Source organism: Oncorhynchus clarkii, chromosome 5, assembly GCF_045791955.1.
Source record: "Oncorhynchus clarkii lewisi isolate Uvic-CL-2024 chromosome 5, UVic_Ocla_1.0, whole genome shotgun sequence".
Classification (NCBI taxonomy): domain Eukaryota; kingdom Metazoa; phylum Chordata; class Actinopteri; order Salmoniformes; family Salmonidae; genus Oncorhynchus; species Oncorhynchus clarkii.
The window spans coordinates 78,951,742-79,003,477 of NC_092151.1; the positions used below are offsets into that span (position 1 = coordinate 78,951,742).

General features: G+C 42.3%; 3 protein-coding genes and 1 pseudogene across 4 annotated transcripts; 3 read left to right on the plus strand and 1 right to left on the minus strand.

Annotated features, from left to right (window-relative positions):
- The first annotated feature begins 6,507 nt into the window (after window positions 1–6,507).
- On the plus strand, window positions 6,508–15,731 carry LOC139410236 (GDP-L-fucose synthase-like). Of its 2 annotated transcripts, none has more exons than XM_071155710.1 (10): window positions 6,508–7,329; window positions 12,143–12,303; window positions 12,495–12,609; window positions 12,911–13,039; window positions 13,111–13,184; window positions 13,458–13,591; window positions 13,755–13,886; window positions 13,990–14,069; window positions 14,198–14,297; window positions 14,512–15,731. In XM_071155710.1, the coding sequence occupies exons 2-10, from the start codon at window positions 12,143–12,145 to the stop codon at window positions 14,565–14,567; spliced, it is 981 nt and encodes a 326-aa protein (XP_071011811.1). In that variant the 5' UTR covers window positions 6,508–7,329; the 3' UTR covers window positions 14,568–15,731. The 2 variants fall into 2 exon arrangements, with proteins under 2 accessions (XP_071011811.1, XP_071011810.1); XM_071155709.1 differs by lacking the exon at window positions 6,508–7,329 and adding an exon at window positions 9,621–9,640.
- Window positions 15,732–18,653: 2,922 nt separating this feature from the next.
- LOC139410237 (brambleberry) lies at window positions 18,654–27,356 on the minus strand. Its single transcript, XM_071155711.1, has 13 exons — window positions 27,282–27,356; window positions 26,481–26,750; window positions 25,985–26,113; window positions 25,506–25,691; window positions 25,131–25,353; window positions 24,290–24,406; window positions 23,125–23,304; window positions 22,704–22,910; window positions 22,402–22,537; window positions 22,108–22,169; window positions 21,877–22,001; window positions 20,365–20,462; window positions 18,654–19,658 (listed from the first exon to the last, which is right to left on the minus strand). The coding sequence occupies exons 2-13, from the start codon at window positions 26,727–26,729 to the stop codon at window positions 19,529–19,531; spliced, it is 1,842 nt and encodes a 613-aa protein (XP_071011812.1). The 5' UTR covers window positions 26,730–26,750; window positions 27,282–27,356; the 3' UTR covers window positions 18,654–19,528.
- Window positions 27,357–27,503: 147 nt separating this feature from the next.
- LOC139410238 (pyrroline-5-carboxylate reductase 3) lies at window positions 27,504–33,888 on the plus strand. Its single transcript, XM_071155712.1, has 7 exons — window positions 27,504–27,693; window positions 29,979–30,087; window positions 30,463–30,527; window positions 30,733–30,912; window positions 31,229–31,441; window positions 33,228–33,320; window positions 33,419–33,888. The coding sequence occupies exons 2-7, from the start codon at window positions 30,009–30,011 to the stop codon at window positions 33,629–33,631; spliced, it is 843 nt and encodes a 280-aa protein (XP_071011813.1). The 5' UTR covers window positions 27,504–27,693; window positions 29,979–30,008; the 3' UTR covers window positions 33,632–33,888.
- Window positions 33,889–37,530: 3,642 nt separating this feature from the next.
- Window positions 37,531–47,956, plus strand: LOC139409768 (uncharacterized; annotated as a pseudogene).
- Window positions 47,957–51,736: the final 3,780 nt, after the last annotated feature.

Consider the following 51,736-nt stretch of genomic DNA (forward strand, 5'->3'; position numbering starts at 1 on the left):
GAAGCCCTCATACACTAACATATTGTGTGTGTGTGTGTGTATTTGAATCTCTCATACACTCAGGTATTGTGTGTGTGTGTACTTGAAGCTTTCACACAATCACATATTGTGTGTTTGTGTGTATTTGGCGCTATATTGCGTGTTTGTATTTGAATCTATCACACACTGACATATTGCGTGTTTGTGTGTATTTGGCGCTATCACACACTGACATATTGTTTGTGTGTATTTGGCGCTATCACACACTGACATATTGCGTGTTTGTGTGTATTTGGCGCTATCACACACTGACATATTGTGTGTTTGTGTGTATTTGGCGCTATCACACACTGACATATTGTGTGTTTGTGTGTATTTGGCGCTATCACACACTGACATATTGCGTGTGTGTGTATTTGGCGCTATCACACACTGACATATTGTTTGTGTGTATTTGGCGCTATCACACACTGACATATTGTGTGTTTGTGTGTATTTGGCGCTATCACACACTGACATATTGCGTGTTTGTGTGTATTTGGCGCTATCACACACTGACATATTGTGTGTTTGTGTGTATTTGGCGCTATCACACACTGACATATTGTGTGTTTGTGTGTATTTGGCGCTATCACACACTGACATATTGTGTGTTTGTGTGTATTTGGCGCTATCACACACTGACATATTGTTTGTGTGTATTTGGCGCTATCACACACTGACATATTGTTTGTGTGTATTTGGCGCTATCACACACTGACATATTGTTTGTGTGTATTTGGCGCTATCACACACTGACATATTGTTTGTGTGTATTTGGCGCTATCACACACTGACATATTGTTTGTGTGTATTTGGCGCTATCACACACTGACATATTGTTTGTGTGTATTTGGCGCTATCACACACTGACATATTGTTTGTGTGTATTTGGCGCTATCACACACTGACATATTGTTTGTGTGTATTTGGCGCTATCACACACTGACATATTGTTTGTGTGTATTTGGCGCTATCACACACTGACATATTGTGTGTTTGTGTGTATTTGGCGCTATCACACACTGACATATTGTGTGTTTGTGTGTATTTGGCGCTATCACACACTGACATATTGTGTGTTTGTGTGTATTTGGCGCTATCACACACTGACATATTGTGTGTTTGTGTGTATTTGGCGCTATCACACACTGACATATTGCGTGTGTGTATTTGGCGCTATCACACACTGACATATTGTTTGTGTGTATTTGGCGCTATCACACACTGACATATTGTTTGTGTGTATTTGGCGCTATCACACACTGACATATTGTTTGTGTGTATTTGGCGCTATCACACACTGACATATTGTTTGTGTGTATTTGGCGCTATCACACACTGACATATTGTTTGTGTGTATTTGGCGCTATCACACACTGACATATTGTTTGTGTGTATTTGGCGCTATCACACACTGACATATTGTGTGTTTGTGTGTATTTGGCGCTATCACACACTGACATATTGTGTGTTTGTGTGTATTTGGCGCTATCACACACTGACATATTGTGTGTTTGTGTGTATTTGGCGCTATCACACACTGACATATTGTGTGTTTGTGTGTATTTGGCGCTATCACACACTGACATATTGCGTGTGTGTATTTGGCGCTATATTGTGTATTTGTGGTAGAATGATCTTTTCTTTGTTAAACTGGGTGTATGTGACAATACAAAACATCTCAATCTAAAGAGATGAAGTGGATCAGTGAAGGAGAGAGAGAGAGTTATGTTTCCTCTGTCACCCTACCCCACTGCATCCTGATACACACTCACACACACACACTACACAGAACATGACCAACGTGTACATTGGACCACTGCACAGACCAACGTGGAAAATACAACAAGATTGCCATAACAACACAAGTAAATAAAGCATCACACGTACAGTACGTAACTATGGAAACAGCTGTGGAAATAATTGTATCAACAGGGTGTTGTTGGTTTTGGTTTGTATTATTATGTTCTGGGTGTGAGCCAGACAATGATGGTCAAGTTTTTTGATAGAGGTCTCTTTCTTCATCTGTGAGTTGGCCTTCTTAGTGTTTCTCTAAAGAACATTTAAACAACAGAAATGTGTGCCATCTTCAGCTCTTCCTATGATCAATTAAGCGTCCCAAATGGCACCATATTCCTTATATATTGCACTACTTTTGACATAAACCTGGTGGGCTCTGGTCAAAAGTAGCACATTATATAGGGAGCAGGGTGCCATTTGGAAAGTACACTAAATGTTTCTTTACCAAGACAACTGCAACACTTCTGGCCGCTGATACATTTAGCTCTGTGGAGTTGTTTCCCAAGCAAAGATGCTATAGAAATATAAGATACCATAGACAGGATGATAGTGTAACTAGTCGTGTGTGTGTGTGTGTGTGTGTGTGTGTGTGTGTGTGTGTGTGTGTGTGTGTGTGTGTGTGTGTGTGTGTGTGTGTGTGTGTGTGTGTGTGTGTGTGTGTGTGTGTGTGTGTGTGTGTGTGTGTGTGTGTGTGTGTGTGTGTGAACAGTAGATAGAATAGAATGCAGTGATGTCATGCATTGACCCAGCAAATTGATCGAATCAGCATGCAGAACTTTGGGTCACTACTCTTTTAAAAACATAAAGTTACTAAAAAAAAAAAACATGAAAAAATCTACATCAAATACTTACAGAAAGGATTTACAATATTTAGCTTTAAAAAAAAATCCACTTATAAGAGATATGATTTGAAATCTCTTAAATATCTTTGTTTTTAATGATTACTGTTGGTTCTCATTTTTATTTGTTGCTACACATGTTCTTCTTATAGTCAGTGTCCATACTGTTATGATTATTAATGTCATTAAAATGACTGATATTGAACATAAGTAAGGTGGGAGTCAGCTGCTATGTACTCTGTACTCCTCACCTCCTCTTCTTCCTCTTCCTCCTCAACGTTTTATTTTCTATTTTAACGTCAACTGTATGTCAATCACTCTGTTGGAGAGAAGACTTGGGAAGTAAAATGGACATTGTTGAATAAACTATTCAAATGTGAAATATCCCTGGTTTGTGTGACACTTTTATTAACTAACACAGTGACAGTCCATGATTTTCATTGTTGTCTCCCTTGTCAATATTTTTATTTTATTTTATTTATTTCACCTTTATTTAACCAGGAAGGCAAGTTGAGAACAAGGTCTCATTTACAATTGCGACCTGGCCAAGATAAAGCAAAGCAGTTCGACACATACAACGACACAGAGTTACACATGGAGTAAAACAAACATACAGTCAATAATACAGTATAAACAAGTCTATATACGATGTGAGCAAATGAGGTGAGATAAGGCAAAAAAAGGCCATGGTGGCAAAGTAAATACAAATAGCAAGTAAAACACTGGAATGGTAGATTTGCAATGGAAGAATGTGCAAATTAGAAATAAAAATAATGGGGTGCAAAGGAGCAAAATAAATAAATTAAATACAGTAGGGAAAGAGGTAGTTGTTTGGGCTAAATTATAGGTGGGCTATGTACAGGTGCAGTAATCTGTGAGCTGCTCTGACAGTTGGTGCTTAAAGCTAGTGAGGGAGATAAGTGTTTCCAGTTTCAGAGATTTTTGTAGTTCGTTCCAGTCATTGGCAGCAGAGAACTGGAAGGAGAGGCGGCCAAAGAAAGAATTGGTTTTGGGGGTGACTAGAGAGATATACCTGCTGGAGCGTGTGCTACAGGTAGGAGATGCTATGGTGACCAGCGAGCTGAGATAAGGGGGGACTTTACCTAGCAGGGTCTTGTAGATGACATGGAGCCAGTGGGTTTGGCGACGAGTATGAAGCGAGGGCCAGCCAACGAGAGCGTACAGGTCGCAATGGTGGGTAGAATATGGGGCTTTGGTGACAAAACGGATGGCACTGTGATAGACTGCATCCAATTTGTTGAGTAGGGTATTGGAGGCTATTTTGTAAATGACATCGCCAAAGTCGAGGATTGGTAGGATGGTCAGTTTTACAAGGGTATGTTTGGCAGCATGAGTGAAGGATGCTTTGTTGCGAAATAGGAAGCCAATTCTAGATTTAACTTTGGATTGGAGATGTTTGATATGAGTCTGGAAGGAGAGTTTACAGTCTAACCAGACACCTAAGTATTTGTAGTTGTCCACGTATTCTAAGTCAGAGCCGTCCAGAGTAGTGATGTTGGACAGGCGGGCAGGTGCAGGTAGCGATCGGTTGAAGAGCATGCATTTAGTTTTACTTGTATTTAAGAGCAATTGGAGGCCACGGAAGGAGAGTTGTATGGCATTGAAGCTTGCCTGGAGGGTTGTTAACACAGTGACTAAAGAAGGGCCAGAAGTATACAGAATGGTGTCAAGAGCGACCTCATTGATGTATACAGAGAAGAGAGTCGGTCCAAGAATTGAACCCTGTGGCACCCCCATAGAGACTGCCAGAGGTCCGGACAGCAGACCCCCCGATTTGACACACTGAACTCTATCAGAGAAGTAGTTGGTGAACCAGGCGAGGCAATCATTTGAGAAACCAAGGCTGTCGAGTCTGCCGATGAGGATGTGGTGATTGACAGAGTCGAAAGCCTTGGCCAGATCAATGAATACGGCTGCACAGTAATGTTTCTTGGCGGTTAAGATATAATTTAGGACCTTGAGCGTGGCTGAGGTGCACCCATGACCAGCTCTGAAACCAGATTGCATAGCAGAGAAGGTATGGTGAGATTCGAAATGGTCGGGGATCTGTTTGTTGACTTGGCTTTCGAAGACCTTAGAAAGGCATGGTAGGATAGATATAGGTCTGTAGCAGTTTGGGTCAAGAGTGTGTCCCCCCTTTGAAGAGGGGGATGACCGCAGCTGCTTTCCAATCTTTGGGAATCTCAGACGACACGAAAGAGAGGTTGAACAGGCTAGTAATAGGGGTGGCAACAATTTCGGCAGATAATTTTAGAAAGAAAAGGTCCAGATTGTCTAGCCCGGCTGATTTGTAGGGGTCCAGATTTTGCAGCTCTTTCAGAACATCAGCTGAACGGAATTGGGAGAAGGAGAAATGGGGAAGGCTTGGGTGAGTTGCTGTGGGGCTGCAGTGCTGTTGACCGGGGTAGGAGTAGCCAGGTGGAAAGCATGGCCAGCCGTAGAAAAATGCTTATTGAAATTCTCAATTATGGTGGATTTATCAGTGGTGACAGTGTTTCCTATCTTCAGTGTAGTGGGCAGCTGGGAGGAGGTGTTCTTATTCTCCATGGACTTTACAGTGTCCCAGAACTTTTTTGAGTTAGTGTTGCAGGAAGCAAATTTCTGCTTGAAAAAGCTAGCCTTAGCTTTTCTAACTGCCTGTGTATAATGATTTCTAGCTTCCCTGAACAGCTGCATATCACGGGGGCTGTTCGATGCTAATGCAGAACGCAATAGGATGTTTTTTTGTTGGTTAAGGGCAGTCAGGTCTGGGGAGAACCAAGGGCTATATCTGTTCCTGGTTCTAAATTTCTTGAATGGGGCGTGTTTATTTAAGATGGTTAGGAAGGCATTTTTAAAAAATATCCAGGCATCCTCTACTGACGGGATTAGATCAATATCCTTCCAGGATACCCCGGCCAGGTCGATTAGAAAGGCCTGCTCGCTGAAGTGTTTCAGGGAGCGTTTGACAGTGATGAGTGGAGGTCGTTTGACCGCTGACCCATTACGGATGCAGGCAATGAGGCAGTGATCGCTGAGATCTTGGTTGAAGACAGCAGAGGTGTATTTAGAGGGCAAGTTGGTTAGGATGATATCTATGAGGGTATCTATGAATATACCAATGCACCATGTATAATTTTGTCTAGGGTTGCAAAATTCTGGGAACTTTCTTAGGTTTTTCTGAAATCCTGGTTGGGGGATTCTGGATGTCCTGCTTGTTCCCATCTGATTCAGGGAATGCTGCTACCCGCATTTCTGGAAAATCTGAGAATTTCATTGCATATTGTTTACATTGATCATCCACAAAATGTGGAAAAAGTCAAGGGGTCTGAATAATTTCCGAATGCACTATAGGTGAACTTCTAGCAATGGAAACATTATACAAAAACACAAAACAGTAAAAAAAGATATAATAGAACAGAGATCAGGACATAGAGACATGTTTCACCACAGAAGTCAAAACATTGTCCATAGAAACACATTGCTATTTGATTCAATGTAATATACCTATAAAAAATAAGAAATATTGTGCATAGCCCAGTTACTGCACGTATTGAAATTACACCTGTGTATGTACTAATGTGTCTTCTGTTGCATTAAAAGTCAGTATGGCCTTTTAAGTTAAAATCAATGAGTGCATGGCTGATTGGACGTGTTTTGTCTCAGTGGAGAAGGCTTGGAAGCTGCTACATGTTTTCAGAGCAGAGGGGAGGTCATTCCACTTCTTAGATGCATTGAATGAGAATGCCGATTGTGCAAAGCTGTGGACCGTCTGGAGATGCTACAGTCCCCCCTGGTGGAGGTTCTTGGAACACTGCTATTTTGCTCGGAGCAGAGATTTACAGACACTCGGGGGTGGAGCTGCTAGATTGTGAGTTAACTTGTAAACCAGGCAGATTTCTGAGAACAGAATGAAGTTGTCGAAACTTAACAGGTTGAACTTGTTATTATATTGCAGTGGTGGTAGTGCCATGTTTTTGTTGTACAAGATGATCAATACTTCTTTATAGAGTGATTTGAGAGGTTTCAGGGATGTCTCACATGCTTGTGACCAGTTGGTGATACAGTAAGAAATGGGAGAAACCCATAGCATGTAAGAACATTCTGGAAGCCTCGGTGGAGAAAGAGTTTTTAATTGAAGGTGGGATCAAGGATTATGCCGAGGTATTTGAATTCTGAGACCGTTTTGATCTTTTGGCCATGTATGAGGATATGGGAGTAGACCTGCTGCTTTTTAATAGATGAAGAAATACATAGCTACTGTTTTTCCCACATTTAGGGTGAGCCAGGATTTGTTGAGCCATTGTGAAACATTCTCAACTGCCACTTGCTTAGCTCTCTTTCCATGGATGTAGATAGTGCTGAGAACTCGATTGTCTCAGGGGTGAATTTCCTCTAGGAAGGGCATTTACAGATCTAGGTTTAGCTTCCTTTCCCAGTCATCCTTTACCATTGGTGGAGAAAATGCATAACTGACCCCAAATCAGCCTCCACTTGCGTAACGTCGCCACTCCTTGCTGGGTCGTGTTTCCCCCCTGTTCAGTTGGAGGCGGGACTCGACAAAATACTTTCGTCATCGCCCTAACCAGCTCATTTGGACTGGAATCCGGTCATGGAAGCTTCTGACTTCATAGCTAGCTAGAAGAAGAATCAAGCTCTAGAGTAACTGGTAAGCAGAAATTTTTTTTATGTAACTGTAGCTAACTAAAAATCGTAGTTTTTATCCCATAAGGGTGCTATCTAAAAGAGAAATTTGATTGAAGCTGTACTGTTACAAGTCTTGCTATGCGAACAGTATCCTCTTTTGGTAACTACTTTTTAAAAATGTTTAGTTTCGTCATCATCTTAACAGTGGGTTAAAATTCTAGGACAGTGGGTTAAAATCCTAGGACAGTGGGTTAAAATCCTAGGACAGTGGGTTAAAATCCTGGGACAGTGGGTTAGGACAGTGGGTTAAAATCCCGGGACAGTGGGTTAGGACAGTGGGTTAAAATCCTGGGACAGTGGGTTAAAATCCTGGGACAGTGGGTTAAAATCCTGGGACAATGGGTTAAAATCCTTGGACAGTGGGTTAAAATCCTGGGACAGTGGGTTAAAATCCTGGGACAGTGGGTTAAAATCCCGGGACAGTGGGTTAGGACAGTGGGTTAAAATCCTGGGACAGTGGGTTAAAATCCCGGGACAGTGGGTTAGGACAGTGGGTTAAAATCCTGGGACAGTGGGTTAAAATCCTGGGACAGTGGGTTAAAATCCTGGGACAGTGGGTTAAAATCCTGGGACAGTGGGTTAAAATCCTGGGACAGTGGGTTAAAATCCTAGGACAGTGGGTTAAAATCCTGGGACAGTGGGTTAAAATCCTAGGACAGTAATGTTGGTTCAGCTAAATCTAGTGTATGACAAAGTGGGAGAGGATTAAAAAAAAGCTTATTTACTACATTTCTACACGATTTAGAAACATGCTATTTGGAGAACAGCAAAAACAAACAAATGACCCCAGTCATTAAAATTGCACCTGTAGGATTGCAACCATCAACCCATCGCCTTTGCAGACGAATGAGAGATGATGGGCTACTATTCCTAATGTGATGAGTAGATTTCATTGCGTTATATTATTAGCTTAAATTATGACAATCACCATTAGCAAAACAAACCGATTTGGGCCCGGTTTCACAAAACATTTTATGGCTAAATTCATCGTAACCGCCGATAACTTCCGAACAAAGTTGACAATAAATAAAAAGTTGCCAATGTCTTTGCAATTGATACAAACAAGCGATGTATATAACATGATTCAAATGAAAACCGAGGTGACTGCATTAAATATAAATACAGTATGCTCAAGCTAGCCTACTGCCTATCATCTAAAGCTGTTGAAGACCATCGCCCGTTAATTGCCAGCCGTAGTAAGAAAGATGCATCTTTAAAACACTCGTAGTTTAAGCCTAAATTCCATCACTATCGGGTAATGCAGGTGTCAGCACGTAATGACATATAGACATAATTAGACGTTTCTTCTCCGTTCGTTGCACGGAAAAATGTCGCCTTTTATAAACGCATTAAATGCAATTCTACTACACTCTATTATGACTGGAGAGGATAAGCAACATGTTTTTTTTCTTCCTATGACACAAATAGCCTAATTTGTTGACACTGACAATCAGATCAGTAAAAACGACCTTGTTGCAACCATTTGAATTGGTTAAATTTTGAGATCTTGTGATAGGCCTCGGCAGACCTATTAATTGCCTTTCACTGCGCGCTGCAACCAACCTGGACTTGTGTAGACATAACATAGTACATGTAAATACATAACACTCCAATTAGTGTGATATGTTACGTTTCGTATGGTATGTATTCATTTGTGGATGTCCATCATCCATTGAGTATGATATCTTACGAATTACAATTTAATTTATTCAGGATTTATACTGAACAAAAATATAAATGCAACATGTAAAGTGTTGGTCCCATGTTTCATGAGCTGAAATGAAATATCCCAGAGATGTTCCATATGCACAAAAAGCTTATCTCACATTTTATGCACAAATTTGTTTACATCCCAGTTAGTGAGCATTTCTCCATTGCCAAGATAATCCACCCGCCTGAAAGATGTGACATATCAAGAAACTGATTAAACAGCATGGTCATTACTCAGGTGCACCTTATGCTGGGGACAAAAGGCCACTCTAAAATGTGCAGTTTTATCACACAACACAATGACACAAATGTTCTAGTTTTGAGGGAGTGTGCAATTGGCATGCTGACTGCAGGAAGGTCCACCAGAGATGTTGCCAGATAATTTAATGTTAATTTCTCTACCATAAGCAGCCTCCAACATTGTTTTTTGATAATTTGTCAGTACATCCAACCAGCCTCACAACCGCAGACCACGTGTAACCACACCAGCCCAGTACCTCCACATCCGGCTTCTTCACCTGCAGGATCGTCTGAGACCAGCCACCCGGACAGCTGATGAAACTGTGGGTTTGCACAACCTAAATAATTTCTGTCAGAAACTGTCTCAGGGAAGCTCATCTGCATGCTCGTCGTCCTCACCCGGATCTTGACCTGACTGCAGTTCAGCATCGTAACCGACTTCTGTTGGCAAATGCTCACCTTCGATGGCTACTGGCACGCTGGAGAAGTGTGCTCTTCAAGGGTAAATCCCAGTTTCAACTGTACTGGGCAGATGGCAGACAGTGTATATGGCGTGGTGTGGGTGAGCGGTTTGCTGATGTCAACGTTGTGAACAGAGTGCCCAATGGTGGAGGTGGGGTTATGGAATGGGCAGGTATAAGCTACGGACAACTAACACAATTTCATTTTATCGATGGCAATTTTAATCCACAGAGATACCGTGATGAGATCCTGAGGCCCATTGTCGTGCCATTCCTATGCCGCCATCACCTCAGATTTCAGCATGATAATGCACATTCCTGTGTCGCAAGGATCTGTACACAACTCATGGAAGCTTAACATTTCCCAGTTCTTCCATGGCCTGCATACTCACCAGACATGTGACCCATTGAGCATGTTTGGGATGCTCTGGATTGACGTGTACGATAGCGTGTTTCAGTTCCCGCCAATATACAGCAACTTCGCACAGCCATTGAAGAGGAGTGGGACAACATTCCACAGGCCACAATCAACAGCCTGATCAACTCAATGCAAAGGGGATGTGTCACGCTGCATGTGGCAAATGGTGGTCACACCAGATACTGACTGGTTTTCTGATCCACACCTCTACCTTTTTTTAATAATCTTGTCATGAAGGTAGTTTCCCCGCACTGTATCTGCGAGCAATTGGCTAGTGCGCACGTGCCAAGAACAAAAACCAGTAGAATTGAAAATGTGATGGAAACCCATTGAACTTGTACTTTAAAAAATAACACAAGATACAAGCTTACCTTATAAAACAGTACACCAAAAGCACAGACAAACTTTATACACGGGGTATATACATTTAAACAAAATACAAAAGGCTTCACAGGCAATTAGGGTTCGCTTTGCATTACAGTTTTTCAGACTATGTAGCATTTGCAAATAAAATTCAAGTTAAAAAAATATATATATATTTTATTTTGCCCACTTGCATTTATGTATATAATATTTACTATACATAATGAAGAGATTCCTTATATATACACACTTTGTTTTGATCTACACTGAACAAAAATAAACACAACATGCAAAATTGTCTCTCATTTTTTGTCATTTAGCAGACATGCTTACACTTGTATAAATATTTTTTACTGGTCCTTCATAGGAATCGAACCCAAAACCCTGGTGTTGCAAGCGCCATGCACTACCAACTGAGCCACATGGGACCGTACTGAATAACATTTCATATAAATCAATTCAAATAAGGAACTAGGATGGATTTCACATGACTGGGAATACAGATATGCATCTGTTGGTCACAGATACCTTTTTATTGATAGGAGCAATATTCTTTTTTTTATTTGTCAAATGACAGCCAAGCATCAATTATCATGTCACCAGAATATGACCCCTTAATATTTATTGGAAAGAAGCATCAATTATCATGTCACCAGAATATGACCCCTTAATATTTATTGGAAAGAAGCATCAATTATCATGTCACCAGAATATGACCCCTTAATATTTATTGGAAAGAAGCATCGAGTCCATCACTGTGCACTTTCGCCACCCTGTGAACTTCATCATAATTTGTTTAATCTGTAGCCTAATAAACTGCGTGCTTTCCTGAGTCGTAGTGGAGGACCACACAACAAATCATCACGTGACTCAAATTTCTATTCGATATGATTATTATATCAATATTTGTGTGTAAATGTGTTTCTGTGCAATTTCTCACAATTATTTTTACCGACGCAAAAAAACACCAAACAAACAAATTGTCTATCAATATTTATACACTTGTACTCTCGTTTCCTGTTTCCATGAACCCAGACGTGATTTTTTTCATGCATCAGGTAATTCACCTGCATGAAATGGTTGGATGGAAACCTTGTTCGTGACAACCTAAACATTTGTCATGACAGTTGGTAACAGGGATGTTTGCATGGCTGGCACAGGCAAGTAAAAAGCAACATCAGGAAATGTATGTTTCTTCAGTCCACAACCTCTTGAGTTGGATTCCTTCATTACTGGAATTAAATATGTAATTAAAAAGCTCTGGGATAGTCATTGTTCTTCCCTACTTGTCCTGGTTAGTGTACAGTATGTGACGCACCCCAATCCTTTGAGAAACTGTAGAAAAAGTTTATATTACCTAGGCCTACTTTCTGTGTACAGAGGTAGTCTTCAGCTCTGTTAGTAACTCTTGTTTAATTAATCATTGAATTCATCAGTCATTTCAGGGGAAATCCTTTGTAAAACTTGTAGCCTACTTTCAGAGCACATGACCTGCAGATAGTAAGCCTTTCACTCTTTGTTTCTGTGTTTCTCTCTCCTACTCTTTATCTTTCTTTCTTTACCCTCACTACCCCTCTGTGCAGATGGAAGATAACATGGTGGATCAGAGCAGTCCTATGCGGGTGTTGGTGACTGGGGGGACTGGTCTGGTGGGCAGGGCCATAGAACATGTGGTCAAAGAAGAGGGAGGAGCGCGGGAGGGAGAGGAGTGGATCTTCCTCTCCTCTAAGGATGCAAATCTCATGTGAGAGCAACACGTGCACACACATAGACAGACACACATGGTATGCATACACGCACATGTATATACACAAACAACACACACACACCTGACCCTCCCTGCCTCAGTGCTAACTGTGGATGCCTTTGTAGCCCAGCCTCTGAGTCTTTGAAAGTCAAGCTGACGTGTGTGTGGGTTTGTGTATGCTCACTCAGGGACATGGGTGAGACGCAGGCAGTGTTTTTGAAGCACCAGCCCACCCACGTCATCCACCTGGCAGCCATGGTGGGAGGGCTCTTCAAGAACATGAGGGCCAACCTAGACTTCTGGGTAAGAGGAGGGGATTCAGGGGTTGTAATGACAGAGGCTGCATCTCCAGAAGTGTGCACTTGCTCAATTTCTCACCTTATTTTGAAAATGGTGGAAACTGCCATGAAAAGGACTCAATGTTTATTTACCGATTTTAAGCTTCATCCCAATTGGTACTCTATTCACTATGGGCCCTGGTCCAAGGTAGTACAGTACTAACTAGTTCATAGGGTGCTAATTGGGAACCTGGTTCATCTGGTTCCATGTGTATGATTTTGTTCATGTTTATTTACCAACGTATTCATCCATGTGTGTTCTCCAGAGGAACAACATCTACATCAATGACAACGTCCTGCAGGCAGCCCACGAGGTGGATGCTGTCAGGGTGGTCTCCTGTCTCTCCACCTGCATTTTCCCTGATAAGACCACCTATCCCATCAATGAGACCATGGTAACGTGTGTGTGTGTGTGTGTGTTGTAGACATGATGGTAGTTGACTATGTCTTACTTATTATCTTGCAGATCCACAACGGCCCTCCTCACGAGTCTAACTTTGGCTACTCCTATGCTAAGAGAATGATCGATGTCCACAATAGGTGTGTTGGTGTTTTATTGAACCTTCATTTAACCAGGAAGTCTTCTTTTACAAGGGAAGTATGTGTGCACAGCTTCCCTATTTTGCTATAGACGTCCTCTGCGGGCCCATCCAGAACGATCTTGTGGGCCTCCTGTACCCTTGACCCTTTAGCTGCTCAGTGACCTCTAGAAGGGAGTCAACATAATCTGTGTATATTCAATAATAGTGTGTGTGTGTGTGTGTGTGTGTTCAATGTTTGTGCATTATTTAGAGGTGTGTGTTTGTCTTGCAGGGCGTATCACCAGCAGCGTGGGCGATGCTACACAGCAGTGATACCGACCAATGTGTTTGGCCCTCATGATAACTTCAACATCGAGGATGGACATGTACTTCCAGGCCTCATACACAAAGCCTACATTGCTCAGAGTAAGATGACTACACAACACTTACTGTTAACTATCACTCTCTAGTTATTTATTCTTCAGCTAACTGTTTTAATCTATACAGTATACCTCCCTACAAGGATCGGTATAGCCACATTCCTTCACACGTGTGTGTGTGTGTGTGTGTGTTTGTGTGTGTGTGTTAGAGGAGGGTAGTCCATTGGTGGTGTGGGGCTCAGGAACTCCCAGAAGGCAGTTCATCTACTCATTGGATCTGGCTCGTCTCTTCCTCTGGGTGCTGAGAGAGTACCCTGAGGTGGACCCCATCATACTGTCTGGTGAGCATACGCACACTCTGACTTTCTCTCTCTCGTACTCACACACACATTTAACAACAGTATTTTCAGGCTTCAGCGTTCATTCTCCCTCTCTGTATTTTAGTTGGTGAGGAGGAGGAGGTGTCCATTAAGGAGGCAGCAGAGGGCGTTGTCGAAGCACTGGGGTTCAAAGGTCAAGTGACTGTATCCTTTCACCTAGGTGCATGTCCAGATATACAGCTCAAACACAGTCCCTCTCTCTCTTTCATACTCACTTGCTCTCACACACTGTCAATCATTCAGTGTTTGATTCCTTAACCCCTGTCCTTCAGTATGACAGAAATAAAGCAGACGGTCAGTTCAAGAAGACAGCCAGCAACGCCAAGCTGCTGCGGTACTGCCCCAACTTCACCTTTACCCCCTTCAAACAAGGTACCTACCTCCCCAACACCAGCCATTTCAAAAGCCCCAAAAGTAGATTGTGCAGATTTATTTGTGCATTTAACCAATGTGCATTTAACCAAAAACAATGTCATATATGTATTCTGCCATCTTTATGCATGTTCACCACTGACATATCAAATAAAGATGTCTGCTGTTTGGTTTCTGATGCTGAGTCTCCTATCCCCCCAATTCACACACACAGCCTTGAAGGAGACATGTGATTGGTTCGTGGCCAATTACGACACCGCCCGCAAGTGAAGATTCCTCAAAACAGATTGGCTGTTAGGAAACCAGTCCTAGGAAGGAAGGAGCAGGAAGAGGGGACTGTGATGGAGGGGTCAGGAGGAGTGGAGCTGAAGGTTCTAGAACTGACAAAGAACTTAGGACTTAGAGCGTACATGATTATCTGCCATTAAATGAAGTCCTGTTAGACTGATGTAATGTGGTCCTGATCATGTTGCTGAGATTCCATGAAGAATGTGTAGAGTGTAGGCTGGGCTAATCGCTCTGTTTTAACACTCAAACAGCATCCTGTTCCTATATCAGTTGTACTCAAACTATTTGAGAAGGTGGCAAAGGTCTGGATGGCTATTGTAATTTATCGGCGTAGTAATGAATCCTCAACCCATTCGACCCCAAACTGTTCACACCCCTTTTGTTGGCAGAGAAAAATTTGATGTTTTAAAGCTAATTTCCTGCAATTCTACACATTTTCCATGTCTTATTTGTTGATATACCAGGAGTTGAATCCTGACTGTATTGACCCCATTCTGAGTCTAGATCCAGCCTACGGTCCAACTGTTGAGTATGGCTGCCCTATATAGTACACTACTTTTGACCAGAGATCTATGGCACTATGTAGGACAGGGATGGGCAACTCCAGTCCTTGAGGGCCTGATTGGTGAAACACTTTTCGCCCGTCCCTAGCCAACACAGCTGATTCAACTAATTACATTCTCAACTGACAATCATGATTAGTTGATTATTGGAGTCAGGTGTGTTAGCTTGGGCAAAACTGTGACACCAATCAGGCCCTCAGGGACTGGAATTACCCACCTCTGATGTAAGATGTGTCCCAAATAGTACCCTACTTCCTATCTTGTCTGGAGTGACCAGCAGGACTCCTATCTCCTCTATAACCATGTCTATACCATATGACTAGAGTGGGTATAATGGACTTAAACTAGTTCTTTGTCCATAGGATTCCCTCTGTCCACCCAATATGGCAACAAAATAGAATTTTCCACAAATAAATCATTGTGCTGCCATTTTGAGTGGGTTCACTACTCAATTTGTCTGCTGTATCATATAGAATACCAGGTGGTTTTGGATATGTTCTTTTATAACTTTCTTCACTAAATACAACTGTGCAATATGTACATGAGTGGTGGGCTGAGAGAATAAATCAATGTTTATTTTAAACTGCCGAGTCTGGGTGTCATTTTAGCACTACTTTGAGTCTCGTTTTAGTGCAGAACAGTGTTTTGTGGCTCTGGGGTGAAGTTTTCCCTAGGTTCAGAACCTGGATCAGTTTACCCTAACCACTAGTGGGTAAAATCAACCAGATCTACGTCAAGGTAACTTCATTCAGTCAGACCTGCCAACATGCACGCATTTTGCGTACCAGCTACGCAATTATCTGTCCATGTACGCAGGTACGAAATCCGAGTTAAAAGTACGCAGAAATTAATAGGGCCTGATTTTTTTGTTTTACATTTTCATATAAACATTTATCCACTGAGAATCTAACATCCCGATTCTCGAGCTGCAGCAAACAGATTTACGGAGTTTGTGTCAACGGACAAGATGATAAATACAATTATTTGTCGTAGCTACCCAGTGTCTGCACCTTGTTTGCTGTGATGCTGCGTTGGCCGACTGCCAGCAGTACGTAAACACAAATCCCCTTTCGACTCCGTTTGTGGCATTTGCCAGTGAAATAATTTAACTGCAAATACGAAAAATAGCTGGTCGCATTTGTGATATACATTTAATTCTGCATCTCAGTAGTTGTATCGTAACATTACGAGGATCACGCGACCTGATATAAATACAGTTAGTCTGTTCCACGTCACAAAAAGCATTACACAAGTATAACAAAAAATAAATATGAACATATTGGCATTAAATGGAGTCGGGAGTTTAGAAGACTGCGCGATAAAGAATGAATAAGTGTCCGGTATTAGCTATAGAGGCAATACTTCTGAAATTCCTTCACTAAATGAGATTTGATCAATTTCGAAAATCTGAAATGTATGCGCTGCAAAGAAATTCAATAGGCACCTTTACATAGGCTGAAACAGCGGTCTCTTCTAGCGAACAGCGTTCAGATTCCCTTTGTGGTGGTCTATTTAAGCTTTGTGTAGCCCGTTTGTGGTCTGTGTCGATGGCATCATTTGTTTTAAAAATTATTTTGCTTTTAGTGTTGATTAGGAAACCGTGTCTAAGAAAGGCAATCAGATTTACAAACAGCGTGCGCACGAGGGAGGGGGGTTTAACATGTTATCAAAACACCAGGGAAAGCCCACGCGAAACAAAGGAATGGTGGAAAACTAATAGAACAATTTCCATTTGACCTCTAGGTATGACTCTTACTGTGGTACACTATTTACACCCTCCCACACGATGTAGAATGCAGACCTGCCAACCCTGTCCAACTTTTTAGAGTACCACAGTGAGTCTTAATACATAGAGGTCAAACAGGGAAATGATTCTGGTTTTCCACCATTTTTCCCATAGTGGATTTTAAACACTTAAGGGTTGTTTCACAGGTTTAGCCTGCCATAAATCTCTGTAGGACAATGTGATTTATCAATATAGTCTTGTATTTAACCCCCAAAAATGAAGCGCTAATGTGGCCACCAAAGAACTACAAATGCCATGATAATCTGGATGAGACTGCTGAATCGAGGCAAAGAGAAGAATCTCTGGATTAACTAAATGTGGTAATGAATAAATAGGCTACATGTCTTTAAAAATAGACCATTCTGTGAACTGTCATGTGCAAGTTTAAATTAACAATACCTGTTAGCAAAGCTTAACTAGAGATGACGTGAAGAAGCTTGCAGTGATTTGTAGTTTTGCATGACGTCTACTTTGATGGTAATTAGCATTTGCCTAAAAGAATATTGATAAAAAGTCAGTCAGAGATTTACATGTTATCAACACACCAGGGAAAGCCCACACAAAACAAATGACACTTCCACCACAGGGCTCTATTAGCAGTTAGCTAAATTTGGTGCAAAGAATCATTTCCCAGTGCTCCGACAGACCTGTTTTGTTTTGTACATTGTCCAGGTCCAAAGTTAAAAACAAAATATAAACACTAGGAAGCAAACAGAACCAAAATGGGGAGGGACCTACCAAAACATTTCACTGAAGACTTTTTGCAATGAAAACCAGTTTAAAGGGACAAATTCAGGTAGGTCCCTGAATTTCATTTGCTTCCATTTGGTTTCTAGTGAATACCCGGTGAATTGTCCATTTGCAAAACCAACATTCGTTGCAAACCAGTTTGCTACTATGTGCACAAATGAAAAACACCCCAGGTTATGGAGACACATCATATTTACAATATACACTTCTGATAAATATGTATTATCTAACAATGCATTGAGAGCCCACGCTATATTGTGACTAACACACAGTTTAAGGTAGTCTGGTGGATCCAGCCTGAACACGTCACTATTTCACTTGAAAAAGAAAAGGTGAACACAGGGATCAGGCTGGTTCCACTAGGCTAGGCTAAACGGTGTTCTCATAGGAAATCATTTAGTTGACAAGCCAGTCTACCTGGCCCAGCAACTCTTGACAGATAGAGCAACATCTCATATTTAGACTGGAACTAGAGCTATTTGTGCCATCAGTCCACTCCATGTCATGCCAAATGTTTGGCATATGACACTCATGGTGTAGGAGTGTACCACGCATTCCTTTGCTGATGTAAAACGCCAAACAATGAATTCTAGGGCTGGTCTCCCAGACAGTTCAGGGCTAGGCTTAATCTAAAAGGCAAAATCAAAGAATCTTCATTGAAAGTGCTTTTTAGTCCAGGATTAATCTGTGTCCAGGAAATGACCCCCTATTCTCCTGATCATTGAATTGTCCTCTTTGCTTTATTTCCATGTCGACATAAAATGTACTAATTTGACAGTTTCCATTGTCATTCTACTTCACTATTGGAGCTAGTAACTTAAGCATTTCACTGCACCTGTCTATCGGTGTGCGAGACCAATTAATTTTGATTTGAAATATGCCCTTCACACAGAAATGTTTACGAACTTTGCATTACTGATATTTTATTATTAATTTTTTAAAAATCAAAACAATAGATATGCCCTTCATACAAAAACACTTGCCTTTGGCAGGCAGCTTAAAAAAAACATTTAAGATCAGAAAAACACATAATATTCCCAACCGTTAGTCAAGTCGGAGTAATTTATGAGTGCAATTTAGTGGCTTTATGGGTAAATCTTAACTTCCATTTACGTGAAATTTCACTTAGTCTCTCAATGACATCAATACATGACTCAATGAAAATTAATCTTAAGAGAAAGTTATAATTCGCCTCCTTTGTCCTCTACATAACTTGGACGCAAATGACAAATCTACACACCTTAAAAAATAAAAAGTCAGTATCATGTACACACAGGGTCCATAAATCATGATAAAAGCAAACAATCCTGCCTGCATAAACCCTTTTAGAATTCAGTAACATCAGCCTTATCACATTACTTTCACATTTATAGCCAGGGAGTATCCTACTACAGGATGTCACAGGCACGCGCTTTCATCCAGACATACAAAAAGTTCATACACATGACAACTGGTCATTGCTTTAGACACAACAGAGATACCATGGTTTCTCTTACTGTCAGGGTAACAGCCTGAATAAAGAAACATTAAAATAAAAGAATAGCCCAAGTACTTCCTGGTCATTCTGGGAGGGTGTTCAGTTGGGTACACTAGCAAAACGTTTTCCAGCAAAAATCTGTTCTTATTGGTACGATTTCTCGTTTCAAAACATTTTCTCCTACTGAACTTGTCCCTGGTGGATGGCGGAAGGGTAGGAGTAGCAGGGAGAGGGGAAGCAGGGTGTGCATTCAAATGGCAGGCTATTCCCTACATAATGCACTACTTTTGAGAAGAGCCCTATGGCCCTGGTCAAAAGTAGTGCACTATATTGGGAATAGGGTACCATTTGGAACACAGAGTGTTATTCAGAGGCAGTTGTAGGAGGTATAGCCACCCTCATGGACATGGCAGTACTCCTGTCCCAGCACCGCCCTCTTCTTACATTGCTGTCCCATCCTGGTAGTGCCATTACACAGCTGACGACCAGACACAGAGCTACCAGGGGACAAGAGGAGAGAGAAGGGGAAGGGAGGAAAATAAATCTACACTTTTGAGGGGGATCAGTTTGAGCAAGGCAAGGTGCAGAACTCATCTTGGTCACATAATGAATAGTTATTTCAGATACAAGGTGATTTGTAGATCAGGGATTCTGCACAGCCCAACTGCAATGTAGTCTGAAAACACAGCCTGTCCTCTTGTCCTGGTCACAATGGTGAGAACTATGGAGTTGATTGGCCTCCAGAACTAGTCCAACTTGTATCAAATACCTCTGACCAAACCCATCTACTAGCTGTACAAGGCTAGCGCTACAATAGTAAACGTTTCTTCCTCTATAAACATTGTATGAGGTGTGGCATAAAGTAATTCTGTATGTCATTGGTTGTACTAAAATAAATCAGGCAGCGTAATTCTCACAATGCACACAACTAATCCCTGGTCCCGCTAATCCCATAGGTGTGGCATAATGAGATCTGATATGACAATCTTTAGTTGTAGCAAGGTAAGCCAGGCAGTATAATTGATATAAAAAGTCACCTTCTCACACCTAGCTATACATACAGTACAAGTGTGGCATAGCAAAAATGTCACACGGTGTATCATTGTTGGTTTTACTAAGTCACACACTGTATAAAGGTCAAACATTGCATGCAGAGTTGATGCTTGAACCTGCTAAACGTATCAGGTTGGTTAGAACGCTAACCTGTTGCTTGCCAGGGATTGGTTGGGGCTGGCGCTCCGTGATTTGCTCACTGCATCCATCATTCCTCCCAGGTTCTTTTGGGGCAGACCTAGGACAGCCTGTCAATCAGAACAAAATGTCAAGAATAGCCTACCAATCTAAAAACAGTATGTCAGTGATGACAGAGCCAATAATAATCTGTATGTGTAGCAGTGGAGGCTCCGCAGAGGACCATCCTCAGTGAATTTCATAAAAATTTAAATATCCTCTTTAGATACAACTATACTAAATATAAAATCACGTCACCAAATAATTGATTAAAACACCATTTTGAAAAGGTCTACAGTAGCCTCAACAGCCCTCTAGGGTAACACCATGGTGTAGCCGGAGCACAGCTAGCTTCTGTCCTCCTCTGGGTACATTGACTTCAATACAAAACCGAGGAGGCTCATGGTTCTCACCCATGAGAACACAGTAATTATGACAACTTCCGTAGGACATCCTCCAACCTATCAGAGTTCTTGCACCATGAACTGACATGTTGCCCACCCAATCAAAGGATCCAAAAATGTATCTAGTACTGAAAGCATAAGCTGCAGCTAGCTAGCACTGCAGAGCATAGAAATGTAAATGAGTAGTTGACAAAGAGAAAGACAGAACAGTTTAACAAATTAATTTCTACCAAAATGAAGCAGCAAGTGTCTTTCACTTACTTAGCTAGTAAATGCAGATAGCTAGTTTATCCTACTGAAACACCCTGCTCAAACAGAAGGATGTTATGTTAGCTAGCTGGCTATGACTTTCCAACACAGGAACTCTTCCAAGTCAAGGTAAGCTTTTGGTTTGACTAATTTATTGGCACCGGGGCCCACCGGTGTAACTGCTTACTGACTGTACACTAACATTACTGCATGAATGTAGTGGGTTTACTAATGCTCTAGTTCTATTAGTCATGCAGAGTATGTTGTTACCTCAAATGTGTCTCGACCTGTGTACATTGTATACTGTCATTCATAGGCTAGGTTGTAGCAACCTCATGATGAGTGTAGGGAAAATGCGAGTATCATGTACGAGCCTAAACCAATCACTGTTACATTGAACTGGGTGAAAGAAAGTCAACCAATATGCTGTAATAGAAATAAGGCCATGCTCATGAAAAAAAAAGCAGGGGAAAAAAACTAATCTTAAATGGCACTGATGTGTAGCTAACCCTAACCACACGTGTATATACCCTAATTTCCTAACCATTAGGGTTAGCAGTGTGGGTAAGGTTAGGTTTAATAATCAGATTGTATGACTGTGGTTGTGCCAGCTACTAACCTGTGCCTCTTATGGGGAAAGTCATCTAAAAGTAATCAATGAGTAATACAAAAGTGAGTGATTAGATCTTTGGCCAAGTAACTAGTAACCTAATTACATTTAGTAAGTAATCTACATAAACCTACTGGTTTATAACTAACTAGGTCCTTCAGAGTATGACACTAATACCCTCCATCTCCCTTAAGGACATTCATCTGCTATATTCATGCTCACCGCAGAGAGACTAGGCCGACACTTGAACCTGGGAGTAGAGTGGTTCAGTGAGCCCACAGGCACAAACCTGGCCTCAGCCATGTAGTGGGCATGGGAGGGAGACAATGCTGCTATGCAGGGGTCACCTGGAAATGATTAGAAAAATAAATAACAGCCAAGAGAAGTGTTTCCCATTCATTTCGAGAGGAATTCTGAAGAGAACATGGTCCATTTGTAGTGTGTGTTACACACCTGTCATGAAGCTGTCCTGATCCAGCAGGTCTATTGGCTCCATGAGTCCATCCAGCTCATCTCTGAGAGTATGGAGTAAAGAGAGACGTATCAGCTACATTATATCAAACTTGGTCAGTTCACATAATTAGCAGTAACCACCCATTACCGGCGAGGGCCACTTTGAAAATAAGTACTTTCATTTACGCTTTCATGAGTTTTCCTCTGGTAAATGCACATCTTGTGATGCAGGGTTTATTAGCAAATCTGAAGTCAAATGTAATTCAATTCTGGAGCTACCCTACTGTCACTCACCTCTGGGGGGTGGAGGAGGATGGGCCGCAGGAGTGGAGGTAGTGGTGGCTTTCTGGTTCCAGGGTCTTCTGACTGGGGATCTTCTTTCCTCTCATCTGAGAACACGCCCACAACACCTGCATCGCCAACCAGTAGCCTGAGGAGAGGGTAATGACATCACAATAGTCCACATCACCCATAAGACGGCTAATAATTAATATCCCAGTCAGTCATGAGTGACAGGGTGAGAAGAAAAAAACACCCTTGTGGTTTCCAGTGAGAGGGGCAGCAACACACACACACACACAAAACCCTGCCCGTACCAAGTGACAGTGTGAGGAGCAGCATGCTGAGACTGGGCAGGTCCAGGGCAGGCTGTTGGTTGACCTCAGCCACAGCGTTGAGCGGGACCGTGAAGAGCAGCATGGCTCGGGAGAAGGACGGACAGCGCAGGAACGTCAGTACCACCGCACACAGCAGGAAGTACCCAGCATGCACCACACACGTCCACACCGCAGCCAGACTTAGACCTGCTGGACAGAAACACGGAGGGAAATTTACTGAAAAATGTGTGGAACTGATGAAGGAACTAAGATTAAAATGTTCATTCTCACTGCAAAAGATGATATTTGTTGACCTTTGCAATACAAATGCATCTGGTGGTCTAAAGTTGTGTACCTGTAGACCTGGTTGGATTCTAAAAAGAGTCACATATATACATACACACACACACACACACACTACCTGCCCAGCCCAGGTAACCCTGGATAATATGAAGCCTCTCTTCTAGACAACGTTGCATGTTGTCAAGGTAATGCAGCATGGTTCCCAGGGTTCCATTCATGCGTTCCAGTTTTCCCATGAGATCCATGTAGTACTGAGCTGTCAGTTTCTGATACTGCAGGAACCCAGACATACTGTGGTCTGAGATCACGTTCCCATGGAGACGAGAAAAACAAATCAGATCCATACAATTAAAGATAACAGAATTTCACTACATCATTGATAAACTGTCAAATTAGCAAAAACAATAAAAAATTGTCAAATTATCATGTCATTTAAACCTGCATAAATAACTTCAACAGCATTTTTTGGTATTTTGAAAGCAGACCCTAAAACCAAAAGTACAATTTGACAGCTCCTGTTTGTTAGTGTTGCCACTCGCCAGAATCATTATTTATGCGACTACAGAAAATGGCAATTTAGGTTAAGTGCAGTAAATAGAGTCACATTTTCCATCTTGACCTCAAAGATTTTACCTGTAGCCTAATCTGACTTACTGTCAATCTAATATGTTCAAAACAACAATAAACTGAAGTTTTAGGCTATTTATTAAATTGGTTTGCCAGCTCCAGATAGGCTACACAAGTGGCACACATTTATTTGCAATGACTCCAGTGAGTCATTTCAACATAATTATTGTATCAAATGGCAGCCTACAATGGCATATACATTAATAGACTACTTGATGGCCAACAGAGGCAAACGTATAATTCTCCACATGTAGCCTAATGTCCGTTTCATTGAGGTGGTTCCTTTTATGGGGAAAAATCGTGAGGAGTTCCATAACTTCCATTTCAAATTTCCACTCAGGCAGCCCCCGAGACCCAAAACCTGAGCATGCATAAAGCACTTCGCTTGATAATGTTTTCTTTAAGCAGTCAACATTAGAATGCAGTTTAAAGTATTTAACAAATTAATAAAATTGTCCTAGACATCAAAACCTAGATAATGTATCTTGCGATGCATCTCAAGCTGTCAAACACATTTAATTAAATCAAGTAGCATTTACAACCAAATACAGATCATTTATTGCATTTATCCAGAATCAGTCGATTTATCCCAAATTACAAGTTAGTGTGATGAACATACACATTGCTTTTGCATGGTGTGTGCATGCGCATCTTACCTATTTTGCTATAGATGTCCTTTGCGCGCCCACTGACCTCAGCAAGGTCATCCAGAAGGGCCTTATGACCCTCCTGAACCTCTGACCTTTGATCCATTAGCTGCTCACTAACATTCTCTATAAGGGAGGTAGGGGACATGAAGGGAACATGATCTCACAAGCATTTTTGTAACGATTCGGGGAGCGCAGAGCAAAAACAGACCAAACAGTGTTGACAAAGAGAGCAACGTCACATAAGAGCATGTGAGAGAGAAAGTGCTAGGAGTGAACAAGAGTATTATCATCACAGAGAACAACAAGACAGATATTTCACTGGATATGTAAATGAAGCAACCGCTTGGCTTTTCTAATCACTACCAAATATGGTAGTGAATGCTTGCCAGCAGCAGGAGAAGATGGAACAAGATGGATTTTGGCCGACATTCTGCACATTTTCTCATAGATTAAACATTCTCAGTTCTGTTCGCAAAACTACAATCTGTTATGAACAGAGTGGACTAGTTTTGTAGGCTTTACCCTTTGCAAAAGTTATTTTAAAATCACCTTGTTTAGGTGGGCAAAGACAAAATTTAGTTATTGCACACACACACTTCAGAGTAGGCATTCCCTAACTGAAATATGCAGATGCAGGTTGGATGCGCCAATAGGATCTTGCTAGCTTGTGCTTGGCTCTACTCACCTCCTTGCTTGTTCTGCCAACTATGACATTTGTTTCCACAGAAAACGACAGTCTGTGGTCTATCTTGGTTTAGTTATAAAAAATATTTGGTATTATCATGGATTAAGGCTGTGAAATAGAGAACAACAAACAGTGTGTGTTTGTGCATGCATCTCCTCTTACCCATCCTGTGTGTGATTCCCTGGATGAGCTGGGCCACCAGTTCCTGTCCGGAGGCAATGAGGGCCTTCTCCTGGCCCAGACGCTCCAGGTTAGACGAGAGCGAGGTCTCCAGCTGCTCCTGGCCCTCCCACAGTGCCCCCTGCTGGGCCACCAGGGCACTGTGACCCTTCAGCAGCCTCTCCAGGGAGGCTGAAGTCAGATCCTTCAGCTCCAGCTGACCCTCCTGTTGTGGAACACAGCAGAGACATTCAAGTCCACATATTATGACAGAAAACAGAAAGAAAAACAGACCTCTTCCTTTGAAATAGAAGGGGAAAAAGAGTGAGCGAGAAGGGGGGGCAGAACAAGGGAGAGATTGACACAAAGACAACTGACCTTCAGGTCCTTCATGGCGTCTAGTTGGCTGGTTGCTGTAGAGATTAGCGCGTTGACGGTGAGCTCGGCCCGGCGGCGGAAGTGCTGCTGACGGGTGGCGTAACACACGGAGCGTGCCCGGTTGCTCACTATGTGGTAAGCATTCCACGTGTCCGAGTCCATGTCCGCTGTGCACTGCTTTAGGGACTGGCAGGAGAAGAGGGTGAACATACTGTAGAGACACTATGAAATCAGCTTCAGTGCCCTAATACAAATGACCCAGATTCAGACTGGGAAGAGGACAGAGCCTTCCAATATGAAAATATGGCACTCAATAACAATTCTGCCTTCAACCCACCAAGTCCTCTAGCATCAGTGATTAGGACAGAACTGTATTAACATTTAAACAACTTGACTCCCAAAACAATTGATAAAAAATAAATTTAAAAAAGTTCCTAGATATCGCTTAGCTGGAACAAATTATACATCTCGGAGCGTACCATGTCCTCAGTGCAGGGGTACGTCCTACGCCCCTCCACCTCTGCCTGGCAGTTGAACAGGACAACGCCCAGTTTGGCCAGCTGCTCCTCTGATAGGCTAGCGCAGGTTGACTTCAGCTGGGCAACCACCTGGAGGGAGAGGGACACTTTTTCTACTGGCTGATGATCAATATGAAGTCAGTTTGATTTAAAGAAATGCATTAGACTGATGAGTGGATCTGCCCTGCAACTTCTCTGAGGTGCTGTGATATGCCCATGAACATGCCTATAAAGCCATTATGCTTCAGTGTCACTGCCTGGTGAAATAAAGAGTTGTTAGGTAGACATATAGCCCAAACTTCCTTTGGGAAAGAATGACAGTAGGATGCATCATCATGCATGATTGCTCAGCCAAGGGTTCATAGACCATATTCATAATGGTTGAAACACAGATTGTTATCTAAGCGAGAAGATCTGACTAATGTTGTGTAGAGAATAATACTGTCCAACACGTTACCCGGTAATGACAGCTGTCCAACGGGCTGAGCTCCATATTTTTTGCCTCTGCTAGGAACTTTTCATCGGCTATCGTCATCTCGAACGGTTGGGCATCTCCCTCAGGTAGTCCAGGGACCAGTGAAGGGGCGAGGACTGGAGCCCCTGGTTGCGTCTGCTTCAACCAGTCAAATAAACCGCTCACTGGACCACACCGGGAGGCCAGCACGCAGACCAGCAGCAGTATAAGGCCAATCACCGGCCGAGCCATCGGAGTGCTGGAGAAAGTAGGCTACACAGGGAGGATATGTACACATGAAGTTCGAATGTGTACATTCAAATTTGCAATGTCAGTGACAGACAAGTTGAGCAATGGTGGTTGGGTAAAACACGCTTGGTTGATTGACTTGGCCTGACAGCTGAAGACGTGCATTAACTCTCCATTAAAATGCCTAAGCTTTAGCTCAGCGAGAAACTAGCGTAGACAACCTGGGATCAAAGCCCACTGCTTTTTATTACGAGGAGCATATGTTATTCAATTCATTATGGACCGACTTCGACTCAAACAAATGTAAATGTCAGTTGCAACGCCCTCTCTGAACCTGCGCTGCACAGGTGACAGGCGGTGTGGCCGGACATGCAGACGGTAAAATATTATTTGGAATCATTGCATTGAACTAAACAGGCGATACTACCATGTGCATGTTTTATTTTTCATTTTAAAATGTCCGAATCTATTTAATGAAAATAAACTATTTGTTAAAAAACACCATTGAAGCAAAGCAAAATCGTTGAACAAAATTCAAAAGTTATGCTAACTTACCTCAAAATGTATTTGTACTTCTGTTGTTTCGTCGGATTTCCACTGGTACAATCGTTCGTTGATTCTTATGAACCAACCCCAGCTGATTTGAATGAGAACCCTTTCATTTCTTACATCCACATTCATCTGTTTTAAATGGTACAATGAAACAGCCAATCGGATCAGCGGCTTTCTGGATCTCGCGAGATACACAACCAGGAACAGGTTGACTTCTTGTTTGATGATTGGCCAATTGTCCCTTTGAGTTTTGGCAGATTCGTAGATCTTTCCATCATATGTGTCCTTTATGGTACATATAACTGAAATTGAGATGATATACAGATCAGATAATGTGCAGCAACTTGCTCAGACAGGAGTACTCGTGAGTCAGTTGAGCTCAAAGCCTCTACAAAATCCCTGGATTTGATTGAAGGTAACCATAACTAGGCAACTGTATAATGCATATATATCTCAAATAAAGTGACGTCAATTTGAATCATAGGCTAGCTAGCTACATAGTTAGTTAAAATGTTGAGCTGTAGTAGCTAGCAGCTTGATGTGGTTGTGGTTCTAGGTGTAAAAGCACACGTGTGTGAGCCCGACAATTTGTGTTCGTACTGTCAGTCCAACACCTAGTTAGCAATTGAATTCAAATTGGCTTTATTGGCATGGGAAACGTGGTTATGTTGCCAACGCGAGTGAAATAAACAAACAAAGGTGAGAAGACACACATCCGCAACAACAACAACAAACTATTATAGTTTAACAGTAATTATAAACTGGGTGGTTCGAGCCCTGAATTGCGTATTGCCTAAGAACAGCCCTTAGCCATGGTATATTTATTGGCCATATACCACACACCCTCGTGCCTTATTGCTTAAATATTGCACTCGTAAATGTTTTAGACATTTCAAGAGTTGTATTATCAGCTATGTACATGTTTTTACAATGTGGAAATAGTTGTAGTACGAATAGTAGGGGAAGATAAATATTGGTATGTGCTTCTCTGGTTGCCCTTTTTCGTGGCCACAAATCTTGCTGCTGTGATTTCACACTGCGGTATTTCGCCTAACAGATATGGGATTTTATCAATGCTTGAGTTGTTTTCACATTCTTTGTGGGTCTGTGTGATCTGTGGGAAATATGTATCTCTAATGTGGCCATACATTTGTCAGGAGATTAGCTCTTACACCAAGAGGTCTGAATGAGGGATGTCTTAAAATATATACATATTTTTTTGTGTTAACATTTGTTACCTTTTTCTTATTATACCAATATCGTAACATATTGACCAATAGGTATTTATCAAATCAATTTTCTTAACGTGTTATTTAAACGTTTAATAAAATAATGGTTTATGGCCTTTATGAGGGCTTTTATTATGAAGGCTGAAACCGGAAGTTTATTTGTTATTGTTCCGGCAGTAAAGTGTTTCCAGTAGTTACCACAGCCACAAAGTCAACAGCCTATATCTTTACTATTATTTTTAAAATAAAAATGTGGTCTTAATTTAAGGTTAGGGTTAGGCATAAGGTTAGCAGTGTGTTTAAGATTAGGGTTAGGTTTAAAATCAGATTTTAAGAAGATACAATTTCGAAATAAGAAATGTATGACTTTGTGGCGTTGGTAACTAGTGACGACCCCAGCAAAGCATAGGTGGAATGTGTATAATCCGATCGAGAGCCATTCGGACAGATCAATATTATAATTTGATCACTACATATCACAGCCTAAAAAACTTAGAGTAAAAAATGTCTGCCATGAAAAAATACTTCTGGGACTCAGAGGAGACTGAATATATGTTAAAAGTTTTAAGGGAACTGGACATAGCGAAGCACTTGGACGGTCGAAAGGTTTGAAACCTGAAGTTGTTCAAGGTAGCAGAGAAGAGAATGAAACAGGGTATCACAGATCAATTGACCAGATAAGGCACCGATGGAAAGTTATCAAGACATCGTATTATAGCTGGAATAACAACCAGCAAACAGTGAAACTTACTCGTTTCCCACAATATGCAACCACTATGCAATCAATCATGGATGAATCTGAAACATGGAGCCGCTCGCATGGCACAAACAGCGGCCCTGTTCGTATTCGGAATAGGCCTAAGCCTACAGTGCATGACGAAGAGACAGAAGATTCCGAAGAAGAAGCAACTGCTGCTCAGTTGTTGCATGATCATTCTACTGGGGATGTCATTGTAGGCATTGGACTAATTTGATTTCTTACCATTGCCCAGATGTCAAGCCCATGATTATGTTGTCTGTGCCCTGGCACTGTATCCCCTATACAGTGCACTACTTTTGACCCGAACCCTAAGGGAAAGGGGGATACCTAGTCAGCTGCACAACTGAATGCATTTAACTGAAGTGTGTCTTCCGCATTTAACCCAACCCCTCTGAATCAGAGAGGTGCGGTGACTGCCTTAATCGACGTCATCAGCACCCGGGGAGCATTTGTTGTGGGGGTTAACTGCCTTGCTCAAGGACAGAATGGCAGATTTTTCCACTTTGCCGGCTCAGGCATTCAAACAAGCAACCTTACTGTCCCAACACTTTAACCGCTAGGCTACCTGCCGCCCCACTATGAGCCCATATCTAAAGTAGTACACTTTATAGTGTGCCATTTGAGACGCAAGCGATCATGTCATTATAATCATTGATGCCCCTGTTATGGTTCATTGGTATGACTAGGGATTTATCTTTGCCCCCCATGCAGATCAAGACAGACCCAGAGACGCCTCCTGAGATGGACTCTAACCTGAGAATCGGCTTCATCGGGGCAGGCAACATGGCCTACGGGATAGCCAAGGGAGTCATGCAGTCTGGTAGGTCAACAGGGAGAATATATTGTGTGTGTCTTCATCAGGGTAACATGGCCTACGGGATAGCCAAGGTAATCTAGTGTGTGTGTCAGGGTTGGGGTATATTAGAATTGAAGTTGGTCAATTCAGGAAGTGATTTGAATATAAAATTCCAGTCTGTAAAAACTTCTTACATAAATAGCTTCTCCTTTTCAGTTAATTGAGAAGTCATTGAAAGTAGATGCCCTTTTTTCAAATATTGAATTGGAATTTCAGTTTACTTCCTGAATTAACTGCCTTCAATTAGAATTGACTGCCTTTAATTAGAATTGACCCCAACCCTGGTGTGTGTGTGACTCTTCACTTGCCCCCAAAAACTTGCAGGATGTTTAATTGCAGGAGATGTCCCTCCCAGCAATGTTAAAGTGAGCGCACCCTCCGCAAGGAACTTTGGTCGCTTTCAGGTACATAGTCCTCCTATTTTTTTCCACACGCACTTCTTTTCTCTCCACCCCCGTCAGCTGATGTCAATCACTGTATTTGCATTGATTAATCTATTGTTCTGTGTGTGTGTGTGTGTGTGTGTGTGTGTGTGTGTGTGTGTGTGTGTGTGTGTGTTATGCACAGTGCGCAGAGTTACCATTCACCTCTGTTTTCATTTTATTTCAGGAGTTGGGGGTGGCTGTCACCCATTCCAATGCAGAGCTGGTCAGTAGCTGTGACTTGGTGTTCGTGGCGGTCAAACCACACCTCATCACAACCATTCTCAGTGAAATCACAGACCACGTCACCCGGAAACACATCATCGTCTCCGTGGCAGCAGGTGTAACCTTGGCAACGCTTCAGGGGGTGAGTTCAGATGAGAGGGTTTTTAAACTATTGCTTAGTAACCTGAGTAACTTGAGTTGCTTTATTGGTTGATCAGATATCTGATAGACATTCCTGGCGATTTTCTTTGCAGACAAGAAAAAGACAAGAACATTTTTAGCAAAATACCATAATTGTCTAATTTTGTGTTTTGGTCTCTGTCACATGCCCTCTTTCTTCTCTTCTTCTTCCTCCTCCATCCATCCATCCGAACACCGCTGTCCCTCTCGCCCTCCTTTTCTCATCTCCCTCCCCCCTCTCGCCCTCCTTCTCTCCTCTCCCTCCCCCTCTACTCCAGCTCCTGCCATTTGACACAGTGGTTTTGAGACTAATGCCCAACCTTCCCTGTCTGGTCCAGCAAGGGGCACTATTGTTCTCGCGGGGGACGTGGGCGCGGCAAGAGGACGGGGATCTGCTCCGCTCGCTGCTTCAACACTGTGGCCTGGTGGAGGAGGGGCCCGAGGCCTGGATAGACATCCACACTGGGCTCAGTGGCAGCGGGGTGGCCTTTGTGAGTGGGAGGAGGAGGGATGGCCTTCAACTCTTACCCTACGAGTTCCAGAGCCTGCTGGTTTTCTGTTCTACCTGATAATTAATTGCACACACTTGGTGTCCTAGGTCTAAGTCAGTCCCTGACTGGAGGGCAACAATGGAGAAAATGCAGTGGAACTGGCTTCCAGAGTTGAGTTTGAAGGGCCTAATCTATTGAATTTTCCCTCATTGTAAGTCGCTATGGATAAGAGTGTCTACTGAAATGTAAATGTAAAATTAATCAAGGAGGAAAGAGAAGGATGGAGGGGAGGTAGGGATTTTTAAAATGTATTTTATTTCACCTTTATTTAACCAGGTTGGCTAGTTTTACAACTGCGACCTGGCCAAGATAAAGCAAAGTAGTTTGACACATACAACGACACAGAGTTACACATGGAATAAACAAACATACAGTAGAAAAAGTCTATATACAGTGTGTGCAAATGAGGTAAGATAAGGGAGGTAAGGCAATAAATAGGCCATGGTGGCGAAGTAATTACAATATACCAATTAAACACTGGAGTGATAGATGTGCAGAAGATGAATGTGCAAGTAGAGATACTGGGGTGCAAAGAAACAAGAAAAATAAATAAAAACAGTATGGGGATGAGGTAGTTGGATGGACTATTTACAGATGGGCTATGTACAGGTGCAGTGATCTGTGAGCTGCTCTGACAGCTGCTGCTTAAAGTTAGTGAGGGAGATATGAGTCTCCAGCTTCAGTGATTTTTGCAGTTCATTCCAGTCATTGGCAGCAGAGAACTGGAAGCAAAGGCGCCCGAAGGAGGAATTGGCTTTGGGGGTGACCAGTGAGATATACCTGCTGGAGCGCGTGCTATGGGTGGGTGCTGCTATGGTGACTAGTGAACTAAGATAAGACGTGGCTTTACCTAGGAAAGACTTGTAGATGACCTGGAGCCAATGGGTTTGGCGACAATATGAAGCAAGGGCCAGCCAACGAGAGCGTATAGGTCGCAGTGGTGGGTAGTATATTGGGCTTTGGTGACAAAACGGATGGCACTGTGATAGACTGCATCCAATTTGTTGAGTAGAGTATTGGAGGCTATTTTGTAAATGACATTGCCGAAGTCGAGGATCGGTAGGATGGTCCGTTTTACGAGGGTATGTTTAGTAGCCTGAGTGAAGGATGCTTTGTTGCGAAATAGGAAGCCAATTCTAGATGTAATTTTGGATTGGAGATGCTTAATGTGAGTCTGGAAGGAGAATTTACAGTCTAGCCAGACACCTAGGTATTTGTAGTTGTCCACATATTCTAAGTCAGATCCGTCCAGAGTAGTGATGCTGGACGGGCGGGCAGGTGCAGGCAGCTTTCGGTTGAAGAGCATGCATTTAGTTTTACTTGTGTTTAAGAGCAGTTCGAGGCCACGGAAGGAGAGTTGTATGGCATTGAAGCTTGTCTGGAGGTTAGTAAACACAGTGTCCAAAGAAGGGCCAGAAGTATACAGAATGGTGTCGTCTGAGTAGAGGTGGATCAGAGAATCACCAGCAGCAAGAGCGACGTCATTGATGTATACAGAGAAGAGTCGGCCCGAGAATTGAACCCTGTGGCACCCCCATAGAGACTGCCAGAAGTCCAGCCACAGGCCCTCTGATTTGACACACTGAACTCTATCAGAGAAGTAGTTGGATAGAGGGATGGAGGTGAAGATTGGAGGGAGGGAGTGGAGAGAGGGATGGGATGGAGAAGACAAAACGGAAAGGGGTAACGTTGTTCTGGTTATAACAGAGAGTCCTTGGCCCTGCAGGTGTATCTGTTTGCAGAGGCGCTGGCTGAGGGAGCGGTGAAGATGGGCATGCCCAGTGCTCTGGCCCATAGCATCGCTGCTCAGACTGTATTGGTGAGTTTTTGGTTTCATAAAGCAGCCCTCATTTGTATTATATGAGCACAGGTACTTCTGTATCTCTGTTCAATGTGTAATTTTCTTCCCTGTTCTAGGGGGCAGGCCAGTTGTTGAGGGACTCAGGGAAGCATCCAGCCCAACTGCGTTCTGAGGTGTGTACACCAGGAGGCACCACTATCTTCGGGCTTCATGCCATGGAGCAGGGGGGTGTGAGGGCCGCCACCATGACCGCTGTGGAGACTGCAACTGAGAGGGCCAGGGAGCTGGGCAGGAAGTCAGCGCCTACGGCCACAGAAAATAGGAAGTGAAGTCGTTTTGGCCCACAGTAACTGATTAAGGAAATGGATATATTTTGGTTGCTCTCTGCCCAATGCCCACATAAACCACTTCAGTCTTTAACTTTGTTACTGTTGGAGCGTAATCTAACTACACATCTGACTGGAGGAGTTGTTCAAGGACACATAGTGATTGTGAAGAATACAGCAAGATGCTTCAAATCAGCGCTAATCCAGTTATCTTCATAATTTATCAATGTTCATTTGAATTATTAAAGTGAATTTATTGGTATTTTCAGTTTTTGTTATTAAAAGAATGTTGTACCTATCTGGTCCAATCTGATGGCTATGAACAGGTGCTGTACATTCACACTTTGTTAATTCAGATGGTCCTTATAGAGCCTGCACATAGTATGATATTGGAAATTACAATGTACAGTGCCTTGCGAAAGTATTCGGCCCCCTTGAACTTTGCGACCTTTTGCCACATTTCAGACTTCAAACATGAAGATATAAAACTGTATTTTTTTGTGAAGAATCAACAACAAGTGGGACACAATCATGAAGTGGAACGACATTTATTGGATATTTCAAACTTTTTTAACAAATCAAAAACTTAAAAATCGGGCGTGCAAAATTATTCAGCCCCTTTACTTTCAGTGCAGCAAACTCTCCAGAAGTTCAGTGAGGATCTCTGAATGATCCAATGTTGACCTAAATGAATAATGATGATAAATACAATCCACCTGTGTGTAATCAAGTCTCCGTATAAATGCACCTACACTGTGATAGTCTCAGAGGTCCGTTAAAAGCGCAGAGAGCATCATGAAGAACAAGGAACACACCAGGCAGGTCCGAGATACTGTTGTGAAGAAGTTTAAAGCCGGATTTGGATACAAAAAGATTTCCCAAGCTTTAAACATCCCAAGGAGCACTGTGCAAGCGATAATATTGAAATGGAAGGAGTATCAGACCACTGCAAATCTACCAAGACCTGGCCGTCCCTCTAAACTTTCAGCTCATACAAGGAGAAGACTGATCAGAGATGCAGCCAAGAGGCCCATGATCACTCTGGATGAACTGCAGAGATCTAAAGCTGAGGTGGGAGACTCTGTCCATAGGACAACAATCAGTCGTATATTGCACAAATCTGGCCTTTATGGAAGAGTGGCAAGAAGAAAGCCATTTCTTAAAGATATCCATAAAAAGTGTTGTTTAAAGTTTGCCACAAGCCACCTGGGAGACACACCAAACATGTGGAAGAAGGTGCTCTGGTCAGATGAAACCAAAATGGAACTTTTTGGCAACAATGCAAAATGTTATGTTTGGCGTAAAAGCAACACAGCTGAACACACCATCCCCACTGTCAAACATGGTGGTGGCAGCATCACGGTTTGGGCCTGCTTTTCTTCAGCAGGGACAGGGAAGATGGTTAGAATTGATGGGAAGATGGATGGAGACAAATACAGGACCATTCTGGAAGAACCTGATGGAGTCTGCAAAAGACCTGAGACTGGGACGGAGATTTGTCTTCCAACAAGACAATGATCCAAAACATAAAGCAAAATCTACAATGGAATGGTTCAAAAATAAACATATCCAGGTGTTAGAATGGCCAAGTCAAAGTCCAGACCTGAATCCAATCGAGAATCTGTGGAAAGAACTGAAAACTGCTGTTCACAAATGCTCTCCATCCAACCTCACTGAGCTCGAGCTGTTTTGCAAGAAAGAATGGGAAAAAATGTCAGTCTCTCGATGTGCAAAACTGATAGAGACATACCCCAAGCGACTTACAGCTGTAATCGCAGCAAAAGGTGGCGCTACAAAGTATTAACTTAAGGGGGCTGAATAATTTTGCACGCCCAATTTTTCAGTTTTTGATTTGTTAAAAAAGTTTGAAATATCCAATAAATGTCGTTCCACTTCATGATTGTGTCCCACTTGTTGTTGATTCTTCACAAAAAAATACAGTTTTATATCTTTATGTTTGAAGCCTGAAATGTGGCAAAAGGACGCAAAGTTCAAGGGGGCCGAATACTTTCGCAAGGCACTGTATTTGAGTGGTACTGTACATTAATGTACTAAAAGTACATTTCCATTCTTCTAAAGTGTGGCCTATCAAGTTAGATGTTACATACAATTCACCTTCCTTAGGTTTTCTGCATTTTTTATTTATTTACTTTGAAAACTATCCCAACATTTTTTTTATTCCAGACAAAGATTAAACAAAAAAATCAGTGTGACGTGTTTTGAGCGGTCCCAGTCTCTGAAATCAAGTGACCCCTGCTGGTGGAAGAAATTACGTTTTATTAAACAGTTCCTTATTCTGTCATGTGCAAGCGCAGTGCGTGTTGAATGGGAGTATACCAATCCTGGAAAAACTGATTGAACAAATTAATAAAAGCTAAATTATGACTACACACTGTTCCAGACTTTAATATTATAATCCTAAAATATTTTCAGTAGGATATATGTGAATCAACCACGCAGCAACCGGGCGTTTAAAAAACAGGGCCCTTGTCCCCCACACCCCTTCGGTGGACGCTTATTCTATTCTCCCTTTCTGTTCTAGGCTCCTAACTGAACAAGCACACGAGGAACACCGGACCCGTTAACTATCGAAATACAGAACAGTAAGTAACTGACAGCTCGCTTTTCCAACCGGGTAATGAACATGGTAGCCACCAGTCAAATTGTTTGGTGTAAGGGAGAGCTAATGTAAACGGTCAAGTAAAGAAATGTTGGGACAGCCATGAGCGTCCAAGCCGGGTCCGACCGGCTAAATATGAATATCAACAGAAGCTGCGATATTCAGACATAAGAAAATAAGTAATTTTTCAGAGAATTCATTGCTAATGAATCTAGACGGGTGGCTATAACGTTTTAGTTGACAAATGCTTCAATTTGGAAGTGGCACCACCTGCCTCGATGTCTTGAAAGCGACGGAAGATGACGTATGTTATATGACGTATGTCGACATGACGTATGTCGACATGACGTATGTTATATCAGTGACAGTGAGCCGGTGACGTTAAATTGTTACATTGTAACATGGCCATCAAATGAATAACACCTCTGTTGATACAATGTTTCAATGTGTTTTTTAACACGGTCTCAAATAATAACCTCTTATGCCTCTGTCCCCTTGTTATATGCTCTCAAGAATTGGAGAAGTGAGTAACCTATTACGTTAGTCTTTCTTTGTCATACGTTTAGTAAAATGTGGTTTAGGTTATTGATTATTAATTGAATGACACAAAAATATAAATGTTTTCTTTGCAATCACGCAGTCTTCAAATAGTCCACCGGCCTCAATCCGTATGTGCCACGAGGAACCAAAGGCACGTTTAGCCAATTCTTGAGACTGTCACACTTTTTTATATTTAGGCGCCTATGTACACGCCTATGTACACGCCTATGCTGTAGCCCAAGGTGTTGATTTTCTGGTAGGCCGGTATGCAGTATTATAATGTTTGTTCGCTTTGTTCATGGCTCGCGGCGAAATGGATGAAAATAACGTGTTGCGCATTCTAATCACGAAAGTTGTTTGGTCTCACACACTCACCAAGGAAGGTGAGTTACATTTGTTTATTTATATATTTTTATATAGGCCAACAATAAGGTGTTTTACATGCCTATCATGCAGGTAAACATTTTCTTAACGGCCAAACTATCAAGATGTGAATATGAATAAATCTAACAATCAAAATAATCTCTAATATATATTGTTAATAGGACTACGGACAAGTTGTTTCTATTAGTAGTACTTAGTAGTTCCTGCATGCCTCAATGCATTCTGGGATTGATCCATTACAAAGTAAAAATGGCACAGTCCAATGGATCAATTTATCTGTCTCTCTAAACTTCTCTCCTCTATGTAACTAACCCTCTAGCCTGTCCCTCTCACCCTCTTTCTCTGCTTCGGATCAAAGATGCTGTCTCAGTGGAACCCCCCGTGTTCAGCAATGGATCAGTCTGATCCTGATCTCCCTCCCAGTACCAATGAGGTGGCAGTAGAGGGGGGTCAGAGGAACAGGGGTGGTGTCTCTTTGTCCTCCCCAGAGAGCAGCAAAGTGAATGGAGACGGCAACCGGAAACGCAGTGGGAAGAGCCGTTGCCGTCGGAAACGCTCCACTCAACCCGACAACCACCCAGCATCCATTGCCGTGGAGATGCATCCGCCTCCACCACCTGGCGAGGGGGAAGGTAGCCACGCCCCTGTCCCTGACTCCCCCAGCATGGTCCTACTCGGCATGGGGTCTGAGTGTGAATCTGTGTGGTTTGACCGCGGTGTGTATGAGCAGGCTGAGAGTCTGTATCAGTGCTGGGGCGAAGACACGGCCAAGCAGCTCACCCTCACTCTCTGCCCTGGTTGCTGACAACCACCCCACATCCCCTCAACCCTCACCCTCATCCCCTGCCCGAACCACCCAATCACCCCTCCAACCATAGTAGCTGAAGAGCATTGTGTTTTTGCAGAGCCCCTGCAGCCAGCAGCCCCAGAATTCCTGGCCATCCCCACAAACAGCGGCGCCACACCAGACCTGGGGTACCTGTCCCTGGCCCAGACCCCCCAGGCGGCCTCTCCACTGACCTCGGCCCAGGCCCCTGGCCAGCTGATGAACGGACTGCCCTGTCTCCCCGTGGAGCTTCTGAGGCACGTGTGGCTGCAGAAGCCTCTTTATGACCGGGCAGAGGCCGCCTTCTACCAGAACCTCTATGGCAACAACCGCTCTCATACCTGCAACAACCTGGATGGTGGGGCATCCACCTCACGTGCCACCCCTAACGCTCACTCAACCTCCAGGTGTATTGGAGACCACCCACAGAGTCTTATGGAAGAGGAGGAAGTGTTAGAAGAAGCAGCCATGGTCTCACAGGGGAAGGTCGAAGTCTATCACTCTCTGCTCACCATTCAGGAGGAGGAGCCTGCTGACATCACAGATGAGGAAGGTGGGGCCATGTCAGTGGGAGGAGTCTGTTACTTCCTTCATCCGGACAGTGAGAGGGTGTGGCTAGACCGGGGACGCTATGAGGATGCAGAGAGACGTTTCTACGATTATTACCAGAATGTACCCGTGGAGTCAACAGTAACCAACAGAGAGGAGGGGGCTCTTGGGGAAGAAGATACTGCGGCGTCCGCAACGTCATCGCCAGCATCACCAGTCGCATGCAACGGCCCTCTGAGGGACAAGTATGACCCATTCCAGGAGTCTTGACCTCCACAAACAAAACAAGCTTCATTTGACAATCTCCTTTTCATTGCTTTTTGATTTCTTTAACTTGTGTTTTTATTTGCTCATTTGTCACTTTTTTTTGTTGCTTTACCCTTTTCATTTTTTGACTTGCATGATTATTTATTTTACTCAATGTTGGTGGTCTTCAGAGATTCATCCCAAGGGCGCAACTTTGGTTTTAGAGGTGTGGGTGTGGGGGGACATAAATAAGAATAGAATGTTTCTAAACACTTCTAAATGAATGTGGATGCTACTATGATTATGGATCATTCTGAATAAATCATGAATAAGGATGAGTGAGAGTTATAGAAACACATATCATACCCCTCCCACAAATGCTAACCTCCCCTGTCATTGTAATGGTTAGCATGTCTTGGGGCTATGATATATTTGTGCATCTGTAACTTTCTGACACGTCATTATTCACAATTCTTTCAGGATTATCTGTAATCTTGGTAGCATCCACATTCATGTAGAAGTGCTTGAAAGCATTGGTTTTATTTATAATAAAAGTGACTCAAATGACACTATATATTATTTACCATTCATTTCTATTGGGCACAAAATCTGAAACACAACAAAGAGCAAATGCATCCAACAAATTTGTATAGTCAAAAGCTTGATATAGTCATTGAATTTTATGAATGTGGGACCAAATGTGTGTGTGTGTGGGGGGGGGGGGGGGGGGGAAGCCATGCACAACAAGTGTTGTTATTTCTAAACAGTTCCACAACCTTCCAATTAATGGCAATGCATTTCTTAGATTCATTCTTATGAATGCTAGGTTACAAAGTTTCTTCTGATAAGTCTCCAGTGTCAACATTTCCAAGCAAACAAAAAACAGGGAGAATCTGTAGACATGCTGAGATAAAAGAACATACTCTATATAAATATAAATAAATATAATAAATATGTCCCCTTTTGTGTTTAACACCTCCAGCAGAGGAATACAATTTCTGAGTGCATGGTATTCAGTTACACTGGCATATAGTACATTTTATGGACGGTTTTAAATGGCAATTTATGTCTGAGATTATATGAACATGACTGGGCATTTAAACATATCTGTATCCATTCATCAGTAGTGTCTCCCAGGTCTTCCTCACATTTTTGTTTAACATGTTTTGTGTCATCTGGAAAAGCCTCTATCAACCCTTAATACAGTTTGGAAATCAACTTTAGAGGTTTGTCAGACTGCCTTAAAATAGTTTGTCTTTGCAGCTTCAGGCTTGTCCAGTGTTTGCTGCACATAGAGAACAAAGTGTAGCATCTGCAAAAGTTCACCTCAGTGCTGTCAGACTGGTCTTCCCTGGTTGCCTGACCCTGCCCTGTCACCATCTGCTCCTGCTAAGACATGATGAGCATAGTGTTGTGTACGGACTGCATCATGACAGTAAAGCCTGTAGAGCTGTTTATTCAGCGTCAGTGTGAAAAGTAGGGAATTGGCTAGGGAAACTGGCAGATGAATAAATCAAATCAAAATCAAATCAAATGTATTTATATAGCCCTTCGTACATCAGCTGATATCTCAAAGTGCTGTACAGAAACCCAGCCTAAAACCCCAAACAGCAAGCAATGCAGGTGTAGAAGCCCCGTGGCTAGGCAAGAACGGTGGCTAATGTTCTTGCTGTACTGACTGATTGGAGCAAAAATATTATCTAACGTTAGACAACTTTTGACTTGCTGTAATTGTACATCAACAGGGGAAAACAAGTCAAATAAATTTACTTCTATTGAAAAAGGACACAACTTAGGCTACAAAACTTTTTCATACACACAACAGCTGTTAGATTCTACAGTGCCTTGCAAAAGTATTCACCCCCCCTTGACGTTTTTCCTATTTTGTTGCGTTACAACCTGTAAATTAAATTGATTTTTATTTGGATTTCATGTAATGGACACACAAAATAGTCCAAATTGGTGAATTGAAAGGAAAAAAATAACATGTTTCAACAAATTAAAAACAGAAAAGGGGTGCTTGCATATGTATTCACCCCCTTTGATATGAAGCCCCTAAATAAGATCTGGTGCAACCAATTGCCTTCAGAAGTCATAGAATTAGTTAGATTGCACACAGGTGGACTTTAAGTGTCACATGATCTCAGTGTATATATACACCTGTTCTGAAAGGCCCCAGTGTCTGCAACACCACCAAGCAAGCGGCACCATGAAGACCAAGGAGCTCGCCAATGTCGTGGCAATTTCCTGTATTACCAAATGAGGAGAGTTACAAACCACACACCAGTCAGTTATACTTAAACTTCATCTCTAATAATATGAGCTTTACAATAGACCTTTGACTTTCAACAATTTACTATCTATAATGAATTGTGAGAGTGACTACAGAAGAATACAAAGATGAGTGACTTGAGCACAGACATTGTGGAGATAAGTAATTGGTTCCCCCTTAATCACGCCATCCCTTCACATGGTTTAACAGATACATTCACATAAGAAGACTGTTCCATCCTGTCCTCTTCCCTTTCTGATATTCTGCATAGCACCAGAGACATGTAAAAGACAAGCCTGACCTCTCCCCTCTCTGGGCCCCAAGTGACTGAGCCCCAGCTGAGAAAAAAGTGCAACTGCCAACACTATAGTCCAAACGGATACATTCTAATGACAAGTATCTCACATAAATAAGATGTTTTATTTACATAATATGCTTATCTATGTTACCCAACTAATTTTGATTAATCTGCCACACCAAACAGGTCAGGGACAAAGTTGTGAAGAAGTACAGATCAGGGTTGGGTTATAAACAAATATCCAAAACTTTGAACATCCCACGAAGCGCCATTAAATCTATTATTTAAAAAAATGTAAAGAATATAGCATCACAACAAACCTGCCAAGAGAAGGCCGCCCACCAAAACTCACGGACCAGGCAAGGAAGGCATTCATCAGAGAGGCAACAAAGAGACCAAAGATAACCTTGAAGGAGCTGCAAAGCTCCACAGTGGAAATTGGAGTATCATAGGACCAATTTAAGCCATACAGAGCTGGGCTTTACGGAAGAGTAGCCAGAAAAAAAGCCATTGCTTAAATAAAAAAATAAGCAAACACATTTGGTGTTCGCCAAAAGGCATGTGGGGGGACTCCCCAAACATATGGAAGAAGGTACTCTGGTCAGATGAGACAAAAATGTAGCTTTTTGGCCATCAAGGAAAATGCTGTGTCTGGCGCAAAACCAACACCTATGATACTGAGAACACCACCCCCACAGTGAAGCATGGTGGTGGCAGCATCATGCTGTGGGGATGTTTTTCATCGGCAGGGACTGGGAAACTGGTCAGAATTTAAGGAATGATGGATGGTGCTAAATACAGGGAAATTCCAGATATTTGAGACTGGAATGGAGGTTCACCTTCCAGCAGGACAATGACCCTAAGCATACTGCTAAAGCAACACTTGAGTGGTTTAAGGGGAAACATTTAAATGTTTTGGAATGGCCTAGTCAAAGCCCAGACCTCAATCCAGCTGAGAATCTGTGGTATGTCTTGCTTGCTGTACAACAGCGGAACCCACCCAACTTGAAGGAGCAACTTGAAGGAGCTGGAGCAGCAAAAATCCCAGTGGCTAGATGTGCCAAGCTTATATACATACCCCAAGAGACTTGCAGCTGTAATTGCTGCAAAAAGGTGTCTCTACAAAGTATTGATTTTGGGTGGGGGGGGGGGGTGAGTAGTTATGCACTGCTGTTATTTCTTGTTTGTTTCACCCCAAAAAATATTTTGCATCTTCAAAGTGGTAGGCATGTTGTGTAAATCAAGTGATACAAACCCCTAAAAAATCTATTTTAATTCCAGGTTGTAAGGAAACAAAATAGGAAAAATGCTAGAGGGGTGAATACTTTCACAAGCCACTGTACCTGACAGATGGCTTGAGTTGAACTGGCTGTGGTAGCTACTAGCTAGCTTACGTTAGTTCATTCACTCCAGACAGATCTTAAGTCAAGATGGAATGAAACATTAGCTAACGTTACATGTCAGTTACAAAACTAGCTCAGCACTGGGAAAAAATATTTTCTGTTCAGTCAAACAGCACTTACTTTGCCAGCTACATCAATCAAATAAAGAGTTGCACGTTTCTGCTCTGCTTGCTTTTATCACTCCAGAGAAAAAGCACAGCACACACAGACAACAGCTGCCTCTGTTTGCATGCTCTGTGGTGTCTGCACAGTCCTAAATCCAGCCGTCTGAAACCACCAAACATCCTACCTGACCGCTCTGAGGCATCCGCATGGTCCTAAAGCACAACAATGCTGCTTTTTGTATCACAATCCAATGATAAAACTGGGGGGACAAATATGCAGTACCCAGTGAAAGCCGTGCCCCTAATTTATCTTACTTTAAGGATTGTCTGTAGTGGGACACAGATGGTTAAAACAGAGGGATACAAACAGTCTAATGGACTCACTGAATTACTAAACATTAGATCCCTTTCTCCTCCTCCCTCTTCTGTCCCTCTCTCTTCTCATATCTGCTTCCTCTTCCTCTCTGTAGCACCATGAGTGCAGCAGTAGACTACCTAGCTCAGGAGAAGATCTGGTTTGATAAACCTTGCTACCATGAGGCAGAGAGACATTTCTACAAACACATGAACGGCACCTCACACCCAGCACAAGTAGGTAGTTTCTCTCTCTCTGTGTGTGTGTTTGTGTTTCTGTGTGTGTTTGAGAATCGTCTCTTCCTCACACATGTCTCCACCTCTCTGGTGTGTGTGTGTGTGTGTACATCAGTGTTTGACCTGGTCCCTGTACTTTACCCTATAGGAGCTGGTGGGTGCCAACAGCATCCTGCAGGACATAGCCTGGGCCAGGGAAAACATCCAGAAGTCTCTAGCAGGAGTGAGTGTAATATAATACACATCTGAGCCTTCATACACCCCATCTCTCACACAATCTGCTTTAAAGCTGCACTGAAAGTAAGATCATCACCTTTTTAATATACAGTACTGTGCAAAAGTTTTAGGCAGGTGTGTAAAAATGTTGGAAAGTAAGAATGCTTTAAAAAATAGACATTTAACTAAATGCAAAGTGAATGAACAGAAGAAATCTCAATCAAATTCATATTTCTTGTGACCACCCGTTGCCTTCAAAACAGCATCAGTTCTTGTAGGTACACTTGCACAAAGTCAGGGATTTTGTAGGCATAGGTGTAAGATTGAACAATTATACCAAACAGGTGCTAATGATCATCAATTCAATATGTAGGTTGAAACACAATCATTAACTGAAACAGCTGTGTAGGAGGAATAAAACTGGGTGAGGACCAGCCAAACTCAGCTAACAAGGTGAGTTTGCTGAAGACCGTTTACTGTAAAAAGTCATACACCATGGCAAGACTGAGCACAGCAACAAGACACAAGGTAGTTATACTAGATCAACAAGGTCTCTCCCAGGCAGACATTTCAAGGCAGACAGGGGTTTCCAGATGTGCTGTCCAAGCTCTTTTGAAGAAGCACAAAGAAACGGACAACGTTGAGGACCGTAGACATACTGCAGCAGATGAAATACACATCAAGCTTACTTCCCTTCACAATCGGAAAATGTCCAGCAGTACCATCAGCTCAGAATTGGCAGAAAATAGTGGGACCCTGTTATACACGTCTACTGTCCAGAGAAGTCTGGTCAGACTTGCGCCCCAAAGCCATACCTCTGACGTGGAAACAAGGCCAAGCGACTCAACTGTGCACGAAAACAGAGGAACTGGGGTGCAGCAATATGGCAGAAGGTGCTCTGGACTGATGTCAAAATGTGAAATATTTGGCTGTAGCAGAAGGTAGTTTGTTTGCCGAAGGGCTGATAGCGGTACATGAATGAGTGTCTGCAGGCAACTGAAGCATGGTGGAGGTTCTTTGCAAGTTTGGGGCTGCATTTCTGCAAATGGAGTTGGGGATTTGGTCAGAATTAATGGTCTCCTCAATTCTGAGAAGTACAGGTAGATACGTATCCGTCATGCAATACCATCAGGGAGGCATCTGATTGGCCCCAAATTTATTCTGCAGCATGACAACGACCCCAAACATACAGTGAATGTCATTAAGAATTATCTTCAGTATAAAAGGAGTCCTGGAAGCGGTAGTACGGCCCCCACAGAGCCCTGATCTCAACATCATCGAGTCTGTCTGTCTGGGATTACACGAAGAGAGAGGAGCACATGAGGCTGCCTAAATCCACAGAAGAACTGTGGTTAGTTCTCCAAGATGTTTGGGCCAATTTACCTGCCGAGTTCCTTCAAAAATTGCAACTGAAAGTGTATCTAGAAGAATTGATGCTGTTTTGAAGGCAAAGGGTGGTCACACCAAATATTGGTTTGATGTAGATTTTTCTTCCGTTCACTCACTTTGCATTTTGTTAATTGATAAATATAAACTATTAATGTCTCTTTTTGAAAGCATTCTTACTTTACAGCATTTTTTTCACACCTGCCTAAAATGTTTGCATGGTACTGTAGATCATCTTTTGTAGTGTGTCACCTGGTCCAAAACCCCACCCCCACACATGACCAGATGTATGTGGACACCTGCTCATCTAACATCTCATTCCAAAATCATGGCCATTAATATGGAGTTAGTCCCGTCTTTGCTGGCTACTATAACAGCCTCCACTTTTCTGGGAAGGCTTTCCATTAGACGTTGGAAAATTTCTGCTGGGACTTGCTTCCAATCAATCACCAGAGCATTAGTGAGGTCTGATGTTGGGCGATTAGGCCTGGCTCGCAGTCAACGTTCCAATTCATCCCGAAGGTGTTTGATAGGGTTGAGGTCAGGACTCTGTGCAGGCCAGTCAATTTCTTACATCCCAATCTCAACAAACCATTTCTGTATGGATCTCGCTTTGTGCACTTTTGTTATTGACCAAATACTTATTTTTCACCATAATTTGCAAATAAATTCATAAAAAAATCCTACAATGTGATTTTCTGGATTTTTTTTCTCATTTTGTCTGTCATAGTTGAAGTGTACCTATGATGAAAATTACAGGCCTCTCTCATCTTTTTAAGTGGGAGAACTTGCACAATTGGTGGCTGACTAAATACTTTTTTGCCCCACTGTATATATATATATATATATATATATATATATATATAGCCAAAACATATTATACTCTTTTGGTCCAGACAGCATCAGATACATGGGCTACACATACTGAGACAGAGGGGTGCTGTTTCCCTGTCCAGACAGCATCAGATACATGGGCTACACATACTGAGACAGAGGGGTGCTGTTTTGCTAGAATGATTTCTCCATTGAGATTCACCCTCTTGTGAATTGACAGAAAATTATGAAAACACAGAGAGAGAAGAAAGATACATTATTTTCACATTTTTATTGGTCAAATATTTGGGGAAGTCCGGATTCCCCTGGCATCTATGAATACACGCCACTGCAACTACAGGACTATTACAGAGCCAGAACAACAGCAGACAAAGAAAAGCTTAAATATTATACACTGAGTATACAAAACATTAAGAACACCTTCCTAATATTGAGTTGCACCCCCAACTTTTGCCCTCAGAACAGCCTCAATTCGTCAGGTCATGAACTATAAGGTATAGAAAGTGTCCCACAAGGATGCTGTCCCATGTTGTCTCCAATGCTTCCACAATTATGTCACGTTGGCTGGATGTCCTTTGGGTGGTACCCCATTCTTGATAAACACTGTTGAGTGTGAAAAACCCAGCAGCGTTGCAGTTCTTGACACAAACCGATGTGCTTGGCACCTACTACCATACCCCGTTCAAAAGCACTTTAATCTTTTGTCTTGCCCATTCACCCTCTGAATGGCACACATACACAATCCATGTCTCAATTATCTCAAGGCTTAAAAATCCTTCTTTAACCTGTTTCACCCCCTTCATCTATAATGATTGAAGTGGCATCAATAAGGGATCATAGCTTTCACCTGGATTCACCTGGTCATTCTATGTTTCTCAAATTGTCCCCATGTTGGAGAATATGAGATTTGAAAGTCTAGGTTTGAAATAGAATATGTCACCAATTACTATATATATATATATATATATATATATTTAAATAACAGAAAGAAAAGAAAGTCATACCTTTTACCTAATGGTGACCCTGTAAATATGTGCAAATTCCCATAGGATCACAGCCAATTTAAAAGTGCAGGACTTTTGCAAAGTTTTGTATAGAAGGGATACAGCAAAAATGTACTTTTTGAGGGGAGTGGCGCTCCTGAGTGGCGCAGCGGTGTAAGGCACTGCATTGAGGGTGCTTGAGGTGTCCCTACAGACCTGGGTTTGATCCCAGGTGTTGTCACAGCTGGCTGTGACCGGGAGACCCATTAGGCTGTGCACAATTGGCCCATCGATGTCCAGGTTATGGGAGAGTTTGGCCAGCTGGGATTTCCTTGTAACATCATGCTCTAGCGACTCCTTGTGGTGGGCTGTGTGTCTACAAGCTGACTTCAGTCACCAGCTGGACAGTGTTTTCTCCAACACATTGGTATGGCTGGCTTCTGGGTCAAGAAGCAGTCGGGCTTGACAGGTACGTGTTTCGGCTCTCAACTTTCGCCTCTCCTGAGTCCGTACGGGAGTTGCGGCAATGGGACAAGACTGATTGGGGAGAAATACAGGTAAAAGTACAAAAACAAAAAAGCAGGTTAGGAGAAAAGGGGCTAGCCCACACCAAGCACAACAGGGGCTAGCCCACACCAAGCCCATCTAGTTGTCTACAATGCCCATAATGTCCCACTGCACTGTTTATTCCCCACTATTTTTCTACATGTAAATAGCTAGTTGTGTGTCCAGCACTTAGCCTACACCAAGCCCAACAGGGGCTAGCCCACACCAAGCCCAACAGGGGCTAGCCCACACCAAGCCCAACGGGGGAAAACCCACACCAAGCCCAACAGGGGCTAGCCCACACCAACCCAACAGGGGCTAGTCCAAACCAAGCCCAGCAGGGGAAATCCCACACCAAGCCCAACAGGGGCTAGCCCACACCAAGCCCCACAGGGGCTAGCCCACACCAGGCCCAACAGGGGCTAGCCCACACCAAGCCCAGCAAGGGAAAGCCTACACCAAGCCCAGCAGGGGAAATCCCACACCAAGCCCAACAGGGGCTAGCCCACACCAAGCCCAACATGGACTAGCCCACACCAAGCCCAACAGGGGCTAGCCCACACCAAGCCAACATGGGCTAGCCCACACCAAGCCCAGCAGGGGAAATCCCACACCAAGCCCAGCACAGGCTAGCTCACACCAAGCCCAGCACAGGCTTGCCCACACCAAGCCCCGCACAGACTAGCCCACACCAAGCCCAGCTTAGAGCCCCCAAATATTTTGGTGGTTTGCACACATCTATTTTTTTACAACCGTTACTCAGTATTAAATCAAATCAAATGTATTTATATAGCCCTTCGTACATCAGCTGATATCTCAAAGTGCTGTACAGAAACCCAGCTTAAAACCCCAAACAGCAAGCAATGCAGGTGTAGAAGCACTCAGTGTTGTTCCAGTTCAAGTGTTCTGTTGTGTGATGCCCAAATATTGTTGACCTTGTAAACTGCCAATGAAGTTTCTCAAGACTTAAATAAGTGAATGTGACACAGTACGTCAAAAGTTAGGACATACCTACTCATTCAAGGGTTTTTCTTAATTTTGTACTATTTTCTACATAATAGTGAATACATAAAAACTATGAAATAACATATGGAATCATGAAGTAACCAAAAAAGTGTTCATAAAATATTTTATATTTTAAATTCTTCAAAGTAGCCACCCTTTGCCTTGATGACAGCTTTGCACACTCGTGGCATTCTCTCAACCAGCTTCATGAGAAATGCTTTTCCAACAGTCTTGAAGGAGTTCCCACATATGATGAGCACTTGTTTTTGGTCATTGTCCTGTTGAAAAACAAATGATAGTTCCACTAAGCACAAACCAGATGGGATGGCGAATCACTACAGAATGCTGTGGTAGCCATGCTGGTTGAGTGTGCTTTGAATCACAGACAGTGTCACCAGCAAAGCACCATCACACCCTCTCCTCCATGCTTCATGGGGGGAACCACATATGCGGAGATCATCCGTTTACCAACTCTGTATCTCACAAAGACACGGCGGTTGGAACCAGAAATCTCATTATTTGGACCCATCAGACCAAAGGACAGATTTCCACCGGTCTAATGTCCATTTATTGTGTTTCTTGGCCCAAGCAAGTGTCTTCTTCTTATTGATGTCCTTTAGTAGTGGTTTCTTTGCAGCAATTTGACCATGAAGGCCTGATTCACAGTCTCCTCTGAACAGTTGATGTTGATGTGTCTGTTACTTGAACTCTGTGAAGCATTTATTTGGGCTGAAATCTGAGGTGCAGTTAACTCTAATGAACGTATCCTCTGCAGCAGAGATAACTCTGAGTCTTCCTTTCCTTTGGCGATCCTCATGAGAGCCAGTTTCATCATAGCGCTTGATGGTTTTTGCGACTGCACTTGAAGAAACGTTCAATGTTCTTGAAATTTTCCAGATTGACTGACCTTCATGTCTTAAAGTAATGTTGAACTGTAATTTCTCTTTTTATTATTTGAGCTGTTCTTGCCATAATATGGACTTGGTATTTTACCAAATAGGGCTATCTTCTGTATACCTCCCCCAACTTGTCACAACACAACTGACTGGCTCAAACGCATTAAGAAGGAAAGAAATTCCACAAATTAACTTTTAACAAGGCACATCTATTAATTGAAATGCATTCCAGGTGACTACCTCATGCAGCTGGTTGAGAGAATGCCAAGAGTGTGCAAAGCATCAAGGCAAAGGGTGGCTACTTTGAAGTATCTCAAATATAAAATACATTTTGGTTTGTTTAACAATTTTTTGGTTACTTCATGATTCCGTTTGTGTTATTTCATAGCTTTAACATCTTCACTATTATTCTACAATGTAGAAAATTGTAAAAAATAAAGAAAAACCCTTGAATGAGTAGGTGTGTCCAAATGTTTGACTGGTACTGTATGAGAAACATAAATTATCTTGTAAAAAATATATACTGAAAAAAATATATAAATGCAACATGCAACAATTTCAAAGATTTTACTGAGATACAGTTCATATAAGTAAATCAGTCAACTAAAAATAAATAAATTAGACTCTAATCTATTGATTTCACATGACTGGGCAGGGGGCGCAGCCATGGGTGAGGATGGGAGGGCATAGGCCCATCCACTTGAGGAGCCAGTCCCACCCACTGGGGAGCCAGGCCCAGCCAATCAGAATGAGTTTTTCCCCACAAAAGGACTGTATTACAGACAGACTACTCAGCACCCACCCTCCCCCTCCTCAGATGATCCCGCAGATGAAGAAGCCAGATGTGGAGGTCCTGGGCTGGCGTGGTTACACTTGGTCTGCGGTTGTGAGGCTGGTTGGATGTACTGCCATATTCTCTAAAACAACATTGGAGGTGGCTTACGATAGAGAAAATAACATTAAATGCTCTAGCAACAGCTCTGTTGGACATTCCTGCAGTCAGCAGGATTTCACAGTCCCATCAAAATTGCCAATTTCACAGTCCCATCAAAACTTGAGGCATCTGTGGCATTGCGTTGTGTGACAAAACTGCATATTTTAGAGTGGTGTTTTATTGTCCCTTGCACAAGGTTCACCTGTGTAACGATCATGCTGTTTAATCAGTTTCTTGTTATGCTACACCTGTCTGGTGGATGGATTATCTTGGCAAAGGAGAAATGCTCACTAACAGGGATGTAAACTAATTTGTGCACACAATTTGAGAGAAATAAGCTTTTTGTGCATGTGGAAAATTTCTGTGATCTTTTATTTAAGCTTATGAAACATGGAACCAACACTTCACATGTTGCGTTAATGTCTTTGTTCAGTATGTATGAATGATAGTATTAACTTAGTTGTCTTTCTAATACAATGTATCACGTTCCTAAATTACCTTTAAAGGCTTGAAAATTATAGAATTTATGCATTGAATTAAATTGTAATAAATTAATTATGAATATATTCCTATGAAATAGCAAATGCACATGGGACCAATATTTTAGCCTGCATTGTGCCAATGTGGACATGTTTGCTGGGTTGGTTAAAATAATAATTTTCATCTAATGGATGGTCAGTTTTTGCATCTATAACTCTGTCTATGAATTTGATAGTGTTTACATTTCTCAAATCAAATCAAATGTTATTGGTCGCATACACATATTTAGCAGATGTTATTGCGGTGTACCAAAAAGCTTGTGTTCCTTGCTCCAGCAGTGCAGTAATATCTATAAATTCACAACAATACACACAGATCTAAAAGTAAAATAATGGAATTAAGAAATATATAAATATTAGGACAAACAATGCCGGAGTCTAAATATACACTACCGTTCAAAAGTTTGGGGTCACTTAGAAATGTCCTTGTTTTCCATGAAAACAGACCTATAATTGGTGGCTGACTAAATACTTTTTTGCCCCACTGCAGGTTAATGCTCCTCTCCGTTCTCTTTCTACCCCCACATATTGTACATTCCTTTCTTCCTAGGTACATGCCATATAACCCCTTCCTAATGAACAAACATTATTTAACACTACAAGAAAGACAGGGTAGAATTCTTGCCAGTTATAGTGCAGTATACCTCATTTAGTCATTATTCATAAAAAATCCCATAACAGATCTATAGACATTATGGACAGTATGTGGAAAGAATATTTAGTATATCTGTAGAGTATGTAGGATATAATATTATACAGTATATATAGCAATAGTTGAATAGGATGGCCTTGACTAGAATACAGTATACTGTATACATGAAATGAGTAAAACAGTATGTAAACATTATTAAAGTGACCAGTGATTCCATGTCTATGTACAAAGGGCTGCAGACTAAGGTTCAGGGTTGAGTAACCAGGTGGTAGCCGACTAGTGAC

Coding starts and splice junctions, on each gene's coding strand:
- LOC139410236 (XM_071155710.1), top strand. CDS start 12,143: ATGGAAGATAACATGGTGGATCAGAGCAGTCCTATGCGGGTGTTGGTG. Junction 12,304..12,494: donor TCTAAGGATGCAAATCTCAT/GTGAGAGCAACA, acceptor ATGCTCACTCAG/GGACATGGGTGAGACGCAGG. Junction 13,040..13,110: donor ATCCCATCAATGAGACCATG/GTAACGTGTGTG, acceptor ATTATCTTGCAG/ATCCACAACGGCCCTCCTCA.
- LOC139410237 (XM_071155711.1), bottom strand. CDS start 26,729: ATGGCTCGGCCGGTGATTGGCCTTATACTGCTGCTGGTCTGCGTGCTG. Junction 25,692..25,984: donor ACCCCTGCACTGAGGACATG/GTACGCTCCGAG, acceptor TTCTCCTGCCAG/TCCCTAAAGCAGTGCACAGC. Junction 22,538..22,703: donor GCTCCTCACACTGTCACTTG/GTACGGGCAGGG, acceptor CCCTCTCCTCAG/GCTACTGGTTGGCGATGCAG.
- LOC139410238 (XM_071155712.1), top strand. CDS start 30,009: ATGGACTCTAACCTGAGAATCGGCTTCATCGGGGCAGGCAACATGGCC. Junction 30,528..30,732: donor GGAACTTTGGTCGCTTTCAG/GTACATAGTCCT, acceptor ATTTTATTTCAG/GAGTTGGGGGTGGCTGTCAC. Junction 33,321..33,418: donor TCGCTGCTCAGACTGTATTG/GTGAGTTTTTGG, acceptor TCCCTGTTCTAG/GGGGCAGGCCAGTTGTTGAG.